We start from the raw sequence: 71,718 nt of genomic DNA on the forward strand, positions 1-71,718 counted from the left end.
GTCAGTGCAACACAAAAATTAAAAAACAGCTCCTTAACCTAAATGTTTGAGTATATTGAATAAAATGCTTTTGTCATCAATCAACAACAGAAAATATTAAGTTTGTGTAACATGTAAAAATGAGTTTCAACATCCTTCCTGTTTGAATTGAGACCATTCAGTGAAGAAAATATAATCTGATCAAACATTATTCAGCTTTAAATATTGTTCAGCTTTAAAGTTACTGTGCAACTGTGTGCTCACGACTTTGGCCTTGAGAGCGATAAGAAGCGATCGCCTCATTCTGCAGGCGAAAGATATCTGCAAGCGAAGAGACTAGAACACTCAAGGCCGCTTTCCTTTTATGGAGTTGTTTTTCTGCTAATGCAGCACTTTCCTCACAACCCCCTCCTGTAAGTTTTAGAGAATATATACCCATCCTCACAGCAAATATTAGGAATCTCTTGATGTGAGCTGTTTTTGAGAGGTTGTCTCTGTCTCAATAAAAGTTCACTGATTCCCCCATCTGCTGCAGGTGTCCGGTTGTCTTCATTCTCCGCCAGCCTGGTTAAGTCAATTCCTCCTTAACATCTAAAAGAACCTATTTAATGAAGGAAGACGGGTTCACTTTGTGTTTAATATTATTCTATTGCTGTTGTTGTTTTTTTTATATCCTTCAATTGGCGTCACGGAACAGGATCCGCTCCAGGCCAAACTGGAACGGGGGGGAGGACATCAGCCGTGGTCTGAGTGAACGGAGTTTGGACAAAAGCTGTGTGCACACAAAAACAAGGTAAGCAGACCTTTTATTTCTGCTATATTGAACATTATAAAAATACTTAGTGTCCAAACTCCTAGTAATTCATAACCAAAATTGTCTGGCTTACTTAAGGCTTGCTGAGAATCAGACAAGTGAATAAGAGATAAGTGAATAAGAAATAAGTGAATAAGTGAATAAAGATAAGAGTGAACTGAGGTCTGACCACGGTTGCGGCCGACGGGTCGCTCTCCGGTGTCGGATAAATACCTCAGCAGGTCTGGGACCTTGAAAGGGTTTATTAGTAACGCCTTTCTAAACAAATTAAAAGGTTAAAGGCCTTGAGAATATTTTTTAGTAATATTCTCTAAACTACAGAAGGGTTAGGAAGGCCCAGAGGACTTTATTAGAAAAGATCCTCTAAAACTTAAAAAAGAGAAGTACTGGTTGGAGTCCAAAAGGAGAGGTCCCTTTGATCAATAGGAGAAAACGGATCTCTTCTTAAAACCCCGATGATTCTAGTGTTTTAAATGTTTTGATGTTCTGTTTGATATTGGACACACATAAATACACGCTGAATGCTTGCTGTGGAACACTGGGCAGGACAGTTTGGTTCTCCGTGTTCACAGATTACACAATTAAAGGAACTAGGTTCCTCTTTTGGTTAAAATAATACACCACACATAGAATTTTTTTACACATTTATTACATACATAAGGAGGGTAATGAGTGACTGCAGGTAATGTATGAAGTGTGAATGAGACGTGTGAACAAGGTGACAACCAACTAGCACCCCTATCAGGAAGCTCTAGGCAAGGTTACCCGCCAGACTCCGGTTTGGTAGAAGCTTGGTAACACCTGAAGGGATATTTCAGTGCTGACTCACCTTTAAAGCAGCGCCCCAGCTGATTAGTGCCTAACAGAGGCAGAAACCCAGCTGGCCCAAATTCTCCTTTAAAATCAATAAAAGAACACTCCTCCATTGACAGTAAAATGGATGGAGAATTAGATCGACAAACTAATGATGATGGTTGGGGTCCCGGTGTTATTCTTAGCACATTGGGAGAACAATTAACATGTGTTGAGACAGTCATCAACTCCACACACCAGCCTAAAGAAGCAAAAAAGCAGAAAGAGTCATTGAGGAAAACAGCTGAAAGGTTAATGAAAGAAAAGGGAAAGAATGAGGGGAGTAGTGGTAATTGGGGAATAATTTGGCAGAATAAGGCTATGCAGGCAAAAGAGAAAGAGGAAGAAGCCAACTCAGCAGCAGCAGGTGCAGGTGTGATAAGCGGGGTGAGACACAGAAAGGAAGCAGATAAGCACGCAGGCCGCAAAGCTAAATTTAATCACTGGGTGTGTTTATGGGAAACTGCAAAACCACACATGAAGAAAAATAGGTCTCAGCCACCTCCCTATTCTGCCTCAGTCCAGACTCCTCCCTCAGCAGGCATATATCCGGTACTTAATATCTCTGGTGGAATAATGACTATTGGAGAAGAACCGCCCGTAGCTCCAACTCCCATAGATACCAAGCATTTTTGCCCAGGAAGCTCCTCTCTGTCGGCGACACCCTCAGCTAGTAGTAGAGCCCCCTCTTCCATGTCCCATTGTTCTGGAACCGGATCTGAGGGCCTAACTGACCCATTTGCGAGCGCACCATTTGCGGTTCGAATGAACAGACAGGAACCCACTGAACAACAATTAACTGATCTAGAAGCAGCATTACGCAGCTGCTTAAATGAACATAGGTCAGTGGTCCAGGTGAATAATCGTGTTGCGTCAGCCCCTCTTTCCCGGTCCAACCCCTTTGCCAGCACTCCTGTCGCTGTTAAAGGAGATCTGACCGCTACTGCAAAAACTGAGCCTGGCACTTCACCAAATGTCACAGTTAACATGTCTTTGGTGGGCCGTCAGGATCCGGAAACACAGATGAGTTTAGCCCACGTTTTTGCTGACACTGCTACCCCACCAGGCGGGGGAAAAACTGAGGATACTGATGATGAACTCAGTGACCTTAACAATACACCCCCCTCTACCCCTCACAGTTTAGGATATCAGACTAGATCTAAGGGCCCTGTGCCTCAGCCTCCAGGCATGTTTCCCCTGGTCCAGACTAAAGCGCAACGTAGACCAGTGTATCAACCTTATTCATTCGGAGATGTCCAGGCCCTAGTGGACAAACTCCCTGACATAATGGAGGGAGGGAATGCCTGGTTGGCTGGTTTGGATAAATACACAGCTGGACAGGACCTCGCACTGGGAGATTTTAGAGCTATTATAACTAGGTGCACATCCCGATCTCAGGCAGCGGATCTGGAACAAAATGCGGGTACTACCACGCATGAGAACGAGGTGCCACTAATGCAGGCCTTGAGGTTTATTGGACCGGCCCTGCGCAAACAATTCCCACCCAAAAATCAAGGCACCTTACAGAAATTTAAATGGGAGGAAAAGCAAAATCCCACCCATTATCTAAATCAGGCTGTTGAAGACTGGGTGAACCATACAGGTCATCACCCCAGTAGGACTTGTTCACAGAGCATGTGGTTTAGAAGGGCGGTGCTGAGGGGCATTCCGGAGTCAGTAAGCCAGAAAATGGAGGATAATCCTGATTTGCAGGACTGTGACTTTGCAATCTGGAAGAAACATTTGATTTTTAATCTTAACAAAGTGCAGATTAAGTCTGATGATAAAGCGGAGAGCGTCGAAGATTTACAGTTGCAACTGTTGAAGGTTCAGCTGCAGAAAGCGAAAAACGACCTGGGTGGAAAAGGTGACAAGCCTAAAAAGCAGCTTGTGGCCGCTGCGGCTCCCCCTCCTGGTCCAGTTGCCCCTGATTTGTATCCGAACCCGTGGCCAGCTGATCCACAGCCCCCCCAGTATGGTGCTTATCACTCCCCGGCCCCTTATGGGCAGAGAGGTTCCCCATTTGGAGGAAACAGAGGTGGTTTCAGGGGAAGAGGTCAGATGGGAGGTGGTAGGGGAGGCCAGATGTATGTTTGTTTCCGGTGTGGACAACCTGGACACTGGGCTAAAGCGTGCCCTTTGAACCCGGCTGCTGGAAGAGGCAGGGGAGCCCGTGGTGGGCCCTATCAGCATCCTGGCCACAGAGGTGGACCTCGTGGTGCTTTAGTTGAAGTGCCCCCGGCCCCACAGATGCCTGTGATGGGGTGGGAGTACTACGAGGGTGGTCCCCAGCTATAGGACACCCCACAGACTGCCCAGGACAGTGAAGGGACAACGGCGGACCCTATGCTGTCCATAACTGTAGATAAAAGAAGAAGCAGCTTTTTAGTGGACACTGGAGCTACGTACTCCACCATTAAGGATGTTGCTCGTGAAAGACTTACTGACACAGTGATTACAGTGGTGGGCATATCTGGGGAACCTAAAACTCTGCCTTACACCGTGCCTCTCCCCACAACGGTTGGAGATCAGACTTTGTTACACAGCTATGTTTGTTCAAAACAGGCGCCTGTGAATTTACTGGGAAGAGACTTGTTGATTAAATTAGGAGCCACAATACTCTGCTCTTCACAAGGCCTAACTGTGACTCTCCCTACTGGTGTTGTGCTTCCCTGTTCTGATGGGCCAGAGGGAGGTGGTCAGTTTCTGCTGCAACCCTCCTCCTGTTTAGCGGACTCTGCTGACATCTACTGGGCATTATTGGAAGTTGAAACACCTGCTGAACCAGGAGTTTGGACTGCTTTTCAGCAATGGCGGCCGTGGCTCTCACTCCTGCATCCTTATGTCCCTCCCCCTGACCCACCTCATGTTACACTGTTTTATGACAGGCATGACACCACCTGGTACCAGCACATGTTCCAAGAGCAGTGTGAGGGGCGGGCTTGGTCTTTGAACATGTCATGCATTTTTGCGGCACCGGAGGGAGTGGCAGCAGCGGTTACTTTTACAACAGATCAATTACAGTGGTACATGATGTCTGATGAGGCAGCTCCCCATGTGTCACTGGCCTTACATCCTGGACACCAGGCTAAGGAGCTGGGTGGAATGGTTAAACGTTCCCTTGCGGCCACTGACTGGACACCTACAAAACTCCCACAGGTTTTGTTTTCTCCATCTACCAACACATACCAAATTTTAAATGATTGCTTTAATTCCTCAACACTGCAACATAGAGTGGTCAGCGGGTCACATGGCAGAGAACACACAGACCACTGTGATGCTGCGCCTTTACTCGACTCTCTTCCAGATTGTTTGTGGTCCCTTGGACCCACAGATGTAGGTTTAGTTGATGTGGAGCCAGTCTCTTTTCAACTGTCATCTGCTACCCCTTTGTGGCAGCCTCAGTACCCACACAAACCGGAGGCTGAGGCTGGGATTGCAGAAACAATTTCTGGTTTGGTCACTGCCGGTGTCCTGGAGCCCTCCTGCTCTAAGTGGAACACGCCCATCCTACCCGTTGAGAAAAAAGGCACGGGGAAGTTCAGAATGGCACATGATTTGAGAAGGATTAATGCCTTACTTGGCACTCCTACTTTGCCTGTGCCTAATCCTTATGTTGCCTTGACCAACCTCCCACCATCTCATGCCTGGTTCACCTGCATTGACTTGGCTAATGCCTTTTTCTGCCTCCCACTTCGTGAGTCACTGCGTGACATTTTCTCATTTACATTTAGAGGCCGACAATGGCGTTACACTCGCTTACCACAGGGATTTGCCCTCTCCCCAGGACTGTTTAATCAGTGTTTGAAAGAACTTTTACAAACCTGCCCACTACCATCTGACTGTATGTTAATACAATATGTGGATGACATTTTGCTGTCTGCCCCCACGGCTGACATCTGTTTGGAGGCCACCAGAGTGGTACTTCAACACCTGGCCAACACAGGTTTTAAAGTGAGCAAAACCAAACTACAGATTGCAAGAAAACAGGTTTCTTTTCTAGGCCGCATGGTCTCACAGTCCGGTATTTCCTTGTCCCCAGAACACAGGAACTCCATTTTGCACCATCCAAAACCTCTAACTGTAAAAGACATGTTGTCATTTTGGGGCCTGACTGGTTACAGCAGGACCTATGTCCCAGACTATGTTGGCCTTACTTCTCCTTTGCGCGCTTTGGTAAATGAACAAGGCATGAGAAACCTCTCCGCTCCCCTCTCATGGACTACAGAAACAGAACAGGCGTTTATAAAGTTAAAACAACAGCTTTCTGTCGCCTCTGACCTTGCTGTGCCAGATTATGCTTTGCCTTTTCATCTTGATGTTTCTGGAACTGGAACCCATATCAATGGTATCCTGTTCCAGAAAAAAGGGGGAGAGAGAAAAGTGTTGACATATGTAAGCGTAATGCTTGACAACACTGAAAAACGCCACCCACCGTGCACACAACACGTTTCTGGACTTGCAAAAATCATTCAGAAAACAGCACACATAGTGATGAACCACCCACTAAAAATTTTGACATCACACAGTGTGGTGGCCTACGTTTCTTCACAGGCCTTCACACTCACTTCACTCAGGCAGAGACGCCTCAGTACCATTTTGGAAGCACCACACATCACCTACTCACATGAAGGCATAAACATGGCTGATCACATGGGATCGGGGGAACCACATATGTGTGAAGAGGTTGTGCAGGTACAGGAGAAAATCAGGCCAGATTTGCAGGCAGAACCTCTAATGGATGCAGAAAAAGATTGGTTCACAGATGGATGTTGTTTCAGAACTGAAAGTGGAATGTTGAAGGCTGCATGGGCAATAGTGGAACAGACAGACATGAGATGGAAAACAGTGAAGGCAGAGCAGTTGACAGGACAACAGTCTGCACAGAGAGCTGAACTGAGAGCGGTGATTGAAGCCTTAAGGATGGGAAAGGGACAGAAAGTGAATATATACAGTGATTCAGCTTATGCTGTGGGAGCAGTGCATGTGGAGCTCAAGCAGTGGCTAAGAGCTGGGTTTTTGACAGCCAGCGGAAAGCCTATTAAACATGAGATGGAAATGAGGGAATTAGCGGAAGCACTGTTGTTACCTGTTAAGGTGGCAGTGGTAAAATGCAAAGGACACAGTGCCGGATTGGATTTAGTGGCATTAGGTAACAAACAGGCCGACTTAGTAGCTAAGCAGACAGCTGGTTACTTACCCTCCCTGATTATGGTAATGGACCCAGAAGCCACACCCCCTCCAGAAAGACCACCCATACAACTAGGCCTAGCCACAATCAGAGAGTTACAGGATAAAGCTAGCCCCCAGGAAAAATCATTATGGATAACAAGAGGGGCCACAAACACAGATGTGTGGCGGGGCCCAGATGGAAGGCCCATTCTACCGCCAGGGGTCAGACAGACAGCAATGGAAGAGGCACATGGAGTGGGGCATGTCGGACCTGCACAAATGATGAGAAACTTAGCCGTCTGGTGGCACCCTTATCTAAAAGACATGACAAAATACATGGTTAAAACCTGTAAGGAGTGCAACCAATTTGGAATCAAGCCCGCCTTCAAGCCAATAGCAGGGTACTTCCCCATCCCACTTTGCCCAGGGAAAGAAATAATCATTGATTACACAGACATGGTGGACAGAGTGGGTGGTTACAGGTACCTGCTGGTGGCTGTGGATGCATTTTCAGGTTGGCCAGAAGCCTGGCCGACAGCAAGTGAAAACAGTAGAACTGTGGTGAAGTGTCTGATTAATCATTATATACCACAGCATGGGTTTCCCGAGGTCATAAGGTCGGACAATGGTTCACATTTCAGGAACCACGATCTGCAGAGGGTTGAAGCCGCATTAGGTTTGAAACATAAGTTTGGCTCAGTTTACCACCCCCAGTCCCAGGGGAAAGTGGAAAGGATGAATCAAACTCTAAAAACTAAATTGGCTAAAATCTGTGCACAGACCAAATTAGATTGGGTTAAGGCATTGCCTCTTGCATTAATGTCCATAAGATGCTCAGTAAATCAAACCTCTGGTTACACTCCATTTGAGTTGGAGCATGGCAGGCCTTTTCCTGGCCCCTCCTCTCGCCTGTTAATGTCGGATGAAGCTGATTCAGACCTCGGTCCGAGGACATATTATAACATGCTCCGCAGTTTTGTTGCCCAGTATTCCTCACAGGTCGCTGAAAGAAACCAGCAAGAGCTGAAAGAGGCGGCTACACCTGGAATGGACTACGTCCTCCTGAAAGTCACAAAGAGAAAGTGGGCTGAGCCTCGCTGGACGGGCCCTTACCGCATAACAGAGCGGACCTCCCACGCTGTCAGGCTCGAAGGTAAAGGTGACACCTGGTTTCATTACACACAGTGCGCTGCTGCCACCGAACCAGGAAGAACCTTGACAGAGGTGCAGAAGGACCTGTCAGAAGGAGCTGCAACAGCATCACCAACCACTTGAGGGAGCCAAAACTCAACCTACAAGCCGGCTGGTTACAAAAGGGGGTGTTCTTCATACTTACCTAAACATTTTTTATTTTTAACATCTTTTATGACTTTGCTTTTATATTGGCTTGAGTTTTTAAGATTTACATTTTACATTGCAATAGTTTTAACCGCTGAAAGCTCATTTAAAGTTGTGTCACTGATACTTTTTGTTGCTCTTTAACTCCTAGAACACGCCCTTGGCGAGGTGGGGGGAACTGGACCACCTTTCTCTGCCCCATCATCCTCTATTGGACGACATCCAAGCTAAGTAAACATGTCTTGGCCCTTTCCCCCTGAAATGACAGGCAGGCAAAGATGTTGCGTCTTTGTTTGCTTCCTGGCCCTGGGTCTCATTCCCATTGGCATAATCCTGATCTGTGAAGGGCCCCCGACACTTCTGACACCTTCAAGTTCAAAAGCTTCGCCCCTTTCTGAAAGTCCCAATCTGACAAATGTAGCCCCTAGGGTCTTGCCCACCACTTCCTCTCCAGTTTTGCCCACGCCCGATCCAGTTAGAAAGAAACGACACACGGTTACCTCCTGCACCCCAAGTACGACTAGAATGATTACTCTCTGTGTCCCCAACAATAAAAGTTGGGTAGTCGAAATAGATTTCGCTAGCTTCCCAGTCACTCCCGTCACCAAACACCAAGGGGGGGATCTTTTTAACCTTGCAGTACATCTCTCCTCCTCAGTGTGGTATATAACCCTGGGAGGTTGGCATCAGTGGAAGTGGTCCAGTTTAGTGTCAGAAACGGACCTCGATTGGTCCAAGCACTCTAGGGGTCAGGCTTTGCACTGGAGAAACCAAAATATGCTCAGAATAGCAAAAAAACCGGATCTGTCAGGCTTAATTTTTACCCTAAAGGATCTGGCCTTGACCTCCTGTCAACAATTTATACTTGCCCCTTGGACTGATCGCACCGCCCTGTATTGGCAAATGGAAATATGCCCTAGCGTTGGTGCAGCTCCAAGCTCTGTAGTTAAAGATGATAATCCCACCTTTAATGGTCCTCCGGTGACATATACAAACGGGGGGAGAAACGGCCGAATACGCATTGTAGACACAAATAAAATGTCTAAAGATGACCTCTTCCAAATTCTAACCGGTATTTCTGGAGCAACAAACAACTGGTTACTACTAGCTGAACAAGCTGCTGACACGACGGCTTCCGACTGCATAGTTTGTATGGGAGCACGCCCCACTTTAAGAGTTGTACCGGCGCCAGTCAATAGTGCATGCCTCCTGCATCTTATGAACAATACAAAACGAGGTCATTGCTCATATCTGGAAAACCACTTTCCTAAAACTCAACGCTCAGTCTCTAATAAACCGCCTTTCTTTTCTTCAGATGTAGCTGTGAACAATTTCACTTGTATTAACCTGACTGGCAATGCAGTAAAACTAGGTAGCTTGAACTCTTCTTGGTGCACTGAGATGACGGTTATGAAACCAAACTTCCGACCTACGGCTAGGGCTGATTTGTGGTGGTGGTGTGGCAATAACAAGTTATATGATGGTTTCCCTCGGGATGCGTCAGGTCTTTGCGCTCTCATAACTCTTATTTTACCTGTTTTAGTCACTCCAGTAGATCTCTCTATAGAAGTACACGAAGTGGGCCTCCCATCCTCCTCTGAACGCCGCTCTAAACGTTCTCTAATCCCAGGTTCAGCTCATAATCCAACCTATATTGATGCTGTAGGTATACCCCGTGGGGTCCCCGATGAATATAAACTGCGAGACCAGGTTAAAGCAGGATGGGCCTCGATACTTTGGATGGTTGAAATAAATGCGAATGTAGACAGAATTAACTACATTCACTTTAATGTGCAACTGTTGGCTAATTACACTCGAGATGGTTTTGAAGCTGTGCATGCACAGTTATCTGCCACTTCCCTAATGGCTTTCCAAAACAGGGTCGCAACGGATTTTCTCCTCGCAGAAAAAGGCGGAGTCTGCAGCCTTTTTGGTCAGGAGTGCTGTACCTATATCCCCAATAACACAGCTCCTGATGGTTCCCTCACTAAAGCTATTACTGGTCTCACAGCTCTTACTGTTAAAATGAAGGAACACTCGGGCGTTGATACTGCCATGTGGGACTCTTGGCTTAACATGTTTGGCAAATATAAGGCCCTTGTAGCTTCCATCCTAGTTTCCATCTCAGTTTTTGTTGCTATCCTAGTCACCTGCGGTTGCTGTTGTATTCCATGCATTCGATCCCTCTTCCAGAGACTGATTGTTACAGCTTTCACTCCTGAGGATAAGGATCTCGCCCGGCAGATGCCTTTATTGGCTAGTCAACTTCCCACCTCCTCGCCAACGGATGATGAAAACTCTGATCGTGAGGGTGACGAACATTATCGTCTTTCTCTTGTTTAAATTCTTCTAGAATGATTGTTTCTCTGTGGTGTTTTGTATTAGGCTTGTTATTAATTGTTTCCCTCACCCACTTCCTCTTGAAGGATATATCTGGTTGAACTGTATCTGGTCGGGTTGTGAGGGTTAAGCGATGTTCTCAGGGTCTCCGGACTTAAGCCTGAGCGAATGTGTACTCCCACCACTGGATATGAGTTGTTTTATTCCACACCCCTTCCTCACGTTTTACCATATTCACTTTTGAATGTCCTTAGCAGTTACCGTTCTGAGTTTATTTTACGGTTGATTTATTCTTTCACATGTTCACGTTTATATCTCTCATTATTATAGTATACTCTGTACTCTCCACATTTTTATCATTACTTATGCTTTTTGGTTGCTAGGTTACAGGAACTGTTAATTTTGTGTCACTACCCTGGTTGCACTGACTCGTTGTATCCTTTTGTGCAGGACAGCTGTTACTGCTTTCATCGGGAACCGAGACTGCTTGCAGCCGACCCCTGGGCAGGGTGGTGCCTGGACTCTTTTCTCCTCATCTGCAATGACAGATAAAGACAAATGATAAGACCCGAGGAGTTTTTCGAGCCAGGCTTCGACACGTCTCTGTGTTCCTTTGAATGTTACTTATTTTTGTGTGTTGACCCATTTAAGATGGGTCAAAAGGGGGATTTGAAGAAAATATAATCTGATCAAACATTATTCAGCTTTAAATATTGTTCAGCTTTAAAGTTACTGTGCAACTGTGTGCTCACGACTTTGGCCTTGAGAGCGATAAGAAGCGATCGCCTCATTCTGCAGGCGAAAGATATCTGCAAGCGAAGAGACTAGAACACTCAAGGCCGCTTTCCTTTTATGGAGTTGTTTTTCTGCTAATGCAGCACTTTCCTCACAACCCCCTCCTGTAAGTTTTAGAGAATATATACCCATCCTCACAGAAAATATTAGGAATCTCTTGATGTGAGCTGTTTTTGAGAGGTTGTCTCTGTCTCAATAAAAGTTCACTGATTCCCCCATCTGCTGCAGGTGTCCGGTTGTCTTCATTCTCCGCCAGCCTGGTTAAGTCAATTCCTCCTTAACATCTAAAAGAACCTATTTAATGAAGGAAGACGGGTTCACTTTGTGTTTAATATTATTCTATTGCTGTTGTTGTTTTTTTTATATCCTTCATCAGACAGCAGAGGGCAACCCCGTAGCATATGTTCGTATCGTGCGCAACAGTTTCTGGATTCTTGTGGCCTCGTGGGAGAAGAGGTGTGTTTGCCCTCGACTGTGTTCGGTGAGTTAGGTAAGTACTGAATTCTAAATAGATGAATTACAAGTTGTATTTGTACACTTTAAAATGTCATCTTTAAAAAAACTGAAATTTGATGGTTTTAATTGTAATTGTTGTTGGGTTTTTTTTTAAGTTTAGCTAGCCGTTTCTTTTAGCTAGCAAACGTTCCTCACAAATAAAAGAGTACAGATACAATTAAAATATGTCACTTGTCCGGGTACATTTGGTTAGCTGATAGACCATGTAGCAGAGCATGTTCAATTTGAACCCGTATATGTTCAAATTAACCGGTCAGTAGCTGCCTGCATTCTTATCATGGTGTCAGAGTAAATTCATGTTTCCACAAGATGGTCTTGGGTGAGGTAACTAATTACTGATAGAGTAAAATGTGATGAATTTATCCCTGACTAAAAGTATTTCTATCAATTGTGTTGATGTTCTAAGCTCGACTGGGAAGTGTGCCTGACGTTAAAGATGGTTGACCTGGCAAAAAAAACAAAAACAATATTGTGTGTGTGTGTGTGTGTGTGTGTGTGTGCGTGCATACGACTTGCATTTGCTTTCTGTAATTGTAAGCATAATGTAAAGTGTGGGGTTGTGGCCACAGTGGTATTTAAATAGTTTAAAATAAATTTCTCTTACACATTCGGATTTGACACCTTACTACAAGTTTAAACTGCAGTCTGTAGATGTAAATTTTAAAATTCAATTTTGTTCAGTCTTTATGATTAATCTTTTTCAGTGTAGTGTAGTAGTAGTGTTGTTGTAGTGTTTTAGAGAAGGTTTTATACTTAAAATAGCTTGTTAACTCAAAAGCTTCAATAATTCTTTGCATTACAAAAGGTTGCAGTAAATTTCAAAATGCATTGGACTTGCAAAATTTGCAAGTTTGAAACATCAAGAAGGAATGAGCTCTTAAAGCATTACAGGCTTAAACATACACTGTAAAAACTGTGATTGGGGTTAATTAGAATCTAATAGGAGAGTAATAGTAATTATTACTCAGTAAAAACGTGTATGAGTAGTTTTAATCAAATCTAAGCAAAATTCAACAATTTTGAGATGTTCAGTTATTTAAATTTACACAGTTTTGTTTGGGGTAAATTCAGCAATGGTTTGTTGAGTAGATTTAAAAAAAATGTTTGAGTACTAAAAAAATTTAAGAAATCTAATAGATTTAACTGATGAAAGCATTTTCATTTTAATCATTGTACACTTCCGCCCATAATCCTTTGTGCCACGTGCAGGACACACGCGCTTCATGAGTGGACGTCTCCATTTTGTCAGAGGTAAGACTTCTTAATTTGTTCAAATATAAGACACGGTTTAAACAATAACGTATATCGGTTTTGAGTAAAGGTTTTAAACAGTATGATACGTCGAAATTTTATTAATAATCATCACTGTAATGATAGTATCGTATTTTTACACAAATGGCAGTTAGTGGACTGCTAGCACAAGGTCACTTTCCAAGCCTTCACGACTGTGTTACTGAACAGCTTTAACTAACCACATGTTTTACCGTATTAAAAAATATCAACGGTATATTCCGATGAGTTTTAACGTCTTTCATCCACGTTTAAAAGTTCATGAAAAGGTTTTGCGGTCAGTTGTGAGTGATTTTTTCAGCCACAGTCAGTTTTTCGAACTCCAGTTTCCAATAATGGCGGCCGCTACTAAGTTTTAAAATTACTCTTAGTAATCTTTCTGGGTCACAAAATAAACTTTTACCATATTTTCAGGCGCGAAAGTAGCTGTGTAAACATCAAATATCTGCTCGGTTTATCAAGATATCGCATGTTTGCAAAAGTGCTTCGACGTTTTCGGAGCATCTGCTACCCACCAGCTCGATAGCAAGCCGGGAGCTCGAGGGTCACTGAAGCCGCTGAGAACGGCACAACTCCCGGCACATCATTTTCAGATCACCGCGGGGTTTCGCTACTCAGTTTAAACGTAATGTATAAGTCACTTAGACAACCTAAAAATGTTATTGTTTGGTTTTTTTCAGTGTTTTATTTGTTCGTGAGTAAATCGGTTTGGCTGAGATTAAAGTTATTAGATTAGATTAGATAAAATAAAACTTTATTAATCCCCCGGGTGGGTTCCTCCTTGGTTTTTACACAGCTGACTAAACGTCAAAAATGATAATGTTGCTTTCCTTTCAGGTAATGGAAGATCCCTCAACTTAAATTCACCTGATCAGCATGGGATTGAAGTTGCAGGCTATCATAGCCAAGGTATTTTCCACAGACATTTCAGCTTGGAATTTTATTTAAAGAATTTTTTTGTCAAATTTCATTTGCATGGTGCACAGCTCCACTAATTTGTTTGCATGTTTTTGTCAGTGCAAGAGGACGCCAGGACGTCACTGATATAATTAACAACACAATTATGGGTTTCATGTTTTAATTGTATTTTAAATACATGTCTATTCTTAGTAAAAAAAACAAACAAAAAACAAACAAAAAAACACAAGTACAGGTATTGCTGGGTTTTTGTTTTGTCCCAAGAAGGAAAAACCCTTTCTGACGAACATAAACTAAATTAGATAAAAAAACTAAATGACTAAATTAATGTAATTTACTAAAACGACACATTTAAAGATTGAACCTGTCAAGCATGTTGACAATACCTTTGTGTTGACTGTCAGCACCCAGGCATGTGCATTAACATCAGCTAATTATCGCACATAATGCTCCATGTGATGATAATTTGATATTTAACAGTTTTTTTTAATACTGCCAATTCTCACAGTTTTGTCTTAATAAATGGTCACTTATCTGATGGTAATTTTTGGAATTCTTGCTCATTTTCAGTCACCAAGCAATCCTAGCAATAACATAACCAGAAATCTGGTTATTCAGTGCTTGATGGTGTACCTTGGGGAGTCCATTGATCAACTGATCAAAGAGTACAGTGTAAGTGTTGAAGTAGAAACATTATTCTGTTTTTGTTATTCATATGTGTTTGTCAAGTTTCAAATAATTTGAGGCATTATCATGTTTTATTTGTCATTCAGCTACAGGATGTGTCCAGGAAATATTTCATGTGTGCAACTACAGTCAGAAAACCCATGTGTTTGTTGTTTCAGGATGCTGATGAGGATGGTGTGTCACAAGATCTTTCTGAACAGAGGATGAAAATCTACAAAATCAAGGCTGTTGGATCTGAGGAGGATGACATTGGCATTGTGCTGGAGGGTGTGAGAGCTATGCCTGCTCTGGGCAATTTTCCAAGAGCATGCGCAATGCTGGTTGGATTGACATATGCAGTCGATCTTGCCTATCCCAAAGAGCTAAAATACACCTTGGAAGTATTCCAGAAACTTTTCCTTGAACTGGATTGTGCTAAGCTCTCACCAAAAGTGAACAGCCTCAAGAACAAGTTATTGGCTTAAACGAGGACTCTGAAAGAATGAAAGGGAAGTAAGCTCACTGAAAACCTTTGGTTTGTCTTTGTTAGATGCAGCTATCTTTTCAGTTTTTAAGTTAATTTCATCTTATTCATATCTTACCCAAATGACCTGCAATGTGTCAGGCTGTATTTGTGCTCTTCATTTTAATTTTGTTTTTTATTACCTACAAGTTTCTTAGGAATATTCTGTTTGAAAGGCAGCAAATTGGAGGAATCACTAGTGAAGCTTTTCTTTGTTTATAGTGTATGTTACTATAAAACATTGGTTTAAAACAACTTTAAAATTTAACAGAAGTGCAGTCCTGTAGCTGTAGAAATGTTACTTCCTCTTACATGTGTCTTAGATTTTCTCAGGTTAAACATCCAAATTGAGATAAAAGGTTGATTTACATTATTGATATTCCATGTACATGAGTGAAAAACCTTTGTTCTACAGTTATATTGAGTGATTCAATTTAACAAAAGATTGACTAACTAAAGTTTTTGTTAGTCAATCATAAATACGTAACAGAGATAAAGGAAACGGTAAAGGATATTCAAATTTCAGGTTCATGTTGATATTACAGTCTAAAGATTAATTTCTTTTTTACAAAACTGGTTTACATTCATGCAGTTTATGTTGCTGTTGCTCTGTACACAAAGCTGTGTGATAAACTGTTTATGACACTAAAACAAATTTACAGCAGAGGAATGTATTTAGGAGATCAGGAGATTGTTGATGAGAATTCAGTGTATACGAGCAGAAAAATGTTATATTATAAATTACTGTGTTTTATTTTCCACAATAAAACAAATTACTGTTTTGATGTTTTCTTTGTGAAATTGATTCATTTTACTCAGAAAATAAGTAAAATTCATTTCATTTTCTCTTATTATTCAGTCATTATTTTTAAGGTTTATTTGGAAAATTATTGAATCCAATTTGAGTTTTACTGAAAAAACAAGAAGATTTCATTTCTTTGTAATGGATATTTTAGGAAGTTTTTACTAAACCTTTGCCAGATAGTTAGTAAATTCAAAGTAATTTTTCTCAGAGACTTATTTCATATCAATTATTTTTTTTGGTAAAGTTGGGCAATTTCAACCTTCAGTTTGAGATTTTGACCCTAAATCCAACACATATTTACAGTTTAATTCTATTAATATCTACTTTTGTTTTCTATTTGAATTTAATTAACATTTTCTCTACATTTTACATAAATCTTTTGAAATTAAAATCTACTTAATTATTTCAAGTGTCACTTTGTTGCCATAACTTTTTTAAGTAACCTCTAGTCACAGTTTTTACAGTGTAGCCATGGTGGACTGTTTATACCTTGCCTGTACTGGGATTGTTACTGCTCATTTGAACATGTGCTTCTCATAGGAACCGAAAACACACTCCTCACTCATTGGATGACTTCGAGCCTGAGCTGATACAGAGGTGTGTCAGTCGTTTGAATGCAGGAGATGATCCTCTTGAGGAACATAATGAAAATCCATCGTGTGAAGATGTAGCAAATGCAGAGGATGAAGAAATTGGTGAATTGCCTAATTTAATTGAGAAACATTTAGCCCACCTACTACTAAAACTGGAAAGTATATATAATGTACCTCGCAGGTGTATTGATGAATTAGTTGTTACAGTTACAGTTATAGTTCATGTCATTCTCTGATTCAGGTCCTATTCATCAAAAGCACAATTGTGCTGTTGATGAAATTTAGGTTACATTTACTTTTACTCACCTTATCCTACTGCTAGCAAAGTGGGCATTTAAAGCAGGCCAGTGTGTAACAGTTTAAATTGAAGTTACAAAGATTAAGTCTTTAATTCTTTTAAAAACATATTTAAAATCAATATTTAGCACAATGCAAGTCACATAAATGTAATAGTTCTGACTTTTCACCTAATAAACTGTAAGTTTAAGTTTTGTTTTGCTTTTTTTATTCTCCAGAGTTCGGTGGAAATGAAGAGAGAGGTCGCAATCCGTTGCCTGAAGGTGTATCTGAAAGAGAAGGAAGAGGATCTCTTCAGAGAACAGCTGGTAGGTGAATCTCGCATTCTTTTGTGTTTTATTTTTAAACGGCACATAAAATGCTGACATGTTTCCATTTAAACTACCTACTTTCCAGGATGGTGAACAACAGTTCCCAGAAGAAGTGGTAAAGATTGTAGTCACCAGACGAGCAGCAGTGTCTCTCCCAGCTGTCGCTAAAATTGTGATTGAAGGAACAGCTGTCCTGGAAGACCTTGATGTGCCCAGAGCGTGTGCCTTAATGATGGGGCTTATATACGCTCTCAGTCTGAGCTACCCCAAACAAGTAAAGAACACTCTAGAGGTATTCCAGAAGGTATTTCTGGAACTTGATGGGCTTAAAGCCAGTCCACAGGTAATGTCTCTTATGTTTTTGTATGCAGTCCTAGATGAGTGTAGTTTGTAATACATATAACCTTAGCTTTGGATTAAAATGTTTTGTCATTTCCTTGATTCTGTGACAAGTTGAACAAGTTGATACCAATTTAAGTTAATGTTAATGTACATGAAGTACTTTTTTTTTGCTTAGTCATTTATAATTAAAAGGCTGCTGTAACATTTCATTTATGTTGTATTGACACAGAAGTGTATTACTTTGAAAATATTTTGTAATAAAATAATCAATTGGAATAAGTGAAATGGGTTTGTGTGATTTTAGAAAAGTTACTATAGAAACCTAAACTAATTGGCATGGATAATGGTGAGTAGGGTGTATGTAAAAAAGTTAGTTGGTGTAACTCAACTAATATAATTTCTCAACTTAATTTTACCAGAAATTGTAAATTAATATTAGGTTGCATAAACTTAATTGTGCTTTTGGAGGTCAAAGGTAAATCATGTTGGTTTGTTAAACAAGTTGAGTTAGCCGAACCTAAAAATTACTTGCTGAATTTACTTAATAATATGCAAAATTTGTAACTTAAAAAGCTGAGTGGAAATTGTTGCCTTAATTTTTTAAGTTGAGCCAACAAAATATTTTTTAGAGGGTGTGTGTCACCCCAGGTTTTTGTGAAACCTTAATACCTGCCATGCCTGCACTGCAAAAACAGCTATACTTGAAACAAGCCAAATATTCTTAAATCTGACAAATTTTTCTTGTTTTGAGCAAAAAAATCTGCCAATGGGGTAAGCAAAAGTTGCTTGACTAGAATTCTTAAAACTAGCAAATTAATCTAACTGCCATATGCCTTTTAACTAGACAAAATTGTCTAAAATGTATGCTTATTTGAAGAAAATGTGACTTATTATAAGTAAAAGACACTTTGATATTTAGAAAATCTGCACCTAAAATGAGTATTATGCTTTCTTGAACAAGCTGTTTTCAAGAATTATTTGCTTACTTTAAGATTCTACACCTTAATTTAGATTTTTCACATTAAAAAAAACACCTTACTATAGGACAAATTTTCTTAAAACTGAATTGTTTCTTTCTTGATTGAGCTAACTATAAGAATTATGTTTCGACTCTGAGAACAATAATCAGCAAAAATTCCTGAGAATAAGACACCATCTCTTCAAAAAGCTACTAAAAATAAGGGAATTCATCTTAAATTAAGACAGCAAAAGCACTCTTAGATTTTGCGCTTTTATTGACACAGCAATGGGTCAGTAACTCACTGAGGTCTGTTCCAGGAGAATCATGCCTAAAATTATACATTTCAGCAGGGTACTGTGTAACATGGCCAATATAAGAAGTGCATATTCCAGATACTCTTAAAATGAATAATAACAGTATAACACACTCATGGCTGGTATCAAAAATAAATTTTGCTGAAGCTTAAAACAATCACTATTTCAAATCCTATATTACATAACATTTTAGAAGAACAAGTTTAACGACCACACAAACAAACATGTGTTTTACATTTGAACAACTTTTCTATAGAAAAAAAACAACCTCACTGACTAACACTGAGTCTGATAAACAAGGCAGATGGAGTCTGTCATCTGGGAGACTCACTCAATGAATGACTTCCACTCACCAAGCGCCTTCTTGTAAGAGGGGGTTGAATCTCGGTCATGGATGGAGTCTTTGAGTATTTCAGTTTGCAAGACAGACAGCAGCGTGGAAATGCACTATGGATATGTGAGGTGGAGGGCATAGTAATATGCCATCAGATAGAGCAGTCCCTCATTAAGATCCTTCCGGTCAAAAGTGCTCACCGGTGTGGTTCCAACAGCTATCATGCAGTTGCCTTCAGAGACAAGCAGAACTGGACAAGCCAGGGGTCGCTGACGCAGGTAGCCTTCAGGGTCTTCTGAAGTCTACATGACAGAAAAAAAGAGTATTAGAACAAGACTGTAAGAAACACAATTTTTGAGTTGCATTACAGTTTAAAATAGATCAACTTTTTTTGTAGGTTTTATTAACATCAACATGTTATGGGGATCTGAACTTTAAGAATATTTGACTGACTCCACAGTAAAATATATAAAATGAAAACATGAGTAACTGCAAAATTCAACAATATATACACATAGAATATTGCAGCCTTACCTTTAGGACATGGAAAAAAGCCTCACTACAGATGCCCAGCTTCTTAGGTGGTACTGTGCTGGAAGGGAAAAGCATGGGAAGGGCTCTGAACACAGCTGCTGCATGTTCCACTGGTTTGAAAAAAGAAAAATAAGACAGGGCAACACCATTAAACATTGCAAATAATGTAATCTGCAAAGCATAAATGTAGACAAATCAAGATACTGTAGCATTACCTCCATCCAAAGTTTTTGGATGGAGGTAAGTGCTGGGTTCCTCTCTGAAGAAGTCACCATCTCCAGTAGTTGTTAGCGTTTTTTCAGCAGCAGTCTTGTTCTAAAATCCACAGGCTAATTTCACATAAAATTGCACAAGAACTTTAGGTCTCTAAATATGAAAGATAGTACAACAAAATATCAGTAAAGTGTTGAACAATAAAAAATATGTATATTTAATAAATGTGTAGGCCACTTGATTTAAATCAAAACTAAAGAAGATTCTACTGTCTATCTGTTAAGTGAGTATTGGTGGAATTATTTGAAACTGCATAAAACAAGCTGGTGTGTTCTCAGTTTTGTCACAGAGCGAGAGGACAGAACTTACTTCTTCACATTTGTGCACTGCAAGCCATAGAGCCCGACGCCTGAGGCAATGTTCAGGACCAGGAAACAGATCTTTGATGTCATCTCGTGAAAGTGATGAGAGCAGGTCTTCTCCAACATTTGCTTCTGCAATAGGAGTTTCCAATTATCACTACATTGCATTATCCTCATGTGCAAGCCAGCTGACAGCTTTGCTTGGGTAACAGACAGGATACATAGGAAACATAATTTAATATTTACCATTTAAAACCATGACTCTATTCCATTATTCTCCCTCCTCACTGCTCCACAGGTTCTAAATTACCTTCCTCCTATTGACTGGTAAAAGTAATATATTTGTGATACATCAATTAAATGCATGTATACATATAAATGTTTCTTTTTTTTTTTGCTTCCTGGGCTAAAGTATATAATGAAATAACTTCACTAATAGAAATTTGAAACTCCCACAATTTCTGTAAAACTGGCATTAACTTATGGCACTTTGCACACTTGTTGAATAAATTCACAGACACTGAAACTAATAACTGGACATGAATTCTTTCATAACTTTCTGCACTAGCATATTTAAAAATGCTAATGCAACTAAGCTAACCGCACAGCTAAGCTAAGCTAACAACCGGGTATAGCCTGCCATGCTAGCGACTTAACATGCAACATACCAGAACACAAAACATAGAAAAAACAAAACAGTCACATACCTTTCAGGTTGGCAATTGTTATTTCGTCCAGTTTTTCCATAGCGTGCCTTAATTTCTTCACACTGTACCAACTGTATCGCATCTACACCCAGACCCCAAAATCCTGCAATCCAACCGCTTAGGCACGGAGCTAGAGGCGGGAAGGTGGGCTGTACCAACTCAGGAGTATGGGGTTGTGTACGGAAATAGTTTAGTTCGCTCTTTTATACCTATAAAATGATATATATTTAAATATTTGACTATTTAGTTAGATTATGTTCTGTAAATACTGACGTGTGGGTGCTGTTACTTACTACAGCTGTTATAAGGCACTGAATTAGGATAGCCATTCCTACCCCATAATGGAATAATCCTGGTTATCTTGACTTTATGGGAAAAGTAGTTCACAGACCAGTAAAACAAAATGATTTGGCGCTGTGTTATCTACATCGTTTTTGTGGGTCTGACCCTCAAATCCCTACTGAGTCATATTAATTCTGCACATAGCCATAGTCCAGATTTCCGTGAAGATTGTGGCATAGATGGATGTGTCAAAGAATATCGTGTTTACAGCTAATTTTGGTATCACATTCTTCGAACACACTCCGACCACCTTGCCAATGGACGATGCAGCGGATCGATTAGGACACAAAAATCTGTAAGGTGAGACTGACTATATACTTTAATATCTTTGAAAATAATCATATAAAATATTCATGTTAGATGTCTACTTGTTTTTACAGCTTAACAGTAGATATGTTAATGCTTATTCCTTATAATCCACAACAATGCTATCTATTTATAAAGAATATTCTGATAGTGTTTAATTTCTTCTACTAGAGAAAACAACATTTTGTATTTTTTTAAACTTTTGTTTTAAATAAACCAATTGTCATGGTCCGCAGTCTCCTTGGTTGTTTGTGTTTATTAATATTCATTGTGTCAGTTAGTTTCCTAGTTATTTGTTAATTATTTCCAGTGTTTAGGTGTTCTCTGTACCTCCCTTGTCTTCAGTGTATTGTCCCTGGTTCGATATTCGTGTTTATTCCTGTTTTACTTTGATAGTCCCTGCCCTGCATCGGTGTATTCTGTTTTGCTTCCTCCTGGTCTCTTCTCATCTGATTAGTGTCAGCTGTGTTTCGTGCCTGTCTGCCAATTCCTCGTTTCCTTTTGTGTGTGTATATTTAGTGTGTTCTTTGTCGGATCGTCTGTATTCTCTCCTGTGTTATCATCTGTGTTCCCTCCCTGATGTTTTCATGTCTTATGTTCCTTGTTCAAGGTTGTAAGGTTTTTGCAACATTTTCCATGTTTCCTGTGTTCTTTAGTTTAGCTTTCCCATTTTAGGTTTTTGAGGATTTTTCAAGGCTTTTAAACTACAGTTAAGCTGCCAAATAGCAATGAGCATTAAATGAATATCCATTTATTAAACTCAGCTTGAAAACATGCATATTTTAGAGTAAATTATAAAATGCAGTATATTTCTGACATTAAATTTTTTTAGAAATTATCAGTGTACCTTGTATTTAATTTCCTTATCCGCAACTAGTCAATTAATCAACCAATCTCAATTGCAGTTCTAGGAGGGAACCCTCATCAGCAGTGAACAGAAATCTGAGTAACATGTGGGCATACAGGACTGATTCAGTGGTGGAAAGCCAGCCAACAATGATATGATATGAGATTCCATTCCATATTACAGTTTCACACACAAAGATATGACATGTGCGGTCATGAAATATTACCTGGGTGATGTAATTGGACTACACGTGAGCTCAACATATGTTTTATAAAAGGTACACTGCTTTACATGCATGAACTGTATTTTCAGGTTATTGTTTTGGACAGTTTTGTGACAATTTTTAAAATGAAGTTGTTGTTTTCCTATAAATTCTGACAGTTGAATGCGATTTTAGCATTGCCATAGTATAGATATACTGATGCTGATCTATTATTCTGTTTGACATGGCCTAAAGTGAATGAGTTGTGCTGTTTCTGTTTTTCAAATGGGCCTGTATTTCATGTTTACCATGTGCTTTTAGTTCCTGCCTTTGTTCATATACTGCATATTGTGTCAAACTTGACAGCAATTATATTAAACTTTAGTGTCAATAAATACATTTCTTAAACTGAGCAGCTGTTTAAATGCCCTTACTCTTGAAATGAGAAAAATAATCTTATTTTTATTCTGGAAATTCAACCAAACCATTGTCATGCCTTGTAACTGGTAAATAAAGCTCAAGATGAGCTGAAATATCCTTTTAAGGAAAAGTTAGACATATTTTCCTAGAATAAGCTTTATTTTCTTGTCCAAAACTTGCTTGTTAAGAATATATTTTCTTTTTAGGCAAAAAATAAGAAAAAATGTCCATAAACAAGGTTTTTTTTACTTTCTTGAAAATCGTTTTTTGCAGTGTGTAAAACAGACTGGTAAAGAAAGAGTCAGAAAACTTAAATCTATGGACCGAGGCTGGAACAGGAAAGGTGTTTATCATATTGCTGGTGACTCCTCCACCGGCTCAGCCACAGGCTCAGGTGGCCTTTTGACTGCCTTGTGAGGTATAAGTAGCCCACTTCAAAACATTTCATTGTGTCCATGCTTGAATCACTCATCCAAGTGACTTCTTCAGACTTCTTCTGAAGAAGTCACTTGGATGAGTGATGAAACATTTCTCCCACTGAAACTGCTTCGTCCAGATGAACAGAATCAACTTTTGGAGATTCACTCTGAAGGAGACTTCTAGTGTCTGTAATGAAGTTTAAAAAGTTTAAAATCTGCCTCCTGTAAGACTGAACATGTTTCTATTTTTCATCTACATCTACAACCCAGACCCACAGTTCAAAAGTCACTCACCAGCTTCCCAAAATGCTACAGCTCCCACTCCAGTGCCTCATTGGGAATAAACGAGGAAAAATCTGACTCTGTGACCATAACACCCCAACCCTGGGAAAGTGGGGAGACCTGCAGAAAAGTGCTATTTAGGGAAACACCACTAAGTCAGCCACTCACCACCTGTTTGACCCGCTGCCCTCCGGACGGCGCCTCAGACTTCAGACTGTTAACAAATACGACCCCCACAACACCCCACCGCTGCTCAGCCACTCGCCATCATCACTCAGGCCACTCATACACACACTCTACTCAGATCATGTCCATTAGACTACTTCCAAAGACTTTGCAGCCAGTTCTTCTAATGTGTGTCTTTCTCTTGTTTGTTAGTTTTTGTTCCTGCTGTCTGATATTTATGTTTTATACCTGCAGAGTTGGTGTGGAGCACCCACAATTCCTTTGTATATGTACAATGGCAATAAAGGGCTATTCTATTCTAGTTTAGCCACAGATCACTTCTCTCTTAAAAATACCACCATGACCCAGTTCGTTCTGGAAGTGTGGGACGGATTAGCATGTCCTACATCTCTCACACCTTACAGAACAGCCTCTACTGAATCTATAGTGTCCGGATGAAACTGTAATCCAAGCTTCAAAGAAAGGGATGGACAGAGGATGGCATTCCCTCTTCCAGTCCACGAAAAAATACCAACACCACACAAAAAAAAAAGCACTAACAGCAACATACACAATTATTCAAAATAATCAATCACCAAACTCCAGTATGCACCAAAGAGAGAGTGACACAGAAAGAGTTCAAACACCTGGGATCAGCCATTCAAAGCAACACGCAGTGGACAAGAAAGGCAGAAAGCAGTTTGGTATGGAAAAGATGGAGCAGCGCATCAAAAATGACAGGGAAGTGGTCTGACACACAGCCATCAGTCATGCTCAGATTATACACTTGAATACTCGATGGTGACACTTGGTCTAAAGAATGGCCCGGCTTCTGAGTAGGTGCATTCGTACATAGAGTTTAATCATTCATTTATCATGGGTTTATCAGGACAGCAAAAAGAGAATATTAAAATCAAAGAGGATTAAAAATGTGCCGAAACGAGCTATCAAAAGCGGATTGACCATGCCCACTGAAGTTGACTGCAGTTCAAAACTGGTAATGTGATCAGTGTTCGACAGACGGGCATTAGTCTTTCTTAAATATTGCTACTATGTACTAAGAAAGTTACAGTCAGCTGAGCAAAGTTCAGCGAGTGACAAGATCTCACCTTCTGCCAGGTCTCCATCACAAGCAGCAAATCCAAATTGCAGCTGAACAAAGTCACTTGGGATAAAACTTTATGGATCCTTATGAAAGCTAACTTGACGGTAAGGGACATATTGTCATGGTTCGCGAGGCGAGCTGTATGGACCCAAGATGTGGCAAAACTGAGGTGAGGAAGCTTTATTGAAGGAGCGTGCACAAACAGCAAAGGCGAGGGTGGTGAAAACCGAACTGAGTAAAACCTAAACTGGAAAAACTAAAACTTAAACAACAAAACCTGAACATGAGTGAGGGTAACTTGCAGGGAGAATTCACAGGAAGACAAAGAGAAAACCGCAGACTGGAAAACACCAAATAACGCATAACCAGCAACAGGCAAGAGAACACACAGGGTTTAAATACACACAGCAGTAATCAGGGGATGGGAGGCAGGAGGGGAACACACCTGAGAGAAATCACAGCTGACGAGGCAGGGCAAACGTAAACCGGACACACTCACAGAAGACAAGGACCTTCAGAATAAAACAGGAACCTAACAGACACAGAGAACCAGACAAGACACTGCACTAAACAGACAGACTCACAAGCAGACACAGTGACACCATGGACAGACAGAGGGAACACAGAGAAGTGGGAGCAGGCAGGCACAAAACAAAACCCTAACCAATGGCAAACCAAAGACATAACAGAATAAACAAGAACACAGAGTAATATAAAGAAACAAAACACTGAGTTGTCAGACTCAGGACCATGACACACATACTGTCATATTGATTCCCACGGTAGAGGGGAAGACTTCTGGGGATTACGCCACCATGCTTCACTGCTGGCCTGTCTGGGGCTTACCCCTGGGAGGAATGCAGAAGTCAGCAGCTAAGCCCATAGGGATGGACTGGAGGAAAGCATACCTGGACACAAGGGAGCACCAGTGGGTGAGTTAAGGCCAGTCAGATCCCTCTTCCTCAACATGAAACAGATAGGCTGATATTGACTGACACACATGCTTTTTCAGCCTAACTGAGATGCCTGAACGCCTCCTGCTACTGGATTATTTTTTCCAGTAAACAGCCCAGGGTCCTCCAGGTGTACTGTAGAGTTGGAACACCACCTTTACTTGGTCTTGGTCTTGTTTTGGTCTTGCTGTCTCGTCAGATCGACATAGTGGTCAGGAGATTTGGAGTAAACAGACACACAACGTAGCATTCGATAATGTGTCATGCACAAAGGCATCAGCTCTGAGAGCCGTGCTTACAGAGCGCTTTGTAGTGAATCAGAAGAATCGACTCCCATTGAGCGAGAGCCGCTCCTCACTTATTCTCCTTTCGCTGCTCAGCTCTCACACAGTGGCTCAGCTACGCTCCAATCCCTTCATATTGTGGCCAATCACATATGAGGATATAGGATAATATCATTATGTGAAAAACGGGTGAGAGACAGTCAAGTGGAGCGTGCGTCTGTCCTCTCTGTAAGTGAGTGAGACAGTAGACAGCGGTGAGGAGGGCTGTGCGAGTGCATCGCAAAAAGACTTTTTCGTCTCGGTCTCTGTTGTGGTCTTGTGTCGACTTTGTCTTGGTCTTGGTTTAGGCGGTCTTGACTACAAGTCTAGTGTACTGAGGAGTAGGGCGCAGACCAGATTCAAGAAACAGTCACTTATAGACTCAGGAGACTTTGGTGATCATAAACTGACAGCTTTCAATTCAATTTAATTCAGTTTTATATCTATAGCACCAAATTACAACAGTTGCCTCAGGGCACTTTTTGTTGTTTTCACAGTATTGTTGACCCTACAACAATACAGAAAAACAGAAAAACAAAACGAAAATCAGATGACCCTCTCTGAGCAAGCTCTTTGGTGACAGTGGGAAGAAAAAAATCCCTTTTAAGAGGAAGAAATCTCTGACAGATCCAGGCTCAGGAAGCACTTGGCGGGGTGAGGTGAGTGAGGTGAGGAAGACGGGACAAAGACATAACAGATAACAATTAATTAATTGGAGAGAGGTGTATAAACACATAGTGAGTGGGAAAAAAGTGAGTGAAGTGAAGCAGAAACACCCAGTGCATCATGGGAATCCCCCAGCAGCCTACGTCTATTGCAGCATAACTAAGGGAGGATTCAGGGTCACCTGGTCCAGCCCTAACTATATGCTTTAGCAAAAGTCCCAACGAGTCCCTGGCGAAGTCTGTGGTCCCCACATGCTTCAAAAGATCCACCATCATCCCTGTGCCCAAGAATAGCAAACCCTCATCCCTGAACGATTACCGGCCAGTTGCACTGACCTCAGTAGTAATGAAGGTGTTTGAGAGGCTGCTGAAGAACATCATCTCCTCCTCCATCCCAGACACCACAGATCCGCTGCAGTTCGCCTACAGATCCAACAGATCCACAGAGGATGCCATCGCCCACGTCCTACACACCACTCTCAGCCACGTGGACAAGAAACAGGGTAACTATGTGCGAATGCTGTTTGTTGATTACAGTTCAGCGTTTAACACAATAGTGCCCTGCAGACTGTTCACAAAGCTGAGGGATCTGGGACTTAACAGCCGTCTGTGTGCATGGGTGTTGGACTTCCTCACTGGCAGAACTCAGGTGGTGAGGGTGGGCAGGTGCTTCTCCAACAGCATCACCACCAACACAGGAGCACCTCAGGGATGTGTCCTCTCGCCACTGCTCTACTCCCTCTACACTTCAGACTGTGTGGCCACCCACGGCTCCAACACCATTGTGAAGTTTGCTGACGACACAGTGGTGTTGGGTGCCATCTCCAACAACGATGAGGCGGCCTACATGGATGAAGTGAAGAATCTGGCATCGTGGTGCCAGGACAACCACCTCCAGCTGAACGTCAGCAAGACCAAGGAGCTGGTGGTGGACTTCAGAAGGGGTCAGCACAGAGACTACAAGCCCATTATCATCAATGGAGCTCCAGTGGACAGGGTGCAGTCCTTCAAGTATCTTGGTGTCCACATCTCCTCAGACCTGACATGGGCTGCCCACATTCAGGTCCAGACCAAAAAGGCTAGGCAGCGCCTGTATCACCTACGACAACTGAGGAAGTTCAGGGTCTCTCCAAAGATCCTCAGGATTTTCTATACAGGCGCTGTGGAGAGCATCCTCACACAGAACATGACATCGTGGTTTGGGAACAGCTGTGTGAAGGACCAAAAAGCTCTCCAGAGAGTGATCCGTACAGCAGAACGCTGCTGCAGGATTGCTCTCCCCCCGCTTCAGGACACCTACACCAGGAGATGCCGGACTAGAGCAGCGCAGATACTGAAGGACCCGTCCCATCCTGGCAACAAACTGTTCCAACTTCTGCAATCTGGTAGAAGGTTCCGCATCTTCCGGGCAAGGACAGAGAGACTCAAGAGGAGCTTCTATCCCCAAGCCATCCCCTAAACACACACACCCGCCCTCTCACATCATCTATAATTGACTGAGTCAGGACTCTTCCAGACACTAAACCAAGGCACAATGTACATTTCAATTCCTTTAATTTTAAATATGTTTATATTGTCTATCCTGTAAAATAGTCAGATGTCTATTCATATTAATGTACAGAATTCACCTGCTTGCTGCTACTACTGCACATTCACCCAATGTATATACTATATGTAATGTTCTTCCTCTACACCCCCCCCCCCCCCCCAATTTTTTTTTGCACATGTCGAGGAGCGTGTCAGGCTACATTTCACTGTGTGTTATACTTGTATAACTATGCATGTGACAAATAAAGAACCTTGAACCTTGAACCTTGAAAAAGGAAAGTTTGAAGCCTAATCTTGAAAGTAGAGATAGTGTCTGTCTCCTGAATCCAAACTGGAAGCTGGTTCCACAGAAGAGGGGCCTGAAAACTGAAGGCTCTGCCTCCCATTCTACTTTTAAATACTCTAGGAACAACAACAAAACCAACAGTCTGTACACAAGTGTTCTATTGGGGTGATACTATGAGGTCTTTACAATAAGATGGGGCCTGATCATTCATGTCATGTTCCAAGGTCTGGGACGCAATATTTGTGTTTTGGCTTTTGATCCTGCATCATTTCATATTCCAGGGTTTAGACTGTGGTTCTAGGGTTGTTTGTTGTTTTGCTTTTTATTGGTTGGAATTATGAAATATTTCTGTCCAGTGTTTGAGACCCTCTGAATTTTGTTTCTAGTTTGTGGGTCCTGTCTGAATTCCAGTGTGTTTTTGTCTCCTTTGTAGTTAGTCTTGTCTTCATGTGTGTTTACTGCCTCCCCCATTATTCATGTCTCTCAGTCTGGTTACTTTCCAGTTCTAGTGTCATCTGTCCATTTCATGGGTCTTAATCTGTCTCTCTGTTTCTTACTTCCTGTTTTATTTTGAGTCTCTCATTCTGTGTGCTGTGCGTTCAGTTTTGCTTCCTCTGTTTCTTTAGTCTGTAAATAGTTCCAGCTGTGGTTCCACCTGATCCTTGTCTGTGTTTCACTAGTAAATTCCTAATTTCCAGTTTCTCCTTTTCTAAGTTTCTGTACTTTTGAGTTTTCTAAGTCATAGCCTTAAATCTGTTGTGATATGGGTCCCACTCTGCCTACCACGCAGCACGCCATGACAATTCAAGACCTTCGAGAGTTGAAGGATTTACAATTCTGTATTCGGTTTGCGGGGCAAGCCGTGTGTAAATTATTAAAGGACCCTTTTATGCAGGCAGCTCAGATGCAAGTGAGTTTATTCATAAGATGATGATACAAACAGAAATGGCGAGGGAGAGCATGAAAACTAAGCAAAACCCTAAACTGGAAAAAATAACAGAAACAAACCAGAAACAGAGATGCAGGGAGACACGGAGAAACAACCTGAGCCGACGGAGGGAGATACGCAGACGACCCAACAATGCACACGAGAAAACACAGGGCTTAAATACACACAGGGCAATCAGGGGATGGGAAACAGGAGGGAGACACGGCTGGCAGTAATTGGACATAACGAGACAAGGGGAGGCGAAACCAGAAATGCTGACGAGAGACGCAGACCTATAAAATAAAACAGGAACTCACACATGCAAAGACACAGACTAAGGAACACGGACTTTACACAAAGGAAAGCACAGACAGAAATGACTAAACACTAAACTGAGGAAGAACAGAACCAAATACCAAAATATATCACAACAATAGAAAACACGAAACGCTGCGTCAGAGACCCAGGATCATGACAGAACCAGTGACAAGAAGCCAGTATGAACGAAATCTGCTCTCTCTTTCTACTTCCTGTCAGCACTCTTACTGCAACATTTTGAAACAGCTGATAGGTTTTCAGGGAGTTTTCAGGACGTCCTAACAATAATGAATTGCAGTGATGTACAGCCTGTAGATCATTCACTAAAAGTGAAACAGAGACAGGACAAGCAACAGAGGGAGCAGTTGGTGGCAGGCAGCCAGAAACAGAGGCACAGTTTGGATGTGGCAAGAGTGAAAGGAGAAGATTTACAAGATGGTGGTGATTTGCTATGATGTACGGATTGGAGATGTGACACTGACAAAAAGACAGCAGCCCAAGCCGGGGCTGGTAGTGCTGAAGATGTTAAAATTTTCATTGGAAGTGACCAGAGTGGACAGGAATTGAAAAGAGCATATAAGAGAGAAAGTTCAAGTTGAGCAGTTTAAAGAAAAAGTGTTTTACAGCTCAGATGGTTTGGACATGTGCAGCGGAGGAATGGTGGATACACTGGACAAGGGATATCACAAATCACAACAACAGTCACCTCGAGGCGCTTTATATTGTACAGTAGATCGTACAGTAATAGATTCAGAGAAAACCCAACAATCATATGACCCCCAATAATGAATTACAGTCGTCCAGCCTGGAAGTAATAAATGCATGAACTAGTTTTTCAGCGTCACTCTGAGACAGGATATTTCTAACTTTAGAGATGTTGCACAAATGGAAGAAAGCAGTCCTACATATTTGTTTAATATGTGCATTGAAGGACATGTCCTGGTCAAAAATGACTCCAAGGTTCCTCACAGTGTTACTTAGACAATTAGAGGTCATCCAGGTCTTTATGTTGTTCAGACATTTATGCAGTTTAACTGATTGTGTTATCTGGCTTCAAGTTGGGTGTCATCTGGATAGCATTGAAAATGCATGTTATGCCTTATAATGAAACTACCTCGGGCGAGAGTTTTTGAGTAAAGCTGAGTCAAATGATGGCTTTTTAAGTATTGATTTAACTACTGCCATCTTCATTTGCCACAGTTGGTATGGCTTGCCGTCTGTTCCTCCACGTCTCTGTTTTAATGTTTTTATTTTGTTATGATGTTGACTCCCTGCTGGTCTACGATCGCCAAGACTATCTCCCAATACGCCGGTGTGTAGACTGGGAAATGCACACAAAATACCTCCTCCACTCCTGTCGTTGGTTCCTACTCACCTGCTCCGTGTACCTGTGCCGTCTCCGCGGAAGCGGGGCCGCCGTCACGGCAAAAGGAGTGGGAGATTGGTGAAACTGAAGGCCTGTCTGGCGTTTGGTTGTGCTGTCCCTGGCGTTGCCTGTCACGCCCCTTTTCCCTGGCATCTTCGTAGGCCGTCCTATGCGTGTCTGGTGCCGCTCGCTGGCTCTGGGCTGTTCCCGCCCGGCCGCTCCCTGCCTCCCTGTCCACGGCGGCGCGGAGTGAGTATGCAAAACCTGCGTTACATTGCGCGAGCTTCAAAGTCTAGTGACTATTCAACTCCGGCCAAATTTGGCCTGGTAAACGCCAGATCGGTATCGAATAAGACTTTTATCCTTAAGGAATATTTTTTGTCACACTACTTGGACTTTCTCTGCTTAACTGAGACGTGGATAACTGCTGGTGATTCCAGCGCCTTTGCAGAACTTTTGCATTCGGACTGCTGCTATTTTAATGTCCCACGCAGATCTGGTCGAGGTGGAGGAGTAGCTACTATCTTCAGAGATCGCTACAAGTGCAAGCAGGTTTCATTGGAATTTTATTTTTCCAGTTTTGAACTGTTACTGTTTGAAATAGCCTGTTCTCCCCCTGTACTGTGCACAATAATATACAGGGCCCCAAAATACAGTAAAGACTTTATAAAGGAATTTGCTGCATTTCTAACTGAAGTTACGATAAAATATGACTCCTTTCTTATTGTTGGGGATTTTAATATTCATGTGTGCTGTCCAGATAAGCCCATGGTTAAAGACTTTTTGAATCTTACTGATTCTTTTAATTTAGTTCGATGTGTGTCTGCACCCACGCAACAGTGTGGCCACACTCTCGATCTGGTTTTAGCCCACTCATTGCCTGTTTTTAATCTGAAAGTCTCCGATCCTGTTTTCTCTGAGCATATGCCGGTTCTGTTTGACATCCCTTTATCTAGAAATGAATTCAGGGCGCTTGTCCCTACAAAGACATCTCGTTTGTTAAATTCTTCCACGGCAGCACGGTTCTCCACCTACTATAATCAGTTCTCCATTCCTGAGACACTCCAATACGTAGAGGAACTCGGTTTTTGGTTTCATACCACTTGTCAGACTGTCTTGGATATTGTTGCCCCTCTAAAAATTAAGCATCCTAAGACAAAGTTTGAACCCTGGTTGAACGATGAAACCCGTGCTGCGAGGCGTGAATGTCGTAGGGCTGAGCGGAGATGGAAAGAACATAACTTACAGGTCTCTTTACAAAGTTTAAGAGAGTGCTGGGCCTTATATCAGCTTACAATAAAAGAAGCAAAGCGGAAACACTTTGCAAACATTATTATGGTGAATTATCAGAAACCACACATATTGTTTAAGTCAATTGAGACTATTTTAAGCTCTCCCTCTGCTCTTAGTTTTGAGCCTTCACTTGAAATGTGTGAAAGGTTTCTGCACTTCTTTATAAACAAGGTAGCCTCGGCTAGGGCGCAGATTATTTTGCCCACATCTGACCCCTCTGATCTTCCAATTTGCTCAGCTGTCTTTCAACAGTTTGAGTCGGTTACTCTTGCTCAGCTACAGGAGGTGGTGGATCATTTAAAGCCTGTAGGCTCACCTTATGATCCTTTCCCTCCCCTTTTTCTGAAAGAAGTTTGTTCTACCATAGGTCCAACCATTTTAACCATTTTAAATAGCAGCCTTACTTCAGGTGTGGTTCCAAAGAATTTCAAAGATGCAATTGTGCAACCACTTCTTAAGAAACCTGGGCTAGATACAAACGCTGTTGAAAACTTTAGACCAATATCTAAGCTGCCCTTTTTATCTAAAGTCTTAGAAAAAATTGTATATGACCAATTGATCTCATACTTGAACGCTTTTGTAACCGTTCGGCTGGATTACTGTAATTCTCTTTATTTTGGGGTGAGTCGATCTTCTGTTTTTCGACTGCAGTTAGTCCAGAATGCTGCTGCACGCCTTTTAACTGGCACTCGTAGATACGAGCACATCACCCAGTTTTATATTCACTTCATTGGCTGCCCGTGCATTTTAGGATCCATTTTAAGCTGCTTTTATTTGTTTTTAAATGTTTGTCCAATGCTGCCCCTGTGTACCTCTCTGAGCTTCTTCATCCATACATACCTTCCCGGTCCCTCAGGTCGGCAGACCAGCTCCTCCTGAGCGTGCCCAGGACTAATCGTAAGCTCAGAGGGGATCGGGCGTTTGCTGTGGCAGCACCAAAATTGTGGAATGAGTTGCCTTTACATGTTAGACAGGCACCTTCCTTATCTGTTTTTAAATCACGTCTTAAAACATATTTATTTACCTTGGCTTTTAGCACAGCAGGACTTGTTGATGTCTCTTAATATGTTTCTTATTAATCATATTATTTTTAATTTTAAGATATTTTATATGTAATTTAAACTGTTTCCTCTCTGTTTTATATTTGTAGCACTTTGGTCAACATTGTTGGATGTAAAGTGCTTTATAAATAAAGATGCTATGCTATGCTATGCTATGCTATGCTAATGTCCGGACACCAGGGACTGTCCCTCAGACAACCTCCCCAGGCCTGGCTCCACGGTGGGACCCCACTAGCCCTATCCCATTCAGGGTGAACTATTCTCTTAACCCTTTAAAGCTGGTCGGAGCAGCACGCTCTGTTTTGCGCAACTATTTTTAAATCCCGGTAGCTCTGCAACCACGTAAGCTGGCGCAATAATTTTTTTTGCATATGAAACCAGAGGAGTTGTACTTACATCTTATGCCATCAGCTTGTCCTCGGTCACAGTTTCCTTCCACATAAAGCTTTGCAAAAACTGCACAAAAAGCGCTTGCAGGAACAAAAACATAATATTCCAGAAACACGCTTTGCCGATCCGATCAGCTGTTCATAACACTTCCTACGTTGGAATAGACGTCAGCGCGAACTTTTTCATTGCCGCCATTACCTGCCCGAAACCGGAACTGATGTCATTTTTGCGGAAATGTAGTTTTTTTTTTTTTTTACCATAAAGCCTCATGAGCCTATACTGGTGTTTTTAAAAGTTATCTTTGACTTTATGACTTTCTGTGTCGTTTCTGGGATGCTTAGGACTCATATTGCACTGCTGGAAATAGTTTATTTTGATGCATATGCTGTTTTTTTGCAAATTTGCAGTATAATATTTATTTTCGTTTTTTCTGCAGTATATAAAAATTGGTGTATTTCAAAAATAAAACTATGAAGACACTCAAAATAAATTTCCTGTGGTAGGAAACTATTTTCTGCAACTTTTTTGTATTTACAGTTTTGAGGGATAAGCCTCTTAAATTTCTCTAACTAGAAATATATGTTAAAAAAGCAAAAACGATTTTCAATTTTTTTGTAGTTTATTGCACTTTTTTGCAATTTATGTAAGTACTATGCACTTAATGCATACATATTATTAAAATCTGGTTGTATTGATGTATAGCAACTTGAAATGCTCCCAAAAATGGCACTACAGCATGTAAAAATATAATATAAGCTCTGGCGGACTTGGTTCTATGGTAGGTCTTAAAGGGTTAATGTAACACTCATAGGGGTTTTCTCAATCACTCTTTGTCTGTCCCCTCACCTAGGACCAATTTGCAGTGGGACAAATTTGTCAGCCTCCCTGACAACATAGACCCTGGCATCCCCAAGACAAACAAATCCCTCCCACATGATAAGGTGGCAACTCACGGAAGGGCATCAGAAAACAGACAAAGAAAACAGTTATAATCTGAGAACATAGCACCAACAACTGTATAGTCCAGTAAAATAAATGGTAAATGGCCTGCATTTGTATATTCACTGCACAGTGTGGGTTAGATGTTACGGTATCCCTGTTATGTGATGTCTTCTCTTTGCAGGGAGCTAACGTCTTGCAGTACAATATTTCCCATGCCTTTGAACTACATTGATATAAAAATGTCATTCATGCCTCTGTTCTCTTTAAATAAAAATGAGGACTGAGAGTATAGAGACGAGGTGACACCTTTTCTGGTGCAAAGGGAATAATGTCTGCTAAGGTCTTTCAATATGGAAATGAACTTGTTATGGGATGCTGCTCATGTTGTGTTGAAAAAGGAGCAGGAAACAGAGTTATTAAGACTTGCTGGATGTCACAAATTATCCAAAATACAGGAAAGCATTGTTGTCAGCACCACCTCTCCTTTCCATGTTCTTCTGACTCTTGCCTATAGCAAAATGAGCAGCAGCTCAGCTCTAGCATCCAGGTGATGTTATGCTGCAGTTGGGGAAGGGGGCACAGATAAGACTTGTATCTGATGCTGATGATTCTGCTTGTGATTGCCACCTTACCATGAGCCCATTAGTACTCTGGCATGCCTGTTGTTATTTGGCTGTAGCTGGTTGTTTAAAGCAATAAGCTGCCTTTGCCAGAACAGGTGCTGAAACAATTTCTCCTGGCCTGTAGCCTGAAATGTGCTCAGTTAGATTTGACTGCGCAGAGTAACTGTTTGATCAGCAGATGTCCTTTATTTCTGAACATACCACACACTTACTACTGTTTCTTATTATATCCACATTTGAACAGTGATGGGATGGCGTTACAAGTAACGGTGTTACTAATGGTGTTACTTTTTTCAGTAACAAGTAATCTAACTAATTACTATTCCTATCGTTACAACGCCGTTACCGTTACTAACAAGAAAATGCGGCGCGGTCGCATTACTATTTTTCAACAAACAGACGGTTGAAGCTGTGTTCAGTTTACCGCAGCTTATATCAGCTGCACGGAAGTAGCTGTAAGTACTCTGGGCGCTACAGCTTTAAGCAGCTGCACGCTCCCGCAGACAGCAATCACTTTCTAGCACAACATCTGGAGCTAAGGGAGCAAAACAATCGCATGAGTGCTGCTGTTTGACTGAGGAAGAATAAAGTAGTCGTGGTAAGACAATCACATGACCACTTCAAGATGACAAAGCAACAAGGTGACATATACCCGTTTATAGATTGTGTTGATAGGCCAGTAAAACCAAAGTGATATATGATAAACATATACGCGCCGTTTTTTCCTCAACAGTTTCGCCACGTTGGCTGTCTAAGGACAGCGCAGCGAGACCTCTCTGCTTATGAGCGAAAAAAATAAATAAAAAATACAGCCCTTTTGTGTTGATGGAAAAATGCACCATGTTGACCAATCAAAAAATTATATGGCAACATGACATTTGGTTGTTTAGGAAGAGGGGGAAGATTTAGGAGTGACGGTGAGAGAGAGAGAGAGCAAGAGAGAGACAGCAGAAAAAGAGAGAGCGAGTTTTGAGATGTGAGAGATTTGTGACGTTTAGCGTGTTTGGAGTGTGTAGTTACTGTGCTGTCTTGTGTAGTTAGTGTGTAGTGTTGTGGCTAGTGTTGTGTTGTGTGTCAGAACAATGAGGCGACACACCTGCTGCTGTCAGACCTGCAGGTATCAGGCTGTGATGTTTCCTTTATAGTGGACAGAAATATTTGCAGTGGCACAAATAATTTGTAGCATCTTATTGAAGAACAGCTGATTGTTCTGTAAACAGTTTGAAATGGTCATTTTAAAAGGGTAAAAGGTAAATGGCTGCAAATAACTTTGTTGTTTGCAAAACTTGTGCATAAGATTTTAAAATTGACAATTTATATTTGCATTTAAAGTTATGAAATATGATTCAATAAACATGTTTGTGGTTGTTACAGTAAAACTATCACTTTTTCTACTCGGATTTTATGTTCTGATTTTCGATCAATTGTGTTAATACAGTTTGTCAAAATGAAAACATGACTGTAAATTCAGACACGTGAGGCTGTGCTGAAAAGAATGAGACCAAACAAGGCAAAGTAAATAGTTTTTAAAGGTAAAATGTAGAGGAAACATCAAAAGTCATTAAAAATGGCCAATTATACCCTGGACCCCAGAGGGTTCAACATTTTTTTTATAGTAACGCAATAGTTACTTTTCAAGTAATTAGTTACTTTTAATCTTGTAACTCAGTTACTAACTCAGTTACTTTTTTGAAGAAGTAACTAGTAACTATAATTAATTACTTTTTCAAAATAACTTGCCCAACAGTGCATTTGAATGTTTACCCTGACATTGTTAAATAAATTTTAAAGCGCAAAGTTAAGTAAATTGCTATCTGTCCCTAACACGCGCTTGCTCTGGGTGCTTTATTACCACAGGGACCATTGTTACCTTCAATCTCCACTTCTTCTCGAGCTCCTCTCTGTCCTTGGTACTTCTTGATCTTCTCATGTTCTTTTTTCCTGATGTTGCTGTCACTCACTATAGCTACATCTATCAGTATGGCCATCTTCTTCATGTACTCATGGATGTTTGTCTCATCATGGACAGTGGCTCTGACACTGACTAGTCCTTGGCCACCTTCATTCCACTTCATCTACATGTCACGGGTGTATGCTAGAAGAGAAACCCTTCTAAATGGGAAGAGCAGCAGGGGATGATCACCGAAACAGAAAGACGTAAAAACCCAATTAAAATAGTGAATAAAAAATATATATACTGTAACCGACTGGGTTACAAGTTAGTTTGACTATTGTGTTATCAGTGTTTCAGAATTGCCACTCACTTATGACATAGTTGAACCACACTGGCACCAATTTGATTTATTGAGTGTCCTTGAATGTGTAGTAGTCTAGAGGCCGTTTGGCCTGTCAGTCAGATCAGGTACCTATGACAAAGAGTCAGGAGGAGAGCATGTGTGTGGTTGGCTTAGAGTATTTGGGGGGGAGGGCGGGTATTAGAGAGTCTTGTTGTTTGTGTGTGGGGGGGAAAGGAGTGCGTGTTGAGAGTTTGTTTTGATTCAGGAGAGCGCATTTTCCCTATTGTTTTGGTGTTGGCTATGGCCCACAGTAGCCTGTGTTACTGTTCTTCATAAACATCCAGCAACCGGAATACCGTGATGATCCACCAAATCGGCTGTAGATGCTGGCAATTGCCCTGGGACTTTTCGGGATGTTTCCAATGGATACTCCAAGATTAAGCGGGAACCCCCAGTGGATGCTCACGGACACCACTATGCCGCTGGAAACCAGAGGTTTGCAGAGCACAGAGACTGGGTGAGACAATGGGGATGATGAGAGGGACATGTCGATGTATAGAAACACTTTCTGTGCTTCCATGAACACCCCCAGGTATGATGGCAAGGCTGACTGGGAAACTATTCATGCGCAATTTGAACTGTTGGCCAGGGCTGGTTGGTGGTCTGCTTTAGAAGAAGTCCCTACAGCTAGCTATGTGCCTTACTGGCAATGCCCTGTCTAGCTTACTGCTTTTGAGTCCAGAGGGCAGGGACAATTATGATGCTTTGGTCAGGGCTCTGAAGAGGTGGTTCAGTTCTTGCTCTGCTACTCCCGAGCCTACTCCACTCCGAACTGTGCAGCCGCCGCTGTCCGGGGGAGCACATTAGGGATCTGGCTAATGACATTGAGAGGCTGGTCCACCGCACCTATGCCCACATGCCCCCCGCCATCCAGGGCGAATTAGCTCGGGACCACTTCCTCCAGGCCCTGCTTCCAGATGAGCTGCAGATCCAGACACTGTCAGCCTATCGTAAGTCCCTTCAGGAGGCCCTGGAGCTGGCTACAGGGAGAGAGAGTTACTGTGTGCTGGGACTGCTAAACCCCTGACTCAGCTCACTGGGCCACTGCAAACGGGGGCTACAAGTGGGACTGGACCGGACGCCACTGAACCCGCATGGGTGGAGGTATTGACCCAGTCGGTGAGAGCTATCACGCTGCGTGGGGAACAAAGACCAAGAAGGGGGCCGAGGGTCTGCTGGGGATGTGGACGGTCGGGCGACCTAGCCCGAGATTGTTTCCACGCCGGCAGGGATCAGGGAAACGACATGGTGTCCGCCTAACCGGGACAATCCGGGACCATGGGCCTGTGTCCCGACCTCCTTTACATGTAGGGACAACCCAGCTCGGGGACCACGGGGGTGCACAGCACCCCTGCAGAGCTGTGGATGGACAAGTGGAGCGGTTTGTTTTATTGGGCAGGACTTGGGTTGGGAGCTGCTGGTATGCCCCATTAGTCATGAATGGACTGTGCTACTCAGCCCTGGTGGATACCGGGTCTTAAGCGACAGCTTTAAGACCTGATGTGGTGGGAAGGGGGATACCATCCTCCCTACCATGGTGAAGCTGCAAACTGTCAGGGGAGAGCGGGCCCCTATGCTAGGGGAAGCGGTGCTCACCCTGAGTGTGGGGAGGAAATCAGTCTGCTGCTTGGCATGGGTTGCAAACCTGGAAGACTGCATACTGGGGCTGGATGTCCTTAGGGCACTGGACTGCTTATTGACAAAAAGGGGGGGACGCTCTTGTTCCCTGATGGGTGTGTTATTCAGATGTTGAGGCGGCCACCTCAATCTACGCCCACGCCATTACTGGACTCATTGAACCATCCACCAGCCCCTGGGCATCCCTGGTCATTATGGTTCCAAAGGAAGTGAAGGATGACTGGCAGTTATGCATAGATTTCCAGCCTTTAAATAAGGTGACAAAGAAGGACCCATATCCTCTCCCACGTATAGATGAGACGCTTGACAAAGTGGCGGGATCCTCATGGTTCTCCTCCCTAGAAATACGCAGCGCCCTCGCACCAGAGGCCAGACCAAGGACTAAATTACCATAAGTCTCTGCTGGTAATCAATGCAAAGTTCTTCCTTTCGACCTCTGCAATGCCCGTGCCACGTTTGAGATACTCATGGATAAGGTACTCATTGGAATTCACCACAGAGACTGTGGTGTCACTCTGGCACAGCTGGCTGCCGGCGGAGCTCACGGGCGCGTCACTGCAACTCCCCCTGGCGTCTGCTCCGCGGCTGCTGAGTGAGCCCTCATCTGGGACTCTCTTTCTGGGACAGTGGCGCGGCTGCCCCTCTGTTGGTCTTCCTTGGTCTCTTGTGTTCTGGGGGCCTCTGGATGTCTGGAGTTTTGATCTCCTCCATACCTGCTTCATGCCCTGGAGGACGGGGCTGTGGCCCCCCCACACCCTCTAGCAGATTATTACATGAAGGAACCTTTTAAATACAAGCGCGTCCATGCTCACAGGTGTACACACGGGTGATCACACCCACAAACTACACCCTTTTTGGCTCCTACCTCAAAGCACACTGTGCGCTGTCGATCTTACGTGATGCACAATAATGTTTAATATTTAGTATTTACTGTTATATTTCCATAGATCATCGCGATGATGTTGTTTATTATATTGCTCTTTTTTTTCTGCTTGTTTTCTCTTTTTTCTTTCTAAACAAGTGATCCAGGTGATTGACAGATGTATTTTTCATCTGCTTATATTGTTGGCTTTTGTTTTTTTGCCCTTTAGCACCATTCCTCTTCCCCGCTGTTTTTCTTTCCCTCTTTCTTTCTCCCCTTCCTTTTCCCCAGTCAAGTCTGTCCCGTATTTAGCAGGTTAAAATAAAATAAACAATAAAAGGTGAATCAAATGGACCATTACGGCAAGCCTGGGTTGGTCGATTTGGTAAAGTAAATCCGTTGGGCATCTTTCTTTGCCTTTAGACAATAATTCTGATGGCAAAAGAGCCAAACGGGACAGGCAAAAAAAAAAAGAGAAAAGAAATGCTGCTTCATGTGACATGAGGTCACGCCACGGACTGGGGGCAGGTGGCGTTGGCACCATGGAGGATAAGATCCAAGCTGTGAAGACTGGCCCACCCCAAATCAGTGCAGTGCTTGGCATCCTACTACAGAGGTTTTGTAAGGGGTTTCTTCTGCATAGGCACGCCACTGTTCCACCTGCTGTAACAGGGTGTTACCTTCCAGTGGACAGTGGGCTTTCAGGGAGCTTTCACCTCACTGCAGGAAGCCCTAGTGGGGGCCCCAGTGCTCTCTCCGCCTGACCCCACACTGCCCTTTGTCCTTGACACAGATGCCAGCAGTGTCAGATCTGGTGCAGTGCCAGCCTAGATGATACCCGGCGGGGAGAAAGTGGCTGCATACCATAGTCGGCCTTCAACAAAGCTGACCGCCGCTTTTGTGTCACGAGGCAGGAGCTGCTTGCTGAGGTATGTGCCACACGCCACTGTAAGTACTACCTCGGGGGCCTCCACTTTATGGTCAGAACTGAACATGCTGCCTTGCAGTGGCTCATGTCTTGTAAGGAGCCAGAGGGGCAGCTAGCACGCTGGATCGAGGAGCTGCATGCTTATAATTTTGAAGTTGTACACAGACCTGGGGCCCAGCACAGAAATGCAGATGCGCTCTCCCGCAGACCCTGTGCCCAAGACAGATGCCACTACTGTGAGAGACAGGAAGCTCAGGAGGCGCCCAATTGGTGCCCAACTTACATTGTGCTGTGATGGGGGTAGAGGAACAGCCACCCAGTCAGAGGCTGGTTGCTGTGGATGCAGCAGAGTGGAGACATCCACAGGAGGATGATGCTGATATCAAACCAGTGCTTGGGTGGACTGAGGAACAGCGACAACCCCAACAGGAGGAAATAGCCATGTTGTCTCAGGCCACAAAGGGACTCTGGTCCATGTTTAATGCCCTGCGGCAGTACAATGGAGTGCTGCAAAGGGGCTGGAAGGAACCAGCTACGGACAAGATGAGGTGGCAGTTGGTGGTCCCGCGGGCCCTGCAAGAGATGGTGCTTCACGCAGTGCATGGAGCCCCAGGGTCTGGCCACTTTGGTGTCTGTGGCGGAGGCGTGGCCCCGGGCGCAGCTGCAGGGGAGGAGTGGAGCGGAAGGCTCATCAGGGCGGCGCTGCGAGGCCGGTAAGAACAGCTGATGTTGTTTATGGACTGATGATGGTCTCCCTCCGCTGTGTTTATAGTGAGACGAGGAGGAGCGGCCAGGAGAGAGATCAGCTGGGCTCGTGAGCTGTCAGACTGTGTGACTGAGTCAGCTGTCAAAACAACAAACACTTGAATAAATGTGGAAGTTGGCTGTACCTACCTGTGCGTGCATGTGTCTGTGCCTGGTGTATTCCACAAGTGGTGCCGAAACCCAGGAAAGTGCCGGTGGGGAAATGTCCGACCCACAGGCCGCGCCACCCGCCCAGCCTCTGCAATTCTTGGCGCAGATGCTGGCGGAGATGGCGACGATGAGCCGGGATCAGGCGGCCGACCAGCGTGCCCACCTGGCCGCGCTGCGGGAGCAGACGGACCGGCAGACGCAAGTTCTGGAGCGGCTGGTCGGGGCCGCTGCCACGCCGAAGCCCTCGCCACTGTCGGTGGCGGTGCCCCGGATGGGGGACGGGGACGACCCACAGGTTTTTTTGGAGACCTTCCGTGCCACGGCGGAGGCTTGCCAATGGCCGCGGGAGGAGTGGGCTCCGCGGCTGCTCCCCCTGCTGTCCGGGGAGGCACAAACAGCGGCCCTGAGTCTGCCTCCGGCGTCGAGGAGCAGCTTCGCGGACGTGAGCCGGGCGGTGGTGGACAGGCTAGGGCTCACCGCCGAAGACCACCGCCGGCGGTTCCGGGCCTGTCGGCTGGCTACAACGGACCGACCATTCGCCTGGGCCCGGCAGCTGCGCGACGCGGCGGTACGCTGGCTGCAACCGGGAACATCGGAGGGGGAGACGAAGCTGGTGGACAAGGTGGTGCTGGAGCAGTTCACGGAGGGATTGCCAGCGGAGACGGCGAGATGGGTCCGGTGCCACCGGCCCGCAAGCTTGGAGGTAGCGGTGACGCTGGCGGAGGACCACCTTGCCGCTGGAGCAGGGGAACCCGGGGACGCCGGACGGAGGCCGAACAAACAGGCCCCGGTGCCGGCCCCGAGGCGCCGTGTGCCGGCACCAGGGCAGGCAGAGCGGCTGCCGGCGCTGAGCCCCACTAACCCTTTCGCGGCGTTGGTGCCGTCCAGGGCAGCCGAGCCAAGTGGAGCCGCCCCCGAGCCACGGAGAGCAGCACAGACGCCGGGGCCGGAGTGTTGGAAGTGCGGGCAGCCGGGGCACCTGAGGAGGGATTGTCCGCTTATGGAAGTGGGGCAGGTGTTTCGTGTTGCTGGCGCCCCAGCACCCTCCCCCGGTCCAGGAGGGACATACAGTATTCCGGTAAGGACTCGAGGGGGTATACGGCAGGCGTTGGTGGACACGGGCTGCACGCAGACCCTCGTACACCAAAGCTTGGTTCGCCCCGGGGCATTGCTGGAGGCAGAATGGGTGGAGGTGAGGTGTGTGCATGGTGACGTTCACAGGTATCCCATAGTGCCGCTGTTATTAAAGTATAAGGGCAAAATGCATAGAGTAACGGCGGCGGTTAGCCCGCGCCTGTCGCACCCCCTGATTCTGGGTACCAATTGGCCGGGGTTTCATCAGCTACTGGGACAGTACGCGGGGGTGCGATCACGACCGGAAGCGGGGTGTAGCGTGTGCGCGGCGTTCAGCGGTGACGCGGGGTCGTCCGACACTGACTCCGGGGGGGAGGAGCCGGCGGGTCCCTCACGGGACGTCCCGCCGGCCCCGGAAGTGTCCCCCATGGGTGATTTCCCACTGGAGCAGTCTCGTGACGGCACCCTACGCTCAGCCTTTGACCAAGTGATGGCTATTGATGGTCACGTGGTGCGCCCTGAGGCTGCGCAGACCTACCCGTGTTTCGTCTTATTAAACGACCGATTATATCGAGTGAGTCGTGACACTCAGACAGAGGAAACACACACCCAGTTGTTGGTGCCACAGGGCCGCCGGGAAACGCTTTTCCAGGCGGCCCACTATAACCCCATGGCAGGGCATATGGGCTATGAGAAAACTCTGGAGCGAATAACGGCCCGATTTTATTGGCCGGGCATCCGAGCGGATGTGTGCCGCTGGTGCGCGTCCTGCCCGGACTGCCAACTTGTTAACCAGCCGGCCATACCGAAGGCGCCGCTGCGCCCTCTCCCCCTCATTGAGGTCCCGTTTGAGCGCATCGGCATGGACCTCATCGGGCCGTTTCACCGGAGTGCACGCGGCTACCGCTTTGTGTTAGTCTTGGTGGATTACGCAACGCGGTACCCGGAAGCAGTTCCGCTGTGCACCATCTCTGCAAAGAGTGTGGCGCAGGCACTGTTTCAGGTCATCTCCCGAGTCGGAATCCCGAAAGAGATACTGACTGACCAGGGCACGTCGTTTATGTCTCGTACACTGCGGGAACTGTACGAATTACTGGGCATTAAATCTATTCGGACCAGCGTCTACCACCCTCAGACTGACGGGCTGGTGGAGCGGCTGAATAAGACTTTAAAGTCCATGATTCGGAAGTTCATTAACGAGGATGAACGCAATTGGGATCACTGGCTAGACCCTCTGTTATTCGCAGTGCGGGAGGTGCCCCAGGCCTCCACGGGATTTTCTCCCTTTGAACTGCTGTTCGGCAGGAGGCCACGTGGGGTGCTCGACCTGATTAAAGAAAGCTGGGAGGACGGTCCGAGCCCCGCCAAAAATGAGATTCAGTACGTGTTGGACCTGAGAGCAAAACTCCACACTTTGGGGAGGTTGTCACGGGAGAATTTGCTCCAGGCTCAGCAGCGTCAGCAACGCCTGTATGACAGAGGGGCTAGGCTCAGGCAATTTTCACCGGGAGATAAAGTGCTTGTGTTACTCCCTACTTCCAGCTCGAAGTTGCTCGCCAAGTGGCAAGGACCCTTTGTGGTCACACGGCGAGTCGGGGACGTGGACTATGAGGTCGCTCGGTCGGACAGGGGAGGAGCCACGCAGATTTATCACCTCAATCTCCTCAAACTGTGGCGAGAGGTTGAAACCGCTTCTCTGGTGAGCTTGGTGAAGGAGAGAGATGAGTTGGGGCCGGAGGTGCCAAATTCTATCATTCCCGCCTCCCTCCCTTGTGATGACCATCTCACACAGGCCCAGAGAGCGGATGTTGTCGCGTTGCAACAGCGTTTTGCGGACGTGTTCTCCCCCCTGCCCGGCCGGACGTCCCTCATCGAGCACCATTTCGTGACGCAGCCTGGCGTGACGGTGCGTTCACGGCCCTACAGGCTCCCGGAGCACAAGCGAAAAATCGTGCAGAGGGAATTGGCGGAAATGCTGAGGATGGGAGTAATAGAAGAGTCGCACAGCGCCTGGTGTAGCCCCATCGTTCTGGTGGCGAAGAAGGATGGGTCTATACGGTTCTGTGTCGACTATCGCAGGGTGAACGAAGTGTCACGCTTTGATGCCTACCCCATGCCTCGGGTCGACGAGCTCCTGGACCGGTTAGGCACGGCCCGCTTTTTCACGACACTGGACTTAACCAAGGGCTATTGGCAGATTCCCTTGTCTGCCGAGGCCAGGGAGAAAACGGCCTTCTCCACTCCGTACGGTTTGTACCAGTTCGTGACATTTCCGTTTGGCCTGTTCGGGGCCCCGGCCACTTTCCAGCGTCTCATGGACCGGGTACTGCGTCCGCACGCAGCGTATGCTGCCGCCTACCTGGATGACGTGATCATCCACAGCGACACCTGGGCGGAGCATGTGCTGCGGGTGGCCGCGGTCCTGGAGTCCCTGAGGGGGGCGGGGCTCACGGCCAATCCGAAGAAGTGCGCGGTTGGACGGAGGGAGGTGCAGTATCTGGGGTACCACCTGGGGGGCGGGCAGGTGCGTCCACAGGTGGAGAAGACGGCGGCTATCGCATCCTGCCCGCGCCCCAGGATGAAAAAGGAGGTGAGACGGTTCTTGGGGTTGGCGGGTTACTATCGTCGCTTTGTGCCGGGGTTTGCACAGCTAACCAGCCCCCTGACCGATCTCACTCGAAAGGGTGCCCCGGATCTGGTCCAGTGGACGGGGCCGTGCCAGGCGGCGTTTGTGCAGGTGAAAAAGGCTCTCTGTGGGGAGCCGCTGCTTCACACTCCTAACTTTTCCCTCCCTTTTGTTCTGCAGACTGACGCCTCGGACAGAGGGCTGGGAGCCGTTTTGTCCCAGCAGGTAAGGGGGGCCGACCGCCCTGTCCTATACATCAGCCGGAAGCTAGCAGAGCGCGAGCGCCGGTACAGCACCGTGGAGAAGGAGTGCCTGGCCATCCGGTGGGCGGTCGGCTCCCTGCGCTATTACCTCCTGGGACGCTCATTTACCCTCTGTTCGGACCACGCCCCGCTGCAGTGGCTCCACCGCATGAAGGATGCCAACGCCCGGATCACCCGGTGGTATCTGGCGTTGCAGCCCTTTAAGTTCAAGGTGATCCATAGGCCGGGGGCGCAGATGGCAGTGGCCGATTTCCTCTCTCGCTCGCGGGGGGGGGAGTTGGCTCGGCCGGACGGCTCCCCGGCCTCGAACGGGCGGTGGGGGTGTGTGGCGGAGGCGTGGCCCCGGGCGCAGCTGCAGGGGAGGAGTGGAGCGGAAGGCTCATCAGGGCGGCGCTGCGAGGCCGGTAAGAACAGCTGATGTTGTTTATGGACTGTGCTGTGTTTATAGTGAGACGAGGAGGAGCGGCCAGGAGAGAGATCAGCTGGGCTCGTGAGCTGTCAGACTGTGTGACTGAGTCAGCTGTCAAAACAACAAACACTTGAATAAATGTGGAAGTTGGCTGTACCTACCTGTGTGTGCGTGTGTCTGTGCCTGGTGTATTCCACAGTGTCACTAAAGCCCTCTGCCGCCTCCAGCAGCGATGCTATTGGGCCCGTTATAGAGGACTTTTGCTGCTGCTGTAACAGCTGTACAGCATGGAAGGGGCCCACAGCAAAATCCCATGCCCAACTCCAACAGTTTCTGGCAGAGTACCATATGGAGAGGGTGGGGATGGACATCCTGGGTCCTTTCCCTCGCATAGAAAGGGGAAACTGCTATATCCTCAACACTATGGACTATTTCAAAAAGTGGCCAGAGGCTTAAAGTTTTCCTGACCAAGAGGCCGAGACGATTGTGGATGCTCTGGTGGAGGGGATGTTCAGCAGATTTGGGGTGCCTGAAGTAATTCACACAGAGCAGGGCAGGAACTTTGAGTCCTGTGCGTTTGCGGCCATGTGCGAGAAACTAGGCTCCCATAAGATCCATACAACACCCTTCCAACCACAGAGTGAGGGACTCGTTGAGAGATTTAACCGTACACTGGCAGAGCAACTGGCACTAGTGACAGCTAAACATCAACGTGACTGGGACACTCATGTTCCCCTGGTCCTCATGGCATATCGTTCGGCGGTCCAGGACTCCACCTCGTGCTCCCCTGCCCTCTTGATATTTGCCAGGGAGATCCATACTTCAGCGGAGATGAAGATGGGCTGACCCCCTGACGCTGATGACGATCAACCAGAACGTGACTATGCGCGGAAGCTCCAGGATCACATGGAGTCTGCTCATGACTTTGTTAACAGAAAACTGACAAGTGCGGGGGTGGGGCAGAAGAGGAACTACGACATCCATTCCAGAGGCTGACATTTTGACGCCGGAGAACTGGACTGGGTTTACAACCCCCAGAGGAAAAAGGGCAGATTCCCCAAGCTGGACAGTGACTGGGTTGGACCCTGTAAGGTCCTGGAACGCCTGAGGGAAGTGGCGTACAGGGTACAACTACCCCCATGGGAAGGAGGGTCACCCTGCACTGGGACAGACTGACCCCCTATCGGGGCACGGCCACCTTACTGGGACAATACTGTGGGCCACGAACAGACCTGGACTCCACCCCTACAGATTCTTCCATCACCACTGTGACTCCCCCGGCTGTGAGCCCTGTGAGTCCTGGGCCTGTGGTCGCTTTGGATGCAGCTCCTTCCACGCCTGCTTCCAGGCGCCTTTGCCCAAGGAGGCACCATAGACCACCAGGCCACCTGAGAGACTTTATCCACCCTTGGGACTTTGAGGGGACGGGGTTGTGTAACAGACTGGGTTACAAGTTAGTTTGACTGTTGTGTTAGCAGTGTTTTGTGTTCAGAATTGCCACTCACTTATGGCATTGTTGCACCGCAATGGGATTTACTGAGTGTTCTTGAATGTGTAGTAGTCGAGAGGACATTTGAACCTTGTGCTATATTAAAATAATATTAAAATAACATCAGTAGATATACAAACTTTAGTCTAAGTTTGTAAAATGAATGAGTGAAATATGTCCAGTCAGGAGGTAACATGGATTCAGCAGGTTGGGGAACTCTTAAATTGGTTGTAATGTCTCAGTGTGGGGACAAGAATAGTATCTCACAATAATTTCTGTTCAGAGCTCCAGTAGATTTGTTTTAGTGTTGCTCTCTGTGGATGTACGCAGCTGAATTCAACCAGATGTGAGCAGATGTTTCATAAGCGGTCCTGGCTGATTTCATCCTTTACACTGACTGTTTACGCTGTCTTTATATTAGACACTATACAGTTGGTGTGAAGGTGGAATTCAGTCAATGGATCTCAGCATCATCAGCTACAATGTATATGAATCTCTGCTACACTTGAGGTAACCTAACGATGAAACCACAGCCACCGTGCACCAGTCACACACTGTCCTTTACTTTAAATCCATCACAGTGCAGCAAACTAACCTGTTTATCCTGCGCTAACCTGCAGAGGATTTTCATGCAGCCTTTAAAAAACTGTTATTCTGCCTCAGTTTGTTTAGCAGCAGGTTTCACAATATGAAAAAACATAATGTCACATGTACAGACCCAAGAGCTGATTTAAAAACATGACAACTTACATGTGAGCTTTACATTTCTCCTGATCATCCTTCCCTTTAAATCTAAGCTCTCTTCTTCCTCTCCTGTCTTTCTTATCTTTCTCCATCTCTGAGTGAGGTTAGCTCTTTCTTTTCTCTCCCTGTGAAATAAGCAGCTGGACACAAACAGTTTGTGTGTTTGCTGATGTTTGTTGAACTCATAGAAACATTACATTTGAAATTACCTGACAGCAAATGTTACTCCCTTTATGCTCACTCCTCTTCAGCAGAGCTAGCTAGATGCTGAAGTACTGCAACCGTGCCTAACAGACACCTGCAGTCGCTCTGGTGTTGTGGCAAAAACAGTAAAACAGTGTCCCACTTTAACCTCTGACTTTGACATGATCTCTTTTTATGTGACATCCGCTGGTAATTAATAAACAAACAGGACTGCCTTTCATGTGATTATGTATAGTGTTACACCCCGGCCTAGGCAACCGGAGTGCAACACGAAAAAAGTAAAAATAAAGAAGAAAAAAAAACCCACAGAAAAAAACCCACTAAGGCTCTCCACCAAAATCCCAAAACGAAAGTATCGACAAATCTATTTACAGCTATTTACAACAAACTATTTATTTACAACAAAACACCAAACTATTTACAACACGGGGGAGATCACAACCATGACACACTGAAACACAGGGTTTAAATACCTAGAGGGAGCAATCAGGAAAATGGACAACAAGAGGGAAACAGCTGGGGCAACTCAGAACTGACGAGACAGGGAAACGTAAACTGAAAACACTAAGATAACACAGACTTTCAAAGTAAAACAGGAAACACATAACAGTCACGCCAAAAACAACACACTGACAACACCGAAACGTAACAATAGGCTCAAATCAGTTTGATGTTTGAATCCTTGCGGTCATGAAATGTGTGCTCTCCTTGAGTATTAGTGCTCCCTGGTTTCCATATGTTTTGGTTTCAGTTTTGTACTCCCTGAGTTCCAGAGTAATGTAGCAATAAAGATTGTAGACAGGTTATTATTGCTCAGTGTTACTTTGATTTCTAAAAGTTTCCCCTTCTATAACTGAAGTATGTATGAAGTATAACTGGAGTATGGATTTCTAAACCTGAACATTCTTTTACTGTATATTATTTTAAGTATAGTCTCATTTTATCTATGCATTATAACTATGGCCTAATATAGCCTTACCGGACTAAAGGTTAATGTCCCTGCACTTTGGCTTTGTTTTGTGCTAATAGTGAATGAAAGACAGCAGCCTGCTTCAGCCTTGATGTGTTTCTCCCCTCTCCTCTGCTGCAGCTCATCAGAGGAGTGCAATTCAGAAAGGTCTCCAGTCAAAACAATAACACTTTCTGAGGCTGCAGCCTGAATGATGTAACCATTTATGTGATTGCATCAATGGAGGACAAAGCAGTTTCCAATCCAGAGCCCAGCAGCGTAAAATGAAGCCATTATAGTCATTGTTAGCTCCCACGTTTGGATCTAAAGGACAGAATGTGTTGATAGTGAATATTATGTTTTCAGCATTTTGTGTAACCTCACCTCATTTAAAACTCAATAACTCAAAAGTAAACTGAGAGTGGGAGTTATTACAGAGTGTCTTAGTCTCTCTGTTGGCAATGTAAAATGCAGGCTTTTAAACATGCTATCAACAGTGGTCAGGAAAGTAACTCTTTGCTCTGTTTTTATTATATCATTTTACCGGGGATTTTGTTGTTGTTGATTTTTGGTGGTGGTGGTGGGGAGGGGTTAATCTTAATTTTTATAGGTAGAAAAACTTACTGAGAAGGTATTTAAGAATTGAATTTAAATATATTGTAACAATGTCAGATCAGGTGCTAGCTGTGTGCTAGTCACTTGTTTTTTACTTGAAATGTACTACTTGTCAGAAACTTGGGATCATTACGGTACATCATGTAATTCAAAACCAGTTTTATCCATTTTGCAAACAATATAATATAAGATCTATAATTCAATTCAATTCAATTCAATTCAATTTTATTTATATAGCGCCAAATCACAACAAAAGTCGCCTCAAGGCGCTTCATAGATACAGAGAAAAACCCAACAATCATATGACCCCCTATGAGCAAGCACTTTGGCGACAGTGGGAAGGAAAAACTCCCTTTTAACAGGAAGAAACCTCCGGCAGAACCAGGCTCAGGGAGGGGCGGCCATCTGCTGCGACCGGTTGGGGTGAGAGAAGGAAGACAGGATAAAAGACATGCTGTGGAAGAGAGACAGAGGTTAATAACAGATATGATTCAATGCAGAGAGGTCTGTTAACACATAGTGAGTGAGAAAGGTGACTGGAAAGGAAAAACTCAATGCATCATGGGAATCCCCCGGCAGCCTACGTCTATTGCAGCATAACTAAGGGAGGATTCAGGGTCACCTGGTCCAGCCCTAACTATATGCTTTAGCAAAAAGGAAAGTTTTAAGCCTAATCTTGAAAGTAGAGATAGTGTCTGTCTCCTGAATCCAAACTGGAAGCTGGTTCCACAGAAGAGGGGCCTGAAAACTGAAGGCTCTGCCTCCCATTCTACTTTTAAATACTCTAGGAACAACAAGTAGGCCTGCAGAGCGAGAGCGAAGTGCTCTAATAGGATGATATGGTACTACAAGGTCATTAAGATAAGATGGGGCCTGATTATTTAAGACCTTGTATGTGAGGAGCAGGATTTTGAATTCAATTCTGGATTTAACAGGAAGCCAAAACAGGAGAAATATGCTCTCTCTTTCTAGTCCCTGTCAGGACTCTTGCTGCAGCATTTTGGATCAGCTGAAGGCTTTTCAGCGAGTTTTTTGGACATCCTGATAATAATGAATTACAGTCGTCCAGCCTGGAAGTAATAAATGCATGAACTAGTTTTTCAGCGTCACTCTGAGACAGGATATTTCTAATTTTAGAGATGTTGCACAAATGGAAGAAAGCAGTCTTACATATTTGTTTAATATGTGCGTTGAAGGACGTGTCCTGGTCAAAAATGACTCCAAGGTTCCTCACAGCGTTACTGGAAGCCAAGGTAATGCCATCCAGAGTAAGAATCTGCTTAGAGACCATATTTCTAGGATTTTCAGGGCCGAGTACAATAACCTCAGTTTTATCTGAATTAAGAAGCAGAAAGTTAGCGGCCATCCAGGTCTTTATGTCTTTAAGACATTCCTGCAGTTTAACTCATTGGTGTGTGCTATCTGGCTTCATGGACAGATAGAGCTGGGTGTCATCTGCATAGCAGTGTAAATGTATGCTATGTCTTCTAATGATGCTGCCTAACGGAAGCATGTATAATGTAAACAGAATTGGTCCTAGCACTGAACCCTGTGGAACTCCATAATTAACCTCAGTGTGTGAAGAGGACTCTCCATTTACATGCACAAACTGGAGTCTATTAGATAGATATGATACAAACCACTGCAGTGCAGTACCTGTAATACCTACAGCATGTTCTAATCGCTCTAATAGGATATTAAGGTCGACAGTATCGAACGCTGCACTGAGGTCTAGCAGGACAAGCACAGAGATGAGTCCACTGTCAGAGGCCATAAGAAGATCATTTGTAACCTTCACTAAAGCTGTTTCTGTGCTGTGATGAGCTCTGAAACCTGACTGAAACTCTTCATATAAGCCATTCCTCTGCAGAAAATCTGTTAGCTGGTTGACTCTTTCAAGGATGTTTGATATAAAGGAAGGTTGGAGATTGGCCTATAATTAGCTAAGACTGCTGGGTCTAGAGATGGTTTTTGAGTAAAGGTTTAACTACAGCCAGCTTGAAGGCCTGTGGTACATAGCCGATCATTAGAGATAGGTTGATCATATTTAAGATCGAAGCATTAATTAATGGCAGGACTTCTTTGAGCAGTTTTGTAGGAATGGGGTCTAAAAGACACGTTGATGGTTTGGAGGAAGTAATTATTGAAGTTAACTCAGAAAGATCAATTGGAGAAAAAGAGTCTAACTTAACATCAATGGTACTAAGAGTAGCTGTAGATAATATTACATCTGTGGGATGATTACTGGTAATTTTTCCTCTAATGATAAAAATTGTATTTGTGAAGAAGTTCATGAAGTCATTACTAGTTAACGTTAAAGGGATGGTTGGCTCAACAGAGCTCTGACTGTTTGTCAGCCTGGCTACAGAGCTGAAGAGAAACCTGGGGTTGTTCTTATTTTCTTCAATCAGTGATGAATAGTAAGATGTTCTGGCTTTGCGGAGGGCTTTCTTATAAAGCAGCAAACAATTTCTCCAGGCTAAATGATGATCCTCTAAATTTGTGACACGCCATTTCCTCTCCAGATTACGAGTCATCTGCTTTAGGCTACGTGTTTGAGAATTATACCACGGAGTCAGGTACTTCTGATTAGAGACCTTAGTTTTCACAGGAGCTACAGTATCCAGAGTCGTACGTAGTGAGGAGGTGAAATTATTAACAAGATAATCGACCTCTGTTGGGGTAGCGTTCAGATAGCTGCTCTGCTCTGTGTTGGTACAGGGCATTGAACATGATAACATAAGATCTATATTTTTTGCATGAAGCATTAAAGTGTTGAGTAGAGGACAAGAAGACAAATATCTGAGAGCATGTTGTTTAAAATCAGCATCAACAGTGAAGAGGCAACTTTGGGATGCTGGAATTCTGGAATGGCAAATTTGAAGAGAAAAAGCCATATCAGACTGGACAATAAAAACTGACATTGGACATTGGAAGACAGCTTTTTGGACAGATGAGTCAAACAGAATTTGTAAGACAAAGAACAGATAAAAGGATGTAAGAACAGTGCTTAATACCATCAGTAAAGCATGGTGTACCGGTCTAGGGGAGCTCTGGAGGTGGTAAAATAAGACATTTGGGATAGTGGATGGGACCTTAAGAAAGGAAAGCTATTAAAAGGTTTTGCAGCACCATGGACCATCCTATGGATAGCAGGTTAAACACACCTCCAAAATGTGTCTACAATATTTAAAGAATAAGCAGTCATTTCTTCACTTATTCCCGACACACTTGCATTTAAATCTGGCACCCCGTCTCTGTCTACCTGGCCTGTACCACTACATGTGCTTTCCTCTGAACGTCTGCCCCCCTTCCAAGACTTGGATCACATCTTTATTTTGATGGTGTGCCCATGAAAATAAAGTCCCACACCTGCCTGCATGGATTCTCAGCAGGGTTGAAGATTCAGCTCCCACAAACCGACAGGCCATTAATAATTGACATATGAAATTGTCTCGCGGCCCAGATGTGTCACTTTGGTCACAGATGCAAGAGAAGCTGGTTTCAAAGTTTGAAAGACCAGAGGTAATCCTAAGGTATTATTTAACACTTGTAGTGAGATCGTTTTTGTTTTGGTTTTTTTTTCGTTTTGGTCACGGTCCCTGTGAGTTCAGTATAATCATATTACTGGTCTTTGATAAAGTCCTTGCTTATTTTTAAGAATGATGTCATACAAACCAATCTCAGTTACTATTTATTGTTAATATTTTAGAAAAGCTTGGTCGTTTTGCTGTTTGTATTTTGGTTCCTGTAGAACAGGAAGATAGCTGAGGACAAATGTGATAGTTAAGTCTTAATAGCTGCCATCTTGACTGTATTCAGTCAGAGTTGTTATCAGACTGACAGCAGTCTGACTCCGTCTCATGGCAATAGTCACATAACTTTATCTTATTGCATAAAACTGATACTGACAAAGTTCAAATTTGAGGATATGATTTGCAGTTGAAAAAAGGTGAAAATCATAGTACATGTTATTATTGTGCTCAGTATATTACAAAAATTGTAAGAGTGTGTATTGCTGAGTGTCTGCTGATTCCTACCTCGGCTGTCCACGTTCCTGAAATGAGATTTAAAAGCAAATTTGTTTTTAAAACCCCCCCTAAAGATTTCATTTAAGTTGTTTTTGTTTGAAATGTAGGAGTCACATACACACTTTTGTAAGAGTACAAAGGAACAGGAGTTTATGGTAAATGGACTGATTCTTATATAGCGCTTTTCTAGAATAGAATAGAATAGAATAGAATTCAACTTTATTGTCATTGCACATGCACAGGTACAGGGCAACGAAACGCAGTTTGCATCCATCCAGAAGTGCTTTAGTGATATAGATATATTACAATATATATTAGCAATAGTATAGATATGTAAGTATATTACAGAAATGGGTCTATTATGGTATGTTATAATGTACACGGTATGAAGTATGTTGTGAATATTCTATAACTATAAGTATGTACAGGCTGTAGTGAGTACAAGCTATGTACAGGCTATGAACAGGATATAAATATGAAAAACTATACAGAATATGAAATAAATAACTTTACAGAAATCTGAGATATACAGTTATACAGAAATGGGAACTATGCAAGTTGTAAACAGTTGTAGGATTAAAGATTATCGAATGTACAGAATGATTATTTACACAGAGCTATACAGTAGTGCAGTTAAGATAAGTGAGGGTGTAGATAGTTTCTACAGAGGCTATATAAAGTGCTAGTGGTTGTGAGTGATGGTTCAGTCCATGTTATTATTGAGTGTTTGAGGGTACAGTTGTCCATTGTGGGTGTGTGTATGTTCAGTCCATGAGTTAACGTGGGTCAGATGTCAGGAGGCAGAGTTCAGGAGTCTGACAGCTGTGGGGAAGAAGCTGTTCCGGTACCTGGTGGTCTTAGTCCGGAGGCTCCTGTGGCGCCTCCCAGAGGGCATGAGGGTGAAGAGTCCATGTGATGGGTGACTGGGGTCTCTGATGATTTTCCCAGCCCTTTTCAGACACCGCTTCCTGTAGATGTCTTTTATGGCAGGAAGTGGTGCTCCGGCGATACGCTGGGCAGTTTTCACGACCCTCTGCAACGCCTTCCGGTCCGAGGCAGAGCAGTTCCCGTACCAGACTGTTATACAGTTGGTCAGGATGCTCTCGATGGTGCAACTCTCTCGGACTAGTCAAAGCGCTCTATACAACATGCCACATTCACCCAGTCACACCCATTCTCACGAGCACTTTCTCTGTATTTAGTACTAACGACATTCACACTCCGATGGATGCATCGGAGAGCAACTTGGGGTTAGTATCTTGCCCAAGGATACTTGACATGCAGACTGGAGGAGCCAGGGACTGAACCACCAACCTTCCGATCAGTCAGGATCGGAGCCATTGCCATAGCTCCTTTTTCCAAGAAGTGGCTATTGTTATTAGCTATTACTATTGACACAACACAGACTTCTGCAAACTTAAGTGAATCACGTCCGCTCCTTCCTGACCTCTTCTGTTGAAACGAATGTACTAGTGTCCACAGGTTATCTTTGACATTAGAGATCAATAGGTATGAAATCACTTTTGTGAAGCCTAAAGGTCTTTTAAGAGTGTTGGAAGCTGTTGGATTTTTGACTTTGATTAGCATACTTTGTAAAAGGTGGGTACAAAAATGTTTGTTTCTGTTGTTGTTATGTTGCTTCATCTTTTCTGTGAGCCCTTTCCTTTTGTTGTTACAATTGTTGTTGTTTATACAGCCCCGAATCACAACACACACACAGAAAACACACGCGCAGCTTTAGATCTCTTTCTTCATTTCTTTTCCAAATGCATCATTGAACACTAGAAAAACCTGATAAGAATTCAAACTTTTCTTCTTAAAAAAAAACATATTTAACAATGTAATGATCATCAGCTATTGAACTGCATATTAATATAACACTAAGTAATCAGCATCTTCAAACTGTGGAAATTATGGTGTACCGAACACTGTATTTTAAGGCAGTAATTTTTGTTTTAATGCTTCAGAAAGGGATAATGCAATTTAAAAGCCTAGGTTAAAATGTTATGCTTAAAAATGACCCAGCTTCGAGGTGAGAGTTTCATCAGAACCCAGCTCAAGCTTCCGGAGGACACCGTGAAGAACATCAGCTTTGATCGAGTGCATTGTCTCAGAGACGACAGTCAAGCAGTAGGAATGGATTCACCGCTGACATCAGCTGAACTCCATGAAGCCCTGATAATTATACCCAGCATTAAGGCTCCAGGTCCAGACGGCTTTCCCGCAGAATTCTGGACAATTCTGGCACCAGTTAACCACAGAGCGTTGCAGGAAATCAAGGAAAATGGCAGACTACCACCAAATATGAATTCTGCCAACACTCCTGCTAAAACCAGGCAAAGACCCTGTATTTACCACCAGCTATCGTCCTTATTAATATTGACCTTAAAATAATCTGTAAAGCTCATAATACATCTTGACCAAAAGTGTCAAAAAAAGGTACAAATACACAGAGCTGTTGAACGGGTCTCCAGCTTCAAGTTCTTGGGGACCCACATCTCTGAGAATCTGTCCTGGCCAACTAACATCTCTAGCCTGGCTAAGAAAGCCCATCGGCGCCTCTTTTTCTTGAGGACACTGAAGAAGAACCACTTGTCTACTGACATACTGGGTAACTTCTAGTGCTGTGCAGTAGAGAGCATCGTGACCAACTGTGTCACAGTCTGGCATGGGAACTGCTCTGTTACTGAGGCTGGAGCTGGAGGCTGCCGACGGAAAGACGGTGTGAAGATTTGCGGTAATCTGTTGACATGGAGAGAAACTCATTTGGCAATAAATCTAATAAATAAATACGGCCTGTTACCACCATGAGTAGCTGACGGATTGGCGTAGGAAAGTTGAGCGCTTTGCTTTAACTACGGCAGATATATTCATAGCACTCTGTAGATCTGTTTACCACACATCAATACATCTGTGTATATGTGTCACATCTCTAATAATAATGTAATAACAATAATATTATAACAATAATAATAATAATAATAACAATAACAATAATAATAATAATAATGGATTGCATTTTTATAGTGTTTTTCGAGACCCTCAAAGCACTTTACAATGCCACTATTCATTCACTCTCACATTCACACACTGGTGGAGGCAGCTACAGTTGTAGCCACAGCTGCCCTGGAGCAGACTGACAGAGGCGAGGCTGCCATATCGCGCCATCGGCCCCTCTGGCCAACACCAGTAGGCGGCAGGTGAAGTGTCTTGCCCAAGGACACAACGACCAAGACAGACAGAGCTGGGGATCGAACCCGCAACCTTCCGGTTACAAGATGAGCTTCCCAATCCCCCTAAACCACAGTCGCCCCTAACATAATCTGTCATAACTATTCCACCATTATTCTACCCTTATCTGTATATAATCTGCTCTTATTGCACTTACTGTTCTTTGCACTTCTGATTAGATGCAAACTGTATTTCGTTACGCTGCATTCACACATGTGTAATGACAATAAAGATGAATCCTAATCCTACAGCAGTATATAGAATGTGGCTTTGATTCCAAATATACTGTTATACTTCATTGGTTTGTGCAAGCATATCTACGAGATTATGTGGATCTATGAAGCAAGCCAAAAAGGAGGTAAATGGTGGCCAATGTTTGCAGGTGGCACTTCACTTCTTCTTTAGCTTTATCCAGGGATTGTCAGGGCTCTGTGTGTGGGCAGGCGGGGAGGAGGATCCAAGCGCAGGACTCGAACACAGAATTGTAAATCAGAACCTCAGCTTTATTGCTGACATGAAAACCAAACGTGAAGTGACGTGAATACAGAAACCAAAGAAACACTGATAGGTTTGTAGCTTGAACCTATCCGCTGGAACGTTGAGGACAATATAATTACACAGCAAAGCAAGACACGAGTAGGCAAAGTTCTTCATGTTACTCATGCATGAGGGAGGCCTGCCTGGAGCCAAGTGTCGTTCCACCACTTGACCTCCGTCAGACTCTCAGCCAGGCTCCCCATAGCACTCCTTTTATTGTGGTTACATGAATATGCATAGGGTCATTAACATATGACATCTTACATAGGTATACATGTGAACAAAGAATACTGTGTGTGTGTGTGTGTGTATGTGTGAGGTCAAGATGTGACCCTGTGAAGACTCCCCAAAGGCTGGTGCCAGGAGTCTGGGGCTCCATCTGAACAAAAGGCTCTTATACTTAAACAGATATACGTGTGTTTGCTAAACCATATATCAGCAAGAGAAGATACGACCTCTCCTAGGAGGTGTGTGATCTATGCCAGAACAATCTGTAGAGGAGTGAACGCACTCCCCTCTTTATGCTACACAGAGTTGTTACAGACCTCCTAGGATGAGACATTCTTTCAATCTACAAATGATTATACACCTCTAAGCATATATGGTTAAATATTTCTAAGCATAAATGACAATCAACAATACAAAACCTAACAAACACACAGGCATAATCTGAGGGTATGACGCGACACAGAGCATGGGAAAACACAGGGCTTAAATACACAGGGTAGTAATGAGGGAATGGGCAACAGAAAGGAGACACAGCTGGGGGAGATCAGGGCTAACGAGACGGGGGAGCTAAGCTGCACACACACTAACATAAGACAAAGACTTCCACAATAAAACAGGAAACAAGAATTACTAAACCAGATGCAGACATGACACTGAACAGAAACTGTAATACACATGAGAACCCAAAACCTAAAAACTGATCCCTCACCAAGAATAACAGAAACAGATCCATAATGATAATAATAAACAAAGCACCAGAACATCAGAAAACAATCCATAATGCAAAAATAAACCAAAACATAATAAACTCAAAATACTGGGTCCAACGGACCCAGAACCGTGACAGGGATGAAATAGAAAGTGCAGTCTGCAGATTAAAGCTCTGTCAGTCAGTAATTAATTATGGATTTAGATGAAACTAAGTTAATTAGGACGATCGTGCATCACTTCAAATTGCCAGTTTAAGTTTGCTTTAATGATTGTTATTAAACAGAAACAGGGAGTTTTGCATTTTGCAGCTCTGTTTCCTCCATATTGCACAGAAACTGACACGGGTAATTGAGTGTTAATGAAATTGAAATTACTACACTACTGGATTCTTGTTTCTGGCTTCCTACACTACTATTACTACTTTATTACCCAACCATAATAGAAAGTGCCACCGTTTTCTTTTATTTAATGTTAGTGAGTCTATGCAGTGTTGAGATAAGGAATATGAATGAGTCTGCCTCCTGTACTGATGTTTCAGCTCCCCTCAGTGTCCATAGACGAGCTGTAACCTTGAACAACCTTGTTGCTGGATGCTGTCTCCCCACTGATGAAAGTAAACAAGGCAAAGCTGACAGAATCCAAATGTTTCTCTGTAGTGGTCTGTAAGCATCTCACACTGATAACACTGTTTACATAATTAATCATCTTACAAAATTAATCTCCCGCAAGTGAAATTTAGAAACATTATCTGTCAACTTAATGCCAGATATCTGGCATCGACAGTAGCCCTTTTTTCCTGGCCTTTAACAACGTTCTGTGTTCCAGTGCTGATTTCTGATTTCTGGGTCATTCATTTTCATTTCTGTTCTTACACATGTGTTGCGATGGCCCTCTTTCTCCTGAATGTCAAAGCTGGCTGGCAAAAAAATACATCAATAAATAAAAATAAAAGAACGAAAACCTGAGTGCATAAAAGCAAGGGAGCTTGGAAGTGGGAATTCCAAAGGGATCTCTGACTGTTTCAATTAAATGGATGAGACAAATATTCACAACATTTAATACGCTCATATGGCACAGAGGCTATTTTCCCTCTAGGTTTATGGATAATTGCTTGCCCAGTGGAGATGTAAAAAGCTTATGAGAGGGAATGTAATGAAGGGAGATATAAAAGAAGGCATCAAAAGGAATACTTAAAATGGGACCTACAGGAATCAAAAGATTTGCTGGGTAAAAATCAACTGCAGCTGCTGAAGTATCCTTTGGCTTGTAGTGTTTTCCCTTTTGTTGGTATCTGTGTCACGTGGTGGTGACTTTTTATGCATAATATGCATCAGCACTGTGATTTTACACGGTCTTTCAGTTTGTGGTTGAGCTGTCTTTGTTCCTAAACACTTCTATGTTTGCAATAATAATATAATAACCACTTACATTTGATTGTGGAATATCTATGAGGGAAGATATTTGCAGTTGAATTACTGCAGTGGTGGCACCCTAATATAGGACCATCCCCAAATTCAGTGAGCTCTTTAAAGCTTATTCTTTAGTGTTTCTGAAGCTGCTTCATTTTACACAACTGGTGCAATGGGACTGAAAATGCCTATATTCAAAGATTAAGAGTGGTAGCTCAGCACTTTCCCCATGTAGTGTATCTCCTTTGTGGTCTTTCTTTTTAGAGATTGGGTTAAAAATAGTTGGATTATGCTCCATGGTTTGTTACAGGATTATCTGACGCCCTCGTATGTCCTTGTATAAAGATAGCGATTTATGGTCATATGTTGGTGCAGACTGAAAATGTTTGCAATGTCAGTTGGAGTCCTGACGATAACTAAATGTGAAATGACAACTACAGTGGGGCAAAAAAGTATTTAGTCAGCCACCGATTGTGCAAGTTCCCCCACCTAAAATGATGACAGAGGTCAGTAATTTGCACCAGAGGTACACTTCAACTGTGAGAGACAGAATGTGAAAAAAAAAATAATCCATGAATCCACATGGTAGGATTTGTAAAGAATTTATTGGTAAATCAGGGTGGAAAATAAGTATTTGGTCACCTCAAACAAGGAAAATCTCTGGCTCTCACAGACCTGTAACGTCTTCTGTAAGAAGCTTTTCTGTCCCCCACTCGTTACCTGTATGAATGGCACCTGTTTGAACTCATCATCTGTATAAAAGACACCTGTCCACAGCCTCAAACAGTCAGACTCCAAACTCCGCCATGGCCAAGACCAAAGAGCTTTCGAAGGACACCAGGAAAAGTATTGTAGACCTGCACCAGACTGGGAAGAGTGAATCTACAATAGGCAAGCAGCTTGGTGTGAAAAAATCAACTGTGGGAGCAATCATCAGAAAATGGAAGACATACAAGACCACTGATAATCTCCCTCGATCTGGGGGAATATGGGAATAGAGAAACGTGTGTTAAACGTTGAAACGTGGTGCGATGAGAGTAGTAATATACCTGCACTTTTTTCACCCCTCACCCCCACCCCACCACCCTGCGCATCCATGTGAGTGCATGTACGCGTGTACTGGCTTTGCTCGCACATGTGAGTTCATAAAAGTTTAATTTGCGTTTTATTTAATGAAACCATTATGTGTTTTAATTAAACTGGTTTTAAGGATTGTATAGGTCTCAGCGCTCTGTTATTTAGACATACAGTAGATGATTTAATTTAACTAGTCTAGCATTTTACTTTTCTTTTGTGCTCTGAAAGACACAGGGCCTAGTAGTTTTTAAACAGAGTACCACAAATAACAGGCATCCTTTTAGAAATAAACTTTTGTTGTGATACTTCTAAAAACCACATATTCTTAACTAGCCACAATAGCACTGTATCGACCCCCAATGTTCCTTTAATGCAACAATCCCTATAATTATCTAGTAGCCACACAAACGCACTGCAACAGTAAGACTTGACGATTAGACAGAGGGGGTTACAGGTAGGGCCCCAACAGTCAGCAAAACAAGTCATAAAACAACAAAAGCTGCTTACTTATCAAGAGCATCCCAGCACACACATTCCCAACTGTACCTCCACAGTTTACACCTTTTTTTTCTTTACAACCTGCTCTTTAATCCGTCCATGTCAGAGTTTTAACTGACACACAGTCACCCCCCCGTGTGACTATGACACCTCCTACCCGTTGGTCTAGCATGTATACATATATAAGCTCTGTATCGACATCTAATGTTCCTTTAATGCAGCCACCACTATAATTGGTCACACAAACACACTGCAACAGTAAGACTCAGTGATTAGACACGTGGGTTACAGGTGGGTCCCCAACAGTCAGCAAAACAAGTCATAAAAAGAATACAGGAAGAGCATCCAAGGACACACACACTAACGTTCACATGGATAGGTATACCCCCCAACTGCACCTCTCTAGTTTCCACCTTTTTCTCTACAACCTGCTCTTCATATCTGCATGTCAGAGGCCAACTGAAACCAAGTCCACCTATATAAAAACATCCCATCAGACACAGTATTTTACTCAGCACTTCACAACTTCTGCAAGGTATACGGAAGTTTTGAAGTGCTTTTTTTTTCGGACCCCAGACACAGCGGTGTGAGGTAGTTAGCACACAATTTGGCCATGTAGAAAGCATCGTTTGTTTGGAACACATCAGCAGCAGAGAGGTAGAATTCATTGCTGTTCATAAGAGTTTAATTTAATCAAACCTCATTTTACGGATCTACGTTGCTCCTCATCACTAGCCGATTCATCATTGTTCATCAAGATTTTGAGTTCATGCACATTGTGAAACAAGAATCGAAATATTTGTGTCACAATGATTTCTATAAAAACATGTTGTTTATGGGGATAATGTGACAAATCTTTTGTGACCCTATTAATGATCAATGGTGATTGAAGAGGAAGCTTGAACCCTGGCTCTGGACAGTGACAGCGCAGACATCTACTAATGAGAGAACATGTTTTATCATCATAAAGACTGTGATATGAAGTTCAAGTGTCACTTCAGTAATGTTGACTCGTGTTTTTTTGATAGACGACTTTAAAACACTAAACTCTAATTTCTGTGGTTATTTTAAGTTTACAGAATATAACATGTGGTAAGACGACGAGTTTTACTTCTCACTGTCCGTGTTATGTGTATCTATTTATCATGTATGCTACTTTGCTCTGTGGACTGTAAAATGTTTCACTTTGTTCATGAAATAAACCAGACTTTCACTGTCTGCATCTTTTACTGTTTTTCTGCTTTTGTTCACTCCTAGTTAACAAAACCCACAGACATCCAGAGTTAACTCACCAACAGCGTGGAGCAGTCTCAGTGTATTTAGTTGCTTTTTCCCTGAACACAACCAACTGAGAGAAACGCCTGCAGTCATCCACTTGAATGTTGAAGGAGATTTGTTTCATAGACACTGTATACTAGTGTTTCCTGCACTTAATCCATCACTACTATGTTCTATTTAAATCCAGATTCCTTTTATAGTTTGCAGTGAAATTTGTTAAACTGTTGCTTAACAGCACAGAAGTACAAGTCACTCTTTACTAACACATTGTAGATGAGTTTATTGATGAACTACACAGCTAGCAGTCTCACACACTCTTTAGGTTTTTGAAGTTTTGTGTGTAACGGTTTAGTCTATCAAACCTTACCAGTTTCTCCCCAGCATCACAACAGTATGACTCCCAAAGTACGGCTCAGTAAACAACCTATGATTCTAAAGCCAGAACAGAAAGATACAGTTGGAAGATGAATGATTGCGTTTTTATGATTGTTACATCCCCCAGGAGGATGTCTCTTCTCCCTATTAACCCTTTGTTTTGTCCAGGCTCCACCTCCTCTGTCCTGATTGGATGTTGCGCAGAGTCCGGCTAATTGGTAATCAGCAGAGCACTATTTAAGGCCTGTGGAGCTGTGCTTCTGTGCCCTCTGGCCATTTTGGTTGCCATACTTGTGCAGGCTTGCATGCCTTTGTATTTTGTGTGAGCATTGTTGTTTCATGTTCAGACTGCTTGTAGGGGAGAGCTGCCTTTTGTTTTGACACCCTGTTTTCTCCTGTTTATGTGTTGTTAGGTAGGTTATGGTTATAGGTTGTATATTTTGTTTCTTTGGAGTTAGGTAAGTTTCTTTTATTTCAACATCAGGGATGTTTTGTTTGTTATGTTGGCCTTGGCTCTCCCTGACGTTATACCTCAATCTGATCCCATCACCAGTATTAAATAAACCTTCTGAAATTACCATCTTGGCTCCTCCTTCTCTATCCACCTTTATGTTCGTCCCTTCAACCCCCTAGACTAGCCAGGGGACGTAACAATGATGCATAGTAAAACTAACACACACAGATAACACACACCAATGAGTTAAACTGCAGGAATGTCTTAAAGACATAAAGACCTGGATGGCCGCTAACTTTCTGCTTCTTCATTCAGATAAAACTGAGGTTATTGTACTCGGCCCTGAAAAGCCTAGAAATATGGTATCTAACCAGATTCTTACTCTGGATGGCATTACCTTGGCCTCCAGTAACGCTGTGAGGAACCTTGGAGTCATTTTTGACCAGGACATGTCCTTCAACGCACATATTAAACAAATATGTAAGACTGCGTTCTTCCATTTGCGCAACATCTCTAAAATTAGAAATATCCTGTCTCAGAGTGACGCTGAAAAACTAGTTCATGCATTTATTACTTCCAGGCTGGACGACTGTAATTCATTATTATCAGGAAGTCCAAAAAACTCACTGAAAAGCCTTCAGCTGATCCAAAATGCTGCAGCAAGAGTCCTGACAGGGACTAGAAAGAGAGAGCAGATTTCTCCTGTTTTGGCTTCCCTTCATTGGCTTCCTGTTAAATCCAGAATTGAATTCAAAATCCTGCTCCTCACATACAAGGTCTTAAATAATCAGGCCCCATCTTATCTTAATGACCTTGTAGGACCATATCACCCTATTAGAGCACTTCGCTCTCGCTCTGCAGGCCTACTTGTTGTTCCTAGAGTATTTAAAAGTAGAATGGGAGGCAGAGCCTTCAGTTTTCAGGCCCCTCTTCTGTGGAACCAGCTTCCAGTTTGGATTCAGGAGACAGACACTATCTCTACTTTCAAGATTAGGCTTCAAACTTTCCTTTTTGCTAAAGCATATAGTTAGAGCTGGACCAGGTGACCCTGAATCCTCCCTTAGTTATGCTGCAATAGACGTAGGCTGCCGGGGGATTCCCATGATGCATTGAGTTTTTCCTTTCCAGTCACCTTTCTCACTCACTATGTATTAACAGACCTCTCTGCATTGAATCATATCTGTTATTAATCTCTGTCTCTCTTCCACAGCATGTCTTTATCCTGTCTTCCTTCTCTCACCCCAACCAATCACAGCAGATGGCCCCGCCCCTCCCTGAGCCTGGTTCTGCCGGAGGTTTCTTCCTGTTAAAAGGGAGTTTTTCCTTCCCACTGTTGCCAAAGTGCTGCTCATAGGGGGTTATATGATTGTTGGGTTTTTCTCTGTATCTATGAAGCGCCTTGAGGCGACTTATATTGTGATTTGGCGCTATATAAATAAAATTGAATTGAATTGATTTGAATAGATGTAACTTCTACTTATTTCTTAAGAAGTTAAGCATCTTTATTAAGCTCTTGTTTATAAATGTCTACACAATAATAGACACCGTGTGCTCTGTGACATTATAGTCTTCTACTTCTGCTTTCATTGGTTTGCATTTTAAACTCCCAGCATCTCAGGTTGTTATGAACGACTTATATTTCTAACATTGTGTGATATAACAGTGAACCATGTGGCTGTTTTTATTTTCTGTATGATGGGATGACTTAAGACACGAGTTATTTAAACAATTCTAAATGACAGTGTGATGGCCGTGGTACTTTATGTGACCAAATATGTTAAGGAGAATGTTTATCAATGCAAAATTGCAAAGAACATTTGGATTGGATATAACATCTTACCTCAGAACCTGTACTGTCAGATCTATGTATGTAAGGTTAAACTTTCCACAGTACTTCCACTTATGTAAGTAACTAAACACATAAAGTCACCCTTACCAATAATCCAATTCAATTCAATTTTATTTATATAGCGCCAAATCACAACATAAGTCGCCTCAAGGCGCTTCATAGATACAGAGAAAAAAACTGCTCTTTGAAAAAGTAGCACAAACAGACAACTGACTGAGCAATGCTAAGTAGAGCTACCCGAGGCCGATACTCAAGCGGAAGAAAATTTAAAGTTGTTTTTTTATGGCTAGAAAGATTAAGGAAAAATATGTTTAATAATTCAACAAGACCCGCACCTTCAACACATGTACATTCAAATTTTGGAGCAGACTAACATTGCTGTTGTTCAATAGTTTTTAGCTGTTTGAAACAGTCATTGTATGACCTTTATGTTTCCAGCTGATAAGGACAATTACTGCATTTCAAATGTGCGTCCAAAGGCTTTAAACATCCGCTTTGTCTGTAACGACAGTATCAAACTACAGAATATTGTTTTTACTAAAATTCAACATTTTCAGATGAAAATTTGGCTAGTTTTTTTTTTTCACTGTAACATTTTATTACAGCTATTATTAAATGGAGAGTCCTCTTCACTCACACTGAGGTTAATTCTGCTTCTAAGTTCAGATAAAACTGAGGTTATTGTAACGGGGCGTAAAATCTTAGAAACACTGTGGCTAAGATCCTTACTCTGGACGGCATTGCCTTGAGCCGCCTGTTGTAGTGATTTGGCACATTATAAATAAAATTGAAGCACACAATCCTGTCGCACAACATCAACATTTATTTATATACAAAAATAAAAATGCTTTTTTACAGAAAAGAATTGTAGAATTGTAACTTCACAATTCATCACCATACAGGACCGAATCTTTGGTCCTGTATGGACCCGCTGTGTCTCACTCACGCCACAGTCCACCTGGAGGGCAGCAATGGCTCTTGTTGCATCATGTCAAATAATTTTGAAAAATTGCGAAAACAGGAAGATGATCGCTTATTTCAGTTATAAGGAGTCCACGTACTATTTCATAGTCAATTTTATTTGTGAATATATTATCTATCAATGTAGCTGTATCAATTGTTATTCTACTTGGTTTTGTAATTACAGCGAAAAGGCAGTTACTCTACATTGTATGGATAAAATCTGTTTTTCTGATGTCCATTTGGGTTTAGCAAATCTATATTAAAATCACCACAAATTATTTGCACTTTTTTTATCATTTAGGTTGCTAAACATAGCAGCAAGTTTTTCATTGAATGCATCACGGCATGATCCTGGTGTCCTATAGATGCAACTTATAATTATATTGCTAGCTTTTTCAACATGAATTTCAATAGTAACACATTCCAATACATGATCTATGGTGCTTAACATACATTCAATCACACTACATTTCAAAACTTTTGTTGGGTCTGCGCTTCCAAAAGCCCCGCTGGTTTAGAGACTTATTCCCGTTAACGAAGCAAGACGAACAGCAAGCGATCGATTTTACTTGCTAGCAAGGGAGGCTGGTTGGAACCAGGCTCTTGGAGCTGAACGCTCCTCACCCGTTTCCTAGCCAACTTCAAATAAACAGCCTTCCTTGCAGCCTTTTTATTGAATACAGTTACAGTTTACACGCGCACCACCCACTCTAACACCCCCTGTGGTGTGTCGGGCCCTTGTATGTGTGTGTATGCATGTGCGAGAATGTATGTGTGTGTGTAGGTGCCTGTGAGTGTGTGTGTTTGTGTTTGGGGGTGCATTTGTGTGACCTCCTGCTCACCAAAGGGTCATAAATGCAGGACGTTACTAAACAAGAAAACAGAACCTTCACATAGGATGTGCGTATAATAAAACACTACAGCCTCCCCCACCATTCAACAGGCTGGGGAGGGGGTCAGAAACACAGGGATGTCTTTGATCATACAGTTTGAACCAAGACTTACAAATTTAAGTACAATAATGGCAACATTTAACAATTTGACTCCAACAACTTTATCTACATGTAAAGCAACACTGCCTCCTTTTTTATTCACCCTGTTCATTGTAAATAATTCGTATCCTTCCAGTCCCATTTCACTAACTTTCTCATTATCAAGCCATGTTTCTGATATTGCAATTATATTAAACTTTTTGAACTTACTTAAACATTCTGTAATTTTAGAAACATTTTATACAGGCTTCTACTATTGAAATGTATGACCGACAATGCATTTTCCATTTTAATATTCATATTGAATTGGTCGTCTGTATAGTACTCACAAGTGTTATTGTTGTTATTGTAGAAGTGGTTATCTGGGTCAGTGTTACTTTCAGGGCCATGCATGTTGGGCTCTGCATAGTTAAACGTTTTGAGGTTCGTTTTCTCAAAGTGTGTGGTAAAATAACCACCTCGGCAGTCCTTTTCATAATCAGTCTTCCTCTTCAATATCTCTGTGTTTCTAATAAAACCTTAATAACTTTGCTGAGCTTCACTTCAGCAGCACCAGGTAATGTTCACATGGTGTCATGGTTTTCTTCAGTTCTTGTTCTACTGCAGAATATTTTAAGGTTATCTGCTATAAAAAGCCAGGACAGGAAAATCTGCTTCATGTTTTTCTGTTTTATCCTCAGTTACTTTGACACAAAGACATCTGCTGTGATGCTCACACCTCTGATGAAGTCTCACAGTGTCAGCTTTGTTTCATACACAGATATAAAAATGTGGATATGTACTGATGATCACAATTATAATGTCTCTGACTGTCTGATTTCAAACTGAATCGGAGACTGAATTGAAAATCAGCATCAATCGATTATAGAAATCAGTGATGATACCCAGGCCTAGCTAGAGGTGTCTGGCTCGTTCCTGAAGTACCCTTGTAATAATGAAGGACTCAATGACCACATGATTGCAGTTTGTTAAGTGTTTTTTTATCTACAGCATAAAAACCTCACCCTGCCACATACCTCCTTCACCTAACTTAGGCCAGGGAGCTGTCCACCGTAGCCTCCCCACCCTCCTGCAAGTGGGAGAGGAAATCAGCCATGACCAGAGTGAAAGGGCACCTAAAGGTAATAACGAAGAGAGTCGACCGCCCAATATTATCCTATTATTATAGGATAGTGATCCCTGCCTAGTGCTGTATCTTTAACTACCTGCCATGTACTCAGTCCTTGTACCTGTCCCATCATTTAGACCTATACGGTTTTTATTGTTCATTAATTCTTCAATTACTGTTCCACTGCGATCATTATTAATACCCCATAATGAACTATATGCATTACAATTGCCACACCAAAATACTTTTCCATTTAAATGATGTCATGACCATGATCGTGTGTGTGTGTGTTTGACTCCTACCACCAGAGGATGCTTGTGGGTTTCTCTCTCTCTCTCCTCCCTCTCATGTGTGGACATGGGTGTGTCTTAATGGAGACCAGTGCCTGCTGAGTGGTTGGATTGAATTCATTCGTGTTCCAGGATTGGATAATTGGTTGAACAGCAAGTTCTTAACCACCAGATGACAGCCACTCCGCCCCTCTCTCCTGGCCACCACCCACATTTCACATATCTTGTTGCGTTCAATTTACCCTTATGTCACGGTCCTGGGTCTTATGACCCCGCGGTTTCAGTTTCTTGTGTTTTGTCATTTTGTATTATGGTTGGAGTCCACTTTGGTAGTTTGAAGTTTAGTCCTAGTCCCCAGGTTTTTATGTTTAGCTTTTGGTTGTTAGATCCTCCCCGTGTCTTTGCTCCTGTGCCTCCCTCTGTTTCCCTTCATGTTTTATTCAATGTTTTCCTCAGTCCGTTATGTCTGCACTCCCTCCGTGCTCTCTCCTCCTCCTCTCTGTGTCTCTGTGTTCTTCCTGTATTACGTTTAAGGTCTGCATTTTGGGTCAGTATTTTCAGTTCTTCCCTGTCTTGTTAGGCGTAATTGTCCTCAGCTGTGCTTCCCATGTGTTCCCACGTCCCTCATTACCTTCTGTGTATTTATCTCGGAATCTCCCTCTGTTCCGTGTCGCGTCCTCCCTCATGGTCGTGTGCATTTCCTCGTGTCTTCCCTGTGCCTCAGCTTTAGTTTCTCCCAGTGTCGTTTTGTATCGCTCCTTGTGTTCCTGCTAAATAAAGCCGTGCCTTTTGAGTTTATCCCCGTGTGTCGTGAGTCGTGCGTTTGGGTCCTGCCTACACACAGCCGCTTCCTGACAGAACAACGTGACCATAACATGGACTCAGCAGACTCCGCCCTGGAGAGTGACTTCTCCCGCATCCTCTGTTTGATAGAATGGACAAAACGCACAGTGGATACCAGGGTGATGACCATTGGAATAAATGCCATCCAGGCGATCTTTGAGGGAAATCCTCTCTATCGCCACTTCAGCCTGGCCAGCTGGAGGATTTGCAACCCGGCTGGTCTCCTCCCTCTTCCGAAAGAAAACGGCGTTCATGCCGCCGACACCTTTCTCCACAGTCGAATACCAGAACCTCAAAGCAGCCGGCTGTGGTGAGCGGTAAAGACACTTTTGCTGTTCCTCTTATGGTCAGTTCTGTGTACTCTGGACCGGGGCTTTGTGGGGAGACTGAAAAATACTGTTTTGCTCCTCCCGAGCCAGAGAAAACCTTCACAGACACAGTTCCCTGTTATTATAGTAATTCCGTCTACTTAGATGGTAAATGGTAAATGGCCTGTATTTGTTTAGCGCTTTACTAGGACCCCAAAGCGCTTTAAACATCCAGTCATCCACCCATTCACACACACATTCACACACTGGTGATGAAGCTACATTGTAGCCACAGCCACCCTGGGGCGCACTGACAGAGGCGAGGCTGCCGGACACTGGCGCCACCGGGCCCTCTGACCACCACCAGTAGGCAACGGGTGAAGTGTCTTGCCCAAGGACACAACGACCGAGACTTCCGATTACAAGGAGAACTCTTGAGCCACGATCGCCCCGCAAACTTAGATCTGGTAAACTCCAAATGTGTTAACCCTGAGTTTTGCCTCCCCACTGTAAACCTAGAAACTGAACATTCGAGGACTGTTTTTTCAGAGGCCACATCTTCCGGCCTTATAGATAATAAGGACTCCTTTCGTTCTACGCCTCCTGAGTCTAGTGAGATTTGTATGACTGTTTTTCACCTGCCCACTCTGAGCAGCAAATTAACCCTGTTAAGACTGTTTCCTCTGAGCCTGCCCCTCAGATTCCTTGTGCCCAAGTTCGCAGGACAGCTGCGGTCCAACACCCCCCTGCACCTGTCTCAGTT

General features: G+C 43.4%; 3 protein-coding genes and 2 long non-coding RNA genes across 8 annotated transcripts; 4 read left to right on the forward strand and 1 right to left on the reverse strand.

The window, feature by feature from the left end:
- Positions 1-708: 708 nt before the first annotated feature.
- On the forward strand, positions 709-11,508 carry LOC146682255 (uncharacterized). Of its 2 annotated transcripts, none has more exons than XM_085447862.1 (2): positions 709-772; positions 7,805-11,508. In XM_085447862.1, exon 2 carries the CDS (start codon positions 8,393-8,395, stop codon positions 10,496-10,498), a length of 2,106 nt encoding a protein of 701 aa, XP_085303988.1. In that variant the 5' UTR covers positions 709-772; positions 7,805-8,392; the 3' UTR covers positions 10,499-11,508. The 2 variants fall into 2 exon arrangements, with proteins under 2 accessions (XP_085303988.1, XP_085303989.1); XM_085447863.1 differs by having other exon boundaries at positions 8,307-11,508.
- LOC146682256 (uncharacterized) lies at positions 766-3,943 on the forward strand. The gene has a single exon (XM_085447861.1). It carries the CDS (start codon positions 1,730-1,732, stop codon positions 3,941-3,943), a length of 2,214 nt encoding a protein of 737 aa, XP_085303987.1. The 5' UTR covers positions 766-1,729.
- A 1,203-nt stretch (positions 11,509-12,711) lies between the features above and the next one.
- On the forward strand, positions 12,712-15,988 carry LOC146682257 (uncharacterized). Its single transcript, XR_014918178.1, has 4 exons — positions 12,712-13,057; positions 13,934-14,005; positions 14,585-14,686; positions 14,860-15,988. It is a non-coding gene; the product is annotated as an uncharacterized LOC146682257 (long non-coding RNA).
- A 2,775-nt stretch (positions 15,989-18,763) lies between these two features.
- Positions 18,764-21,118, reverse strand: LOC146682258 (uncharacterized). 3 transcript variants are annotated; one of them, XM_085449261.1, is made up of 6 exons: positions 20,977-21,118; positions 20,516-20,593; positions 20,277-20,401; positions 19,910-20,009; positions 19,695-19,804; positions 18,764-19,462 (listed from the first exon to the last, which is right to left on the reverse strand). In XM_085449261.1, the coding sequence occupies exons 2-6, from the start codon at positions 20,526-20,528 to the stop codon at positions 19,274-19,276; spliced, it is 537 nt and encodes a 178-aa protein (XP_085305387.1). In that variant the 5' UTR covers positions 20,529-20,593; positions 20,977-21,118; the 3' UTR covers positions 18,764-19,273. The 3 variants fall into 3 exon arrangements, 2 of the variants coding, with proteins under 2 accessions (XP_085305387.1, XP_085305386.1); XM_085449260.1 differs by lacking the exon at positions 20,516-20,593 and having other exon boundaries at positions 20,977-21,117; XR_014918167.1 differs by lacking the exons at positions 19,910-20,009; positions 20,516-20,593 and having other exon boundaries at positions 20,977-21,112.
- Positions 21,119-21,139: 21 nt separating this feature from the next.
- LOC146682259 (uncharacterized) lies at positions 21,140-23,085 on the forward strand. The gene is made up of 2 exons (XR_014918168.1): positions 21,140-21,618; positions 22,530-23,085. It is a non-coding gene; the product is annotated as an uncharacterized LOC146682259 (long non-coding RNA).
- Positions 23,086-71,718: the final 48,633 nt, after the last annotated feature.

This window comes from Copadichromis virginalis, linkage group LG23, assembly GCF_057382275.1.
Source record: "Copadichromis virginalis isolate Kocher_CV1m ecotype Utaka linkage group LG23, C_Virginalis_male_GT1.1, whole genome shotgun sequence".
Taxonomy (NCBI): domain Eukaryota; kingdom Metazoa; phylum Chordata; class Actinopteri; order Cichliformes; family Cichlidae; genus Copadichromis; species Copadichromis virginalis.

Excerpts from the sequence above, each read along its gene's own strand:
- LOC146682258 (XM_085449260.1), bottom strand. The coding sequence starts at position 21,058 with ATGCGATACAGTTGGTACAGTGTGAAGAAATTAAGGCACGCTATGGAA. Across the intron at positions 20,010-20,276 it reads CAGTGCACAAATGTGAAGAA|AACAAGACTGCTGCTGAAAA; the intron begins GTAAGTTCTGTC and ends TGTGGATTTTAG. Across the intron at positions 19,463-19,694 it reads CTTTTTTCCATGTCCTAAAG|ACTTCAGAAGACCCTGAAGG; the intron begins GTAAGGCTGCAA and ends TCTGTCATGTAG.
- LOC146682256 (XM_085447861.1), top strand. The coding sequence starts at position 1,730 with ATGGATGGAGAATTAGATCGACAAACTAATGATGATGGTTGGGGTCCC.
- LOC146682255 (XM_085447862.1), top strand. The coding sequence starts at position 8,393 with ATGTCTTGGCCCTTTCCCCCTGAAATGACAGGCAGGCAAAGATGTTGC.